This window comes from Varroa jacobsoni, unplaced genomic scaffold (assembly GCF_002532875.2).
Source record: "Varroa jacobsoni isolate VJ856 unplaced genomic scaffold, vjacob_1.0 scaffold_231, whole genome shotgun sequence".
Taxonomy (NCBI): domain Eukaryota; kingdom Metazoa; phylum Arthropoda; class Arachnida; order Mesostigmata; family Varroidae; genus Varroa; species Varroa jacobsoni.
The window spans coordinates 269,744-341,832 of record NW_019213133.1 but is presented as its reverse complement, the minus strand read 5'-3'; the positions used below and the strand labels follow the sequence as shown (position 1 = coordinate 341,832).

The following is a 72,089-nucleotide window of genomic DNA, read 5'->3' as shown; positions in this document are numbered from 1 at the left end:
CATTTAGCTAAATTTTAGCCGTCGGTTAAAGTTCCGTTTTTAGCCGGAAACTTGAGAGTGCGCTTGAAGTATTCGTCAGAGCGCAATAAGAGTGGTTTTCAAAAAAATCCGCTCAGTTTAGCTAGGTTTGGCTGCGACATAGCGTTAGGATTGGATGCCTAAATTTCAGGTGTGTATTGAAAGTGAATTGGCGCATTCAGTTCGATTCGGTGTATCTAAGGTCCTGCAGAGTTAAAAGTGGGACGACTGTTTCTTTCTAAACAGCTTTTTACGCCGATAGGATGACGTCAGCTGTTTTGTGAGCATACAATTCGATAACCTTCCGAAGGCGACAACGATTTCTGACTTGTTACCCGGCTTTTTCCAAATTGCGGCGTGATTTTGGGGGAATTCTTGCAGGTCTATTAGATATATGTAAGCGCAAATAATATATTGTTATAAAGACTAGTATCTTCTTTAGGAAATAGGGGATACATATGAGTAGGGAGAGGTTTCTGTCAGAAGACGAAGTTAAATATAATGAAAAAAAATCCAAATCTAAGTCAATTTAAAGGCTGGCATTTGATTGAAATCCCACGATTTTGTGTCATAACTCATTGATTTGTCTTGTTAGGCTTTTCAGGCCGAGTCATTTTAGATATGTTCGGGCCGCAATATTGCTAGAGAATCTATTTATCGAGTGCAAAGTCGTCTTGCATAGTAAATTAGTACACTGCGACAGTGTAGTACAAGCGTACTATGAACTGCACGGAAAATAAATTTGATACTGAATGAAATACTTTTAAGCAAACGTAAAGGGAGCTAGTGCTAGGACTATTTTTTTTATTACAGGGTACGCAATTCAAGTTATCTTGTTTTAGAAAACATTACGAATGCATGCGGTCCTGAGACCGTTTTTTCAAGTTTCATACTGAAGAAGAAGACGAGACGACCTAATCGCTGGGTGACACTATTGAAGATTTGACTTTTTAACACTAATAATTTTTCAACATACATAGGAACCTTTCAGCTCGCAGATACACATGCAGATAGGCGAATTCTAGATCCTAAAGTTACATGGAGCATACATAAGGTAACTATGATATGTTGAGTCATGCTAGCAATCAGATATGACGACGGTGTGTTTATGAAAGGGTTAAAGCATTTTTGATATAGCAAATATTAATTAAAGTTATACTTCTATAATGATAGCATAGCGTAACATAATAATTTTTGGCCAGGTTTAAATCCATGAATTGGTGTCTTTCAAGGTATCATAGCGGCTTTTATTTGCTTTAGGACAGTCAAGGTCTGTCCCACACACAAATTGTTCCACTTTTCATAAACATATAGATGTATAAGAACTTTAAATTTTTATCAAGGTATGTACATCACAGTCTGTATAACAATTGCTTCTAGTACTGACAATACGTTCTTATTATTCTTACGAAATTAACTCAATCCTAGGCCGAAAACGGAAAAAAGACCTGGCTTTATGGGGCAAAATACAGATTGCCGTAAATAAGTTTGTTTGCCCTTGAAAATTGTTATTTTTATTGTTGCTGATAATATTGTGTTTGTGCTAGTTAGCTTTTTGCAATTGGTCAAAGCTAACTAGCACGACTTTGAATCAGCTATAAATTATGTTCGTTCTGTATTTGTGAGTAAAGATTCTCCCCGGTTTTATTTTAATGTTAAGTCGTTACTTAAGCTCTGTTATTCAATTAAACCACCGAAGTGTTACAGATGGTCATGCTTTTCTGAATGCTGATGAAAATGCCATTTGCAGTTCTTCTAGGTAAACCGATTCGCCATTTTTCAAATAAAGCACATATAAGATATTCGATTATAATATTACTCTATTAGCTATGCGTTTCTCCACCAACGATGCGCCTGTGTGACATATAGAATTTTGTAAGCCTGGCACATAGGGTCGACGGCGTTCTTCTGTTTTTCATGGATCGACACTATGCCTGTTGGCATAAATCCTGCTTATTAGATTGGTGCGTTAATTATAGCTATTTTTATTTGTCTCTTTACATTATTATTTTTGTTTGCTGATGCATATATATATATATATATATATATATGCAATATACAATTAGATTATATACAGCTAAAAAAATTATTGCTATGTATTGTTTAGCTAAACGGGAAAAGTTTATCCTTACTCCGGGTAATAGAGATCGATATTAGAGACAGCACAAGACAGCATTCTCAACATCTACTCCACTTCACATATTCTTCAGTATCGCAAAAAGTGCGTTTCAATATATTTGTTCCACTTATGGTGAGGGCTCGACAACTAACAGATGTGATCTCGTTTAACAATTATTTTCCTTTGAGAGCAACTCGAGGCAATCTTGCGCAAATGCAAAAAATCGAATGAAATACGTTCTTCAGGTCAAACCTGTCGATGTTAAACCAAGCGAGCCATTTTTCAGCAAAAGGGTCCATGGTGAGCACGCCACACCTATTCCGGGGCGTCTCGGCAGCCTTTTGGCCTCCAGTAGAAAAATTGGAAGTGTCGAGATAACTGAGCCATTTTTGGGACCATCTTAAATAAGGGTGAAATGTTGTAATTTGAACAAAACAATGACATTAGTCTTTTAGGAAAGTACATTGTTACCGGAAAACCAAAAAATAGAGCCAACTTAACAGGACACCAATTTAAATTCAATTAAGATTGAACACCTGAAGCGATGTAGGTGATGTAAACTATTGATGTAGTTAACGCGGATAATGAGAAAAAAACGTGTTTAGCGCACGTACGTTTTTGCACGATATAGTTCAATCAGAATGTTTCAAGATTTGCTGTAAACAAAACTTGACTGAAGAGCCAAACCGCATTCTGTAATTATTGTCGTAACAGACGCTGGCTTACTGAACTGGTTTAGAGTGACACGGTTTTAAAATGCGCTTGAATCACCCGCCATACCTAAGTCGATAGTCGCTGATATATAAGATAAGATTAAACCTATACGCTTTTGGTAGCACGGCTGCACGCAAGCTACATCTAATGCATCTAATTAGGAGAACCTTTCAAACGTTGTTTAATATAACAATAATAATTTAAATTTACTTAAATCATAATATGAGTGGCTAAATAGTACAAGGAAGGAAGTTGAAGGAACAACAATTCGTGGTGCATCACAGAAAGGCTTGAAAAGGTTACCGCCTATCGAAACTCAAATGAGTAGAGCATAGAAAGGTTAGTAGGGTTTGAATTCATTGTATTTATTATTTTCCTAGTACGTATGTTTAGTTACGTTTCGGACCTTCTTTTTAATCACTTGTAAAAGATGTAGTATATACTAAGAGTCGGAAATCTCAATTAAATACCATCTGACCGTATGATGAAAGCAGATTTCTAAATACGTAGTATCGCCATGTCATATCAAGTGGACAAGCTTGCTCCGCCCACGCTGGAGTCCTTTCGTCGACCGCAATTCTCTTTGTTGTTAAAATGCAACGCAGATGCCAGTAATGTCGTATGTCTTGAAGGATGTATACGCATGCATGTGAACTGCGCACGATTAATTTTGCTGCCGACGATACGCCAGTTTATGGAAGAGGGCATCCATGAGGAGGGGTTCTACAATAAGCCGACAACAGCATTACAAAAAAGTACAAATCAGTCTCTCATTTACTGTCAGCCCTACCGGCTATGCACTTCCGGCGGTACTATTAGGCTGCATATCCTAACAATAACTTGGATAAGCTAAGCGAAAAGGAGAAACCTTATAAATCAATTGCAAGTGTACTTAATAACTTGACGCCAAGTTTTTCGACATCTTGTAATGTTGGCACGTTAAATAACAACGCTGTATAGCTTTTGCCATTTGTGCCTACATTATGCGCCAATTTTTCAGAGCTTGATCATGGCGGCCTTTGGAAACAGGACGACTGTTTGGGTTGTTCCTACACAATGTACGTGTTTTCTCTCATGACAGCTCTGTATTTCGTTGGGACATCTAATACACACCTTGTTCATTTTCGTAGACCACCGTAGACGATAAACCACCAGTGAAGTAACTGAGATTACCGATTCCTAATTACCATTTTTTACCTTATATATTATTATACATATAGTAAAATAATTCGCAGAAAGCAAAAATATTCAAGACATTATTATGCCTTATTTTACATTGCTATCGAATATATAATATTGTATCAAATTTTTTTACCGTAGAGGACGTGTGCAATTGCGTAATCAAGCAGAGTAAACGACAGCAGGAGAACGCGTTGAAACAATGTGCAATGACCAGATTATATATACGTTCGTTTAAAGAATTAACGTGTACTCTGCTTATTGACGTCCATTGAATATTCGAAGCATAGATGGCCCAACTTGTTAGACAGTTGAATCCCTTAAACATAAGCGCACAAAACGATTCTAGCCTAGGAAGACGTAATGATGAGAATGAAACGTAATATGAAGCGAGATAAGTTTAAATGTAATTTGCCACTGATCTTACTTTTCTGAGAGAAGACCCCGGTTATCTCACCAGTCCCAAACCATCAGATTATCCCAGCAGTTAGGTTAGTTCTTTCACAAGGATTAAGCTGATGTGCTGTTTCTATAGCGCATACGTGATGTTAACAGTTGAATGAATAAGAGTGCCCTTTAAGGTGAAAGTCACGCTTTCCATTCTATGCCCGAACATGGTGGTTGTTTTGCAAATCAAAGTCTGTATATGTTTTTAGTTATTCCAAATGGGGCGTATGCTTTTCGCTTATTGCCTAGCAAAGGAATGATGTCATGTACACAAAAGGGGCTAATACGAAAAAAGCAAAATTCGCTGACAACCACTGTCAAGTTTACTGTGAATCTGCTTTGGCAATACACAAAATGATTAAGAATCGAATCGATGAGTGCATAAAGACGAATTGTGTGAATGCTTTTTGAGTATTGTAGTTATCATTTGTTTTAAACAATATCCGAAGACAACAGAAAAATTTCAACTTGAAATATCTTTTCTCTCAACTTACTTCTGCCCCAGAGTACATAAAATGAAAGTCAAAGATACATCGGTTACATACGTTCGTCACATGGTAACATACAGTAAGCTCACAAACTGTACAAAGCAATTATAGCGTAACACTGCGCGGTATTTCTTTGACCAGCATTGTCGTCACTGCATGGCATGCTATGGGGCGGTACAGAAGGTTCCGTCATCAACTGCCGTACATTAACGGTCCTAGAGAACATCGATATTAACTATAATCTTTTCTCTTCGGGTTTGCTTTCGATTCAGTGTTTTCATCAATTTTACCGAGTAATTATACTATGTCGCGGTGCATTGTGACTATCCAATTGTGCATGAGCAATATTCACCATCTAAGCAAAAGGTGAGTTGTAGACTGAATAACACTTCAACTTGAGATAAGTTCAACTTTCGTGCCTGTAACGAATACAAATTCAGCGAGGATGCGGGTTGCAGCATCTTCGGAAAACCGCGTTGATTCCCCGCTTTGCGGAAAATTTTAAATGTAAGTGAGATACATTTCTGGTTTACTAGAGAGCCATATATCTATATGTGTACATTCATATTGCAACATCGCATGTATTAAACTGATTTATAGGTAATTTCGTTTTTGGCTAACTTTGATAGAGTACTGTAACTTTTGATAGAATGGACAAGCCTTAGTAGAAACGAGTGTCATTACAATGAATTTCCTTCATCGGCCAACGCATGGACCCTGCGGCGATAGAAACTGCCATTTTTGGAAGGAATTCAGCCTCGGTTTTGAATTGTTTGTTTACGATGGATTTCAACTAAAGGCCGAAGACACAATGTCTGGGAAATAAGCCGTGGGGAAAAATGCTAGAACAAGATTATGCATTCTTTTGAAGGTCTCCTTCGCCACATGTTGTCTGCTGTTGTCAGTATATCACGCCGTGCTTTAGCGCAGTTCAAAGTCGTTTTTTAGTTGTAGCCTCATAATGATGAGTGATTGCCATAATAGTTTCTCCGAACGATGAGCAGCGGTCTTGTGGTAGAGCGCTCCCTTCAAATTTCACCAAATATATAAAACCACCTGTCTACTACGAACGCTCCAACCTATTTAACTATCTTACGAACCAGCTTGGCATATGTTAAAAATTACACTAGAATTATTTTGAACCTGCACATTTCTACTTCTGGCGCGCAATTCATTCTGCTTACTCGTCGCATTTTTTCAGCGTCACCACTATCGAACCTAATTCAATTTAGCCTATTGTTTAACCTCGTTTTTTGCTGCGCAGTATTCAAAGGTAGATTTCACCATATCACGGTTATACAATTAACCACAGTGGCAGTTTTTGACGTTGGGCGGCTCCTTTTAGCGAAACGGAATCGACATAAGTTGGACAGTTCGTTGCTCTATGGTGGCACCAGTGCTTCGTCTGCTCCTTACGTCGCTACTTGTGCGAAGCAACACTTTTGAAATGTTGCGGAAGATTCATCTATCGTTTGCGCCATTTGCGTATTGCAGAAGTGGGGAAGGGACAATCAACTCAGGTTTAGAGTTGAGCGTTTCTTTGGATGGTGTTATCTCCACTTGGCGGCAAAAGTAAAGCTATGCTGCAGTAGCCTTGTAATGCCGATAGTTCCTGTTAGCGGAGAGTCACTCGTTCGTTCGTTTGTACAGAGGGCGACGAAACACGTTTTATCATTACTTCCCTATCGCCTTCAGCCGCCGAAATGGATTCGCCGATTTGAAATCCGCTGTCGTTTTACGACAAGTGACGCGTTCAAACGATTAGCGGGTAACTGCGCGGCCTGACAATACATGGACATTAGTAGAAAACGACAAAATCGAGCGTAGTGTATAATAAATCGATTTCGAACAGTAATCTAACGGACCGAATCAAGTAAAGAGAAGAGGAAACACCCAACAGTAAGGCTGAAAAAGTATGGTAGGGAAAGAGTTAGATGTATTGCTTTAGCTGGTCGAAGAAAGACAAACAGATATATACGTACTTGGCTTCACTACAGTACCCCGCAAATGTTTGTCATCTAAGCAGGAGACTCTATTGATTCTTGTAGAGAAAGGCGAACGCAAATGATTAGCACAGTGCAAAAGCCCACACAATATTTATCGCCCGCTAATGGTTACCATAGTTTTGCGGAGTCGCTGACCTTGCATCATTGTCCTAGTAGGCAAGGGGGATAATGGTCAACAAGGCTAGATCAGGTTAGTATTGGACGGCACCACTTTTGCAAGGTGTTCTATTTTGAAGAAGTACAGGTGTCGGAAGGTGTCACGCTGGCGAACGGAGACTTGAGAATTACGTTCCCGCCCAGACATGGTTAACAAAGAGAAAAAATTACCAATAAATGTCTTTTTAATGTCTCATAAAGAGAGTTGGTTTGCATTGGACATTAACTTACGAAAGTCAGCGTGTGATTGACCCAAAAAGTCCTGCACACACCACGCTTAGATTGTACTATATCTAACTAAAAATGGGTTTACAATGTTTATTCTCTTCACTCAAGGCAGACCTCTGTCTCAAGTAAGGCTCTTTTATAGAAAATTAATTATATCTATAGCCGTGGTCTCCTAACGCAGAGCAAGTTTCTGCATGACCCACTGCCTATGGCTTCTATCGCAAATCTTTGTTCTATCCAAGGATTCAAAGAGCAGTTCTATGTATTGCTTGCTGGGGACCGTGCTTGCTGAAATCATAAGTAGTTTTCGACTTTTTGTTTGTTTTAATTTGCCTAACGAATCCGGAAGCATCTAATTGGTCGCTGATTGATGTAACGTAAAGGACTTTCAAAGCAAGTTAATAGGAAACGCACTCTTTATGTATGACGCGTTCCGCAAATCACTTAATACGAGCTGGTTAGCACGAAGAAAGAAGCAATATATGCAACATAATGAAGAAAAAAATCTCATTATATTTGTAGTAAACGATGGCCAGTGTTCTTGGGGAAGCAAAAACGCAAACTTATTCTTGTGCTGTTTACGGGATTTAGAAGCTTTACTGAAAATTTTTGGAGGTGCATAAGGCTTTTTTTTAGATAGAAATTTTGCTTTTGAACGAACCAGACTTATTTAGAATTTCAGCTTTTATACAGTTTCTCATTTTTGCCTCGGTAAACATTTTATTGGCTCAAAAGTAAAATTATTCGTCCAAATATAAAATAACCTTTTTGAAGCAACTCTATCACTGACAGGTGATTTATTCGTTAATATAATAAATTTTAAAAAGGGATTTGCCCAATTCCGTTTGATGCTTCGAGCGTTCGCTCAAAAGGTGCCTGTTAACTACGCTCATTAGGGCAGAAAAACATGATCTATGTTCAATAACTACACGAAGAACGCTGCGTTTGGAAAGCTGCGAAAATACGTTCAACATTCAGTTGCAGTTGTGAAAGAGCTCACATTTTAAAAAATAAATGTTATCGCTTTTCCACCGACTAGTAAATCCGAACAGTAAAATACGAATACTGTTAAATTAAGTTCTGTATGAACTCCTATGAACAAATAGAATAGGGAATAAATTTGTTTCTCTGAAATTATTGTGACTAATAGCTTAAAAATTAAGCCAAACAGTTTAAATTATTTGAATTAATTGTATGCTCTGTAATGCTGTTCTGATTCACTTGTCTGTCATTCAGACATCTGTTTTGGCGGTTCATTCAAAATGACTGCCATACGAGAGTTTTTGTCAATTTTTTTTTTTTTTTTGTACTTGGAGTTATTACCCATGTGATATTGACGACCTGTAAAATAAGCCTTTTGCATTGAAATTGCAAGAAGAAGCACACTGGCTGAACAATATACAATTTGGCATACAAAGTAGGTGTGTTCCTGGCGACTAATCACTACGAGACATTCTACCTGGATGAAGTATTCGCCTTATGTGATTTCCTATTGTTGTCAAAGGCTATCGTTATTGAAACATGGAAATACCGCAAAATAGGATGGCAATCTCCCACCTAATATTAAATGGCAGATAAGATGGATTTGATTTTTATGTACATAGACTTAGGACAATGGCGCCGTGCAAACTTGTCAGGCTGAGACAAGATAAAACTACGATGAGATAAAGATGAATAAGCGAAAAGTTGGTTGTATTGGAAAGCGCAGTTTCTATAAGATCCAGTTGTCGGATACTTAACAATGTTTGTTAAGTTTAATACAAATGACTCTGAATCTGTACGTCAGCTTTTAAACTCGATAGCATTAAAGCCTGAACATGAACCAATGGCACTGAATTTTGATAAGCTAGTGTCAATATATTGAGGCCTTTGCACGAAGAAACCTGAGTCCTACTCATTCACGCTTTCTATATTGCATACAAAGCGGCGGCTGAGGTATAAAGACCCTACATCTCTGCATAGAAACTACAAGCGGTCCTTTTATGTAGTAGACCTTGACCACTGTTGAAGCACTGAACAGGCAGACCTGAGGACTAGAGCCGTTTGTTCTCTATATTTTTCCATAAGCCTGTAAGCCTCTACGGGATTTGGGGAAAATATGTTGCTTTAAAAACGTTTTAGACAATTGTAATCTCTTTTATCAAATAAAAGCGTAAGTAAAAGACTAGTCATGTATTTTTATTGTATAAGGGGCAATAAGATACGTTTCCTATTTACACGTCTTCGTTTATAGCGGTTCAATTAAATTGCAGGCTGTATCTCGCAAGCCGCTGAATGAATCAAGGGCATCCGCTCTGATTTTTCTCTCAAATTTTCTTAGCTCTGTCGAGCGCAACTCCCTGATCTACTCTCCCGAGGTGCGGTAGGAATAACAAGCCATTAGCTCGGTAATCAAAGCCGCTGACCGCAGTTTCGGTGACTGGCAGGTGGCTAATACCTAATGCGCCTGATAGATTGATTTAGTACAATTCGTTTGTTGAAACAGCATAGTTATTAACTATCTAAATTTCGAGCTGTTTTTAACACGGGCAGCTAGTTGGGAAACGAAATACTTTTTTGAATTACGGTAGCACCGAAAAGAAGCGTCGTGCGATCCTTGTCATTCGTCGTCTTGCCCTACAACAACAAATGATATTATAGCTTAGTAAAAATATTATATGTAAAGGATATTATATACCGGGAGCCTTACAGAAATGCCACAATATGTCGGATCTGTAACGAAATTGAAGCTTAATGTCGTCAAGGTCACAGCTGTCACAAAAGAGTGTAATGCCATGTTTATTTATTATAGTTTTGCCGCTCAGAAAAAGCATCGACCGCTGGAAGCGGCCAACTCGTTGATCGGTACGGACTTCGCAACTGCCAAACGAAGAAGTCTGCATGTAATCTACAAAATTGATCTTGCTACATCTGACCTACAAAGCCGACCTAGTCGGAGGTTTTCCAATCGATTTAGGCATGGAGCGTCGATGAGGAGATCATCACTTCTGACTGAAGCTCTCGGTGCGCTACGCTCTAAATATAGATGTCCTCCTTTTCTTGGCAAACCGTTTCTGTCAAGCGCATTTAGCTATGAGATTCTACATTGTATATATGTTAGCAGTGAGTTTTCTTACTCGTTGTTACTCGTAGGGGGAACCTACATTATTGGGTTAGACGGATTATGACCATAAGCCAAGCGGCTACAACAAGTGGCCACGCTGTTCTGTGCGATTCTGAAATTGATCAATCACGACAATGATTCATGCTAACAATGCTCTCCGATAAATGGCCCGAATGGCTTTTTAGCTTAGTGCTGCCGCCGCTAATCACTCTCTCAATCTGTCTACGATATCACTACGGAATAGGGTGTACTTTGGCTAGTTTTAGAATGGCTATAGATTTCTAATAAGCAACTATGCTAGATCCACGAGGCCGCGCATGGGAGTTAAACGAGACGGGTATATATATAAAGCAGTCATGTTTTTAAGCGTAGAACTTAACTTAAGCTGCCTTAAGCCAACTTAAGCTGCAAACGCTAAGACCCACTAGAGCAACTTGTAGACGTAATTGTTAATCTGGATAAGTTATGGATCTCGATGGACGGAAATTTGCATCAAAGTTCGACGGTGCAGGGACGTGCCAGCCTCTGGTGAGCTTCATCAAGGTGCTTATTACTGAGACATGACACTCGAATTGTTCAGTGTCTGTCGTGTGAGTATCGGTGAAAAAAGACTTGTCCGTATGTTTGATTTTTCTACGCAATAAGTAATAGCAACTATATGCTTTGTAAAATGAAGATTGTTATTATCGAAGGTATGAAAATGCAGTCGTGACCTCAGTAGGTGCTTTATGTAATCCTAGGATCTGTAGTAAAGCGTCTGCTAGATTTGGCTATGAATAGATCGGGCTCAATTTGACGCCGACATACGACTGACATATGATTTTACCATCCCCATAAAGAAATACGGTTTGACAAAAAAGCGCTAGGTAAGGCTAGAGCTTGCGAATGACCCCGTTTACGCGAGAAGTGTATCGCAGCTTCTCTCACTATAATGAGGTACAGTAACACAACTCACACGGCCTATAGCGGTTTATCGTTTGCTGTTGAGGGAACTTGCGTTTCGGGATTGAGCACCGCGAAGTCTCCTCACATGTGTTCTTCCGCTGAATGACTTCGTTTTTTATACGAAAAGCTGGTTTTTCGGCCAGAGAAGATGCAGATGTGTTATTTTTGGGCAGGCACATGATACGAACAATACTATGTAGTTTGTGTAAATAAAGAAGGAGGAGCACAGTATTACGCCCCTATAAATTATACCCTATTTGTTCTATACCATCATAGTTGACGGATTTTCAATTACAAATGTTTCACCATAACAGTTTCTATATAATCGATTGTCTCTTTATGCGCCATACTACACGTATAAAAGACTTTTGTTTTTTCTGTTTTCTGCTCGACAGCTATGTACTCGCTATTCTTTAGATACCTTCTTTTTTGTCGGCAACTGCGGACTGACTAGAAAATAGTAAATCTCTCAAAAATTCAATTTTCACCTAGGGTTCTTTAGGGAACTACAACCATATAACACTCTTTTCTTCCCCTAGGTCGATGTACAATGTAGTGCTAGTTTAAGGATATTCTATATCCGCAGTACTTTGCTAATGTTACCGCAGTGGGATCAGGAGTAAAAAGCAACAGCAGCAGCAGCAGCAGCCAATCAAATTTTGCCGTCTACGTTTATAAACAAGTTGCAGTTTAATCGATGTTTCTTCTAAACGAGTTATCATTTAAACAGGTTTCCTTTATAAGTCCATGACCAATGCTGGGTCTCTACGCAGAACTTAGCTTGTTCGGCGGACCTTGTACTTTCTCTGTGGAAGTTATTGGGAGGTAGAAGGCGAATTAATTAAGAGCAACAAAGAGTCGAATCGATCTCCATTATTTCTCCCTACGTACAAATAGATAGCCATGTGCAAGGTGGTCTAGGTACTTGTTCTAATATTCACTGCCTGGTCATAAATCACAGTACGATTTCAGTGTTTGACTTCATAAACGAGCTGCTGCTCTTTTCGGATCTCGTGATCGATGATCCGCATCCTTCTGCGGTACCAAGATAAATCTACATTTATCTTGTACATACGTCCCCAAACAATTGATAGTCTAAAGAGTGACATTTGCTGCTACCGAAAAAAGTTGGCCTGTGCCAATGTGATTATTTATGGGGTTTCCGTCAAGTATCAAACAAAGAGCGCATCGCGGAAGCAAGCAAGCGGTCGATGGACGCTACGATTGGCTGTTCATTGACGCGCTGGCGGAAAAGCATTGAGGGGCAATTTAACAGGAGGAACTGATTTATAATGCTAAGACTACCGTCTCCCGTTAATTTTATCACTGATCGTTGCACGCCATCAGACTTTTTTCGAGTAGTTTCAACGCATAATCGTAGGCTCATTTTTAAAGTAGCATCTACGAATAAAGACGACCAGAGTCGATCGTGAATATGAAATCACCAGGGTCGCCGCGATTATTTTAGTTAAATACGACATGCAGGGATTCCATAGACGCAGTAGACATTGTTAATGAAGATCAATCTGGCCGATTTACATACGATAGATACTCTGGTGAGCTACCGCTGAAAGTTCAACAACTGTACTTAGTAGATATCTTCCGATCAAATGAAGTATAGTAGAAAAACAGTTCCTGAAAATTACTGAAGGCATGCATTGAGGATAGTGCTACCGGTTGATGTCATTGACCATTCATACCTATAGGGCACTGACTCAAATAATACACCGCGATAATCAAGGCATCGCTGAACAGCGATCTATATATTCACTGAACAATTATTATTCACAGTGGAAGATGTTGAAACATTTGATTTAACCATCGAGGTCAGTTATAATGTTACTACTTAATCATTATCTTCCAAGATGATTCGAAGACTAACTTAGACTCAGTTCCATTGTTGTGCTATGTAAGTTATTACATTGTCTACTTGTCTTTCATAAACGATAACATGGAGGATTTTGAACCTGCTTTTTTAGCACAGCACGTAAATTAAGTGGACTGTAACAATTACCAGTGATACTGGTTTGCGACGCCAAAAACACGTAGAGAACAGCAGTACAATGCCTGGCTCGCTGCGACAGGCAGGGCAGTTGGCGACCAGAACGGGTGGGTTCTGGCGATTGTGGTATAATATCGACCGCCGCAGCGCATTGTGGGATCCCAGTTCTCTCTCATCGTTTAACGCTTTTTAACAGTGGCAGACTCGGCAAAACCACCGACCCCAAGGCTCTTCATGTCTTCCAATTTGTCCTGACTGAAATTCCTGCCAATGTGCAAACACTTGCCTTTAACCAAAAGAAGATACTATCTTCAAAGGAATCCATCCTTATCACATAAACGTTATTTTGTTCCATTAGTAGAATCGTAACAACTGTCTTGAGATAGCAAATAAATGAACCAACGGGTCTGGCTACTGTGTCATACAAGGAGCCTGTCTTTCTAAGTAGAACAATTGAACATCTTAATAATCGTACTTTTTGCTTGGTCATGAAATTGTCTTAGTTGGTAATTACTAGAAAATATTGTATTATTTTTTGCAACTAAGAGTAATGACTGAAACGCGAGCGGAAAGAAGAAGCGTGTGTAGAATAGAAGTCGTTCGGCCGGCTCTACCTAATATAGTTCACTCGGTAAATAGAAATTTAGATCAAGAGGCTGTGAGCTTAAAGCCATTCTGAAATTATCTCACCAGAATGGCGTCGAAGATGCGGTAAGGATGTTGTCGTTGCCCAGTGCTCTCGGTCGGCTTAGCGGAATCGTCCATACTGCCCGAACGTCTTTGGGATTTCAATCGCACATACCACTATAACGAAATCCTTTCAAGTACGCTTCATTGAGTGCTAGGAGATGCATCCGCTCATGCAGCACCTCTAGTACAACTTCAGACCAAGTATCGTAAATTTCTGCGATCTATTGCAGGGATGAGACTATGGAAATGGCTACCTGAATCGACCTTACCCTTTGTTCGACTGGGAGGCTTCATGGGAGGTCGCTTATTAATATTTTTCGTCATCGTCAGCATTTATTTAGGCATTTGTCAGACACTTCTACATAAGTCAAAAGTGCTTTAAAACAAAGAAACAACATGAAAAAATGGCTAGACATGGCTAACATTCATACCAGCGTCGTTTCCACTCAATAGCTGCGAGGATGGCACGGGTAAGTGCCATATGCCCTATTTAAAATATTCATTCGCTGGTTCATCGCTCCATCTGTTCTGTTGAATGGATCACAAAAACCCAACGTATCCTACAAGTTGTTCAAACGCAAATTAGGCCTTTGTGACGCAGCAGTGAAAGGAATGATGGCCAGTGTATCCACTCGAAGCTATCGAGAGGTTCTTTATGGTTATAATTTGATGGGAGTTTTTACTTCAGTGAGAGATCTAAGAATGCCTCTGATCATGAACTAGTAACAGGGTAACGAAGGGATTGAGTAATCACTTGGTTGCGCGACGGTTTTACTAGTAGTTTCCTATGCAGCACAGACAGCGTGACTAGAAATATTCTCTTTCTAAGAAACTTTAGTATTTGTGCAGTATTTTGGCAGCTACCTCGAAAGGGATAGGGAAATGTTCGAAAGTCTACTATCAATGATGACTAATGCATGCAAAATAGTTTGCTACAGGACTGGTGCGACGGTATCGTTGCCTATTCGTTGGACTTCTCGAGTTCGAATTCGTGACTAGCCAAAAAAATCTTCCCAAGTAAAGTATTCATTACCTTGGTAATTGAATTACCTTCATATCGGCCATTTCAGATGCTTTTTTCGGCGCCGCAGAAAAAAAAACACATGTTTATGGGTGTCTTCGGTAAAAAACGGCTTTCAGGTTCACTATTATACGGTACATTGTTCATTGCAGTATTTGTTTTGGTTTGAGCTAGTAGGTTAAACTGGGTTCGATTTATCGAGCGTTTCGCATTCGTGCATTTGCCCACCAGCTAAGAACTGACTGATGTTGCAGTTCTTATGCGAACTAACGAGAATAGGCGCCTTTTGGAAATGCTCCTCGCCGTTGATTTTATCCAGCTGCCTAGTCTCCGACAGCTCAGGTACTCACATATTTCAGAGATGGTTATTCCTGCCTTTTTTTTTGTCTGGACTCGAGTTCAAGTTGGGAATGCCTCAGTGCTCGGTAGAGAGAGACAGACGAAAACATGTGAATTCTTTGAGCTGCAATGGAAGCTGTGAACACGGATGATTTTCAGGTTCAGACGGAAAATAGGGGTCGCTCAGTCGCGTAGCAAGTGAGCTGTTTTTTTTTTTCTAAATCTTTCTAAAATCGATGTCGCTACAGGCTAGCGTATGAAAGACAGAGCTGTATTATAAATAGGAAAAATCACTCCTAGGCGCCGTCATTGTGATGGCAATGAGCCTTGCAGCGCTAGGCTCTTATCATTAAGTAAGATATATATTTGCTCGCTCTGTGTTACTATCGGTAAGCAGTCTATGGTAATGAGCTCGCTTATTGGGTTCACGTAAGCACTACTTTTTTGGTAATATTCTAATAACACGGGATCAAGTACTATTAGACACCCTTTAAAGTGCGGGAAAGGGAAAGGGTTACGAAAAAGCGTAAATGTATACCGCTGAAAGGTGTCCTTTTTTTTTTAACTATCCGCTGTATCTTATATTTCATTGTGAAGAGCACTTGGAATGCAATCTGTACCTAGCAGTTCGTTTTTTATGGAAGTCGCTAGTGGCGGAAATGCTTTATATACATTTCGCGAAATCTAGCTGTGCTTGCCGCTGGATCATAGCTTTCTCGATGGCGCCATTTTGGATCCCCATTAAAAACCTCCCTACTCTAGAGAAGCATGGCAGGAGGACGAATTACCATGTGATGATGATTTGTCTTTGGATAGCGACTTTGTTCCCATCAACACTATTCGTACACGACTTGACTGCGCCTAAATGACTGACCAAAGAAACATTGCCGACATTATATATAGCGTATATATATATATATATAAACCACACAGGTCTTTCTGCTTATCGGTATTTTCGCGACGATACAAGTTCATTCTGTGTCGTAACAGCGTACTATGCGTGATGCATCTAAGGTTTGCTTTTATCTCGCTATTGTACTATTACACGCATTTCTAATTGTTTGCTTTAAACATCGCAGTTTACTTCCAACACGAAAAAGTCTTTCGCTATCTATCGAAATCCTAACTTGATTCTGATTTCAAATACGTTAGAACAGAGCTTTCCCCAGCGTTAAACGTTGAAGTGAGCCTCCGATAGCATTCATTGCATTCTATATCACCCCCACGGACACTCACGCATCGGGTTCTTATACGGCCTTTCAGGAACAAGACTTTTATGACGGCCATCGAAGCCGCTCCTGTTTTCGAAAGCTAAGTAAGCTTTGTTTGAGAAAGCTTCACGCAGTCTGAATGGAGCAATACAAAGGAACGTCCTGGCGGGCCGAGCATGCCAGACCGACATGAATGGATGTTAGAGCAGAGACAAAACAATTTAAGGCACAGACAACAGTCACGATGGCACGCTGGCGTACGACGAAGAGGCTAGATACAGAACAATGGAGAGGTGTATACCTCTAAACGTATAGTGGATGAAATATTGAACAGGAGATAAGGGTATTATTCCACAGGAAGTGAAATGTTCTCGTGAAAAATATAATTGTGAGAACTTCAAGTGGTTAGAAATGAAAAAGTCTATATTTCTCCTCTCCGATTTTCCTAAAGAAAAGTCATTCCATACAGGTCTCAACTTTCGCGGTCGAGCATAGGCCGCCATCGGGCCTTGGGTTCGTAAATTTGATGTTCATAGTAAATGAAATACAAAGAGTATAATAACCATGATTTTTACGCTGATATGTAAACCAACCCATGATTATAAAATCTAATCTGCTGTATGTTTAGCTTGATTAGCATGACTACTTAATGGCTACGAGTGTCGACACAATCTTTAGACATATCTCGAGAGATATTTTACGGGAGAATGTTTTTACTGCTCTTAAACCATATAAATGAATATTAAAAGATTGCCATCGAATGGCTATAGGGATTGTCATACTTTAATTATATGCCAACTGTTATACTGGTACAGAATGAGTATGCATTGCTCGGTAAAACCCGCGTTAACTGAATCGTTGCGTGTGCTTTCCTATTACACCCATCAATCAGTTCCATGATTTCCCGTCAACTGTAGCCTTGTTCTTTCATGTATAGTAGAATTTTGCTTACTGTTTGATTACACTGTGAATAAAAAAAATTTCAAAAGTCTCCTACCATTTGTGACCGCCCATCGCTTCTCGTGGTTATCACTTTCAGTCACATCCTACGACATTTTCCTTTCTGCTTTGAAATACATATTCCATATTCAAAGGCACGGTCTTGTATAGGATACATTACTATTCGGGAGGTGTGTACATAGACAGACTTATGGTAACCGACAGGCTTTTGCACGTGTGCCTGTAGTTGACGGTCTACTTGACCGGAACTCATACAAACGAATGCCTACACACAACGCACACATACGAAGTCGGAAATGAAAGACGACATCGTATGAAAATACGTGAATCCATAGGACGATGCGACACGGAATAGTCAGTATTTAGAATATCGTTATGTAGCGCCTTCGTTCATTCAGCAAACACGCTGTGTTGCGGCTGGCCTCATTTTTCATCTGCCTTTCTAGGTGTGCTCTTCAAATGTTCCTTTATTGGCATGGTGATACGTAATAATGGAAAAACAGTTGTCATACATAATGTAACCGACCAGGAAAAAAAAATGGGTTCTAAAACGTTCACCAACTGCAGCCACAGAATAAGCACTACTTAGAAGAGCTATTACGACCAGGAAAAGAAAGCTGGATCAGACAACGAATGTTTGTGACTATTGTTTTTTTTTTTTGGACAGACTACGTGAAGTGTCTTCGCGTGTGTGTGCGAAAGGTAGATTCAACCTCCGGTAAAATTTGCTAGCTATGCTTGCCGCTGGATCATAGCTTTTTAAGATTTTATTTAATTAATTTTTTTAATTTTAAATTTAAATTTAAATTTTTAATTTTCAAAATGTAATTAATTTAAAAATTTTTAAATGTACCGAGTTAGATAGGCAACGAAAGAAGGTATTATCATGTACAAGGGCGGAGGCAACTCGATCAATAAGAAATTCGTCACCTGTTTCCGAGTGATCTGCTCCAAATGCACACAACTGTTGATTAAAGAATGCTTCGGAAGGAACCAGTTTAGCGTTCGTATTTGCCGAGTGATGTCCTGCATAACCTTTACCGTGGCTCACTTCCGTTATAAAATCGCACCTCATTTTGCCAGCACACACGAAGGACATATATCTAATGACTGTTTTGTCAGCTGCGGACATGATAGCGTACGAACAGCAGACGTTCATTCCCATTTTCTCAGAATGTTCATTCTTAGACTTGTTTTCCGGATCACACCGTAGCAATCTAGGAATGATGCGCAAGATCAGACGAAGGGATGACACGGTGTGGAACATACAAACAAATCTACTTACAGAAGTATAAATATTATTAAGGATATGCCAGTACATACCGAAATGACGTTGACGCGATCAACTCCATTTTAAATATTTCCCATTTTACGTCCGGAACAGCCATTAGGTTGCATTTATTACAATGAGTGTCGATTAATATCAACGAAAACGGAAGTTCAATCTATTGAAACGATAAAGCTTTCAAACTGTTATACAGGCTGGGCATATATGTTCCAAGCAATAAATGTATATTATTTACAAATTTTTTTACAATACAATACATACTATATATATATATATATATATATAAATACTTACAAAATAATAACAACATAAAAATGTACTTAAAATCGCGCGCTAAGTTTTTCGAATACTCAATACATTTATGCTCCTAATGCTCACATGACGCAGCCTTGTTTGGATAAACTCAAGGGTTAGCTCTTGCCAGCGATAAGGCCTTTCTACATGTGGAAAACATAATCAACTGTTACGCGGAGCGGAATGGCGTAGTCGGAAACGCGCTCCGTATGCTACGTTATGCTTACCGTGTGGGTGCAATTCGCGTTGAGAACTAACGCAAGCCGCTGTGTTTTTTCTACTACCTGACAGAGTTAATGACAATAATCGTGTGTAAGAAGTACCGACTTTCTTGCATGACAGTTGCGGCGACCGAAATCATAACTTTATGGCGAAAATTGCAGCGCCAGTGTGATTATTGCGGAAACAACGCGTCTGAAATGTCTTTTTGCTTGTATGGGGCACAGGCATAATGGATCCATATGTCACTGATGTAACAGATCGTATAGCTAACAACTGGCTAAAAAACGTGCCGGATAGTAGTTCATAACAGAGGTGAGGCTACGCAGCATGAGCCTACTATTCGCGAGTTTCGGCGGAGGACTGAAGTGGGCCTTTTCCTGGATTGATTCTCGTAGTAATGCTTTACAGTTCAAATCGAAGGCGATTAGAGTTCCTCCTTCCCTTAAGCAAAGTCTGACATTAACCTGGGAACATGGGTATCGCACCTTTCTAGAAGTGTGTCTAAAACATTTACTTAGTCATTATAGAAAAAGTAAATATCCTGTATTTCGGAGGCTGAATTATCGGAAAAAATCGGAGGCAGCGCTTGATCGTTTTTTTTTTTCTATCGCTATAGTCCCTACTGTAACAGTAAGAAGTAGCGCCAAAACAGTGTATTACGGTAACTTGAAATAATGATTTTTGACGTTTGAAAGGTAGCAGTGCTACCCACCTTTTGTCTTGTTTGCCGTTTCATCTAGATATCTTGCGATTCGTCTTTTAAAAGAAACGAAACGGAGATTTAGCTCTAAGGGAAGCAGGAACAAAGTTCAGAAGCGTATTTAAGGCCCAAAAATTCAGTGGCAGAAAACATTCTCCAGCCTCCCCTTCATAGCATCCCTGGTGTATTGCAGACGACCTGTTAGCCAACTTGGCGGATCAGGTCGCTGAACGGAGCTTAAATTGGTTTACATTTACAGATATAACCTACATGTTCGAAAGCAGTTTAAATCATATTGCTTTTCCCAAAAAAAAACTGAGAGCTTACTTATCGACGTTTCTTTTATTATTAGGGATTACTTTTTCACTTTATATTTATTCGTTCTACTGACATGAATAGGGTTGTAATAGTAAGAATCAATTAGCAAAGGTACACCTAAACCTTAAGCTAATTAGAAATAGGTATTCTATTGTAACTTCGTATAGGTACTTCAGAAAAAACTTTCATCTAACAAATTGCAGTAACCAGTCATCGTAGCGTAACACATATTTTTATAGTGAACGCGATTTGGAGGCATTCACGTCCCTACAGGCAATATTGATTGAATCAGTATTGTACCAGTAATACGGAATCAATTTAAAATATTGAGTTGTAGTGGCCGTTTTTTTAGTTAGTAGGTTCTAAAGTCACATATTTTGGGTAATATGAATCTAAGTTCCGTGCGTGCCTATTCGGTGGATTTGACGCTAGTTTCTGATTTTCTATAATTATTTCTCTCTTTATTAAATGCTACTGGAAGAAGAGTAAGCGATGAGATTTCAGCCTTCTGCGCAGTAGGACATTTTTTAGATGTTTTCTAATCGGCATACTTTTTTGGGAGTGTGTACCAATGCACACTCGGTATCAAACTAAAAAGGAATGAAATATTCGACGATGGTATACGTTCGGTTTATGATTATTGCCGATCAAGCCGTTTGTTCACAGCTGCTGTAATACTGTTACGGCTACCGGATGATGAACTCGTGAATCTGTTCATTGGGTTACTTTCAGCAGAACGACCCAGTTTTTTACCTCCTGATATTACATGCTATCGCACAGTTTAAAGGTCAAACAAAGAAGGGAAAAGGACAAACCATTTCTAGTCCCTTTTCAAACGTACCTGTCCGTAGCCAACATAAGTTTAATTTTGAGAGTAACTTCCTGTCTTATCATTTGCCTGGATTTCCATCATCTTGAAATTGTCTGGCGAGCCATCCGTTCCGGACATACGCGCCGATCAAAGACGTATTACTGAATATCTCTTCAACAAATGCCCGATTCGAGTGGTACGACGGTAAAATAATGGTCCATACGGCGAATTGAGTGACACGAGGTAAGTTCGCCGCGCTTCCCGGATGTGCTCTGTTTTCTGATACGTTTTTCTAGGAGACCGGAAAATTTTAGCACCAGCTAAGACGTCAGTCACGTTCCTAATATTCTCGGAACTGTGAATGAGCCGCAGTTTCGATTAGAGCCACAATGATGACTATACGATTCGTTTTGAGCTCGCTTTTTCAAAGGCTTCCAATATTCGTCGCGGGACATAGCAATGGCTTGGGTTCCGACTGCAGGATCACGTAATTCAGGTAAACTGAGTAAACAGCGGAATTTCAACTGTACATATTATTGAATTTATTTTAGAAACTTTTTTTTCCTCTTTGTTTATCGTCTGAAACGAGGCTGATGATTGTACGCTGTGCTCTGATATAGCTGATCAATTGGCGATAGGACACTTGATCATGGTTTCAGAGACATATCAAAATCTTTCAGCCTTATTCTCTTTCTTTCAGTCGTTGCGTAAAATACAACTAAGAATTAACTGTTAAGTAACTGGCAAGGACTCACAGGAATCTATGCCAAGTGTACGCCTGCGGTGGGCATGTGAAGTTTAAATGGAGCTGTATTTATAAAATTCTGGGTTTTGTAGAAACAATCAGGAGGATCCGATTAGTGATTCACTGCTAGGAACTCGACAAACCCTCGAGAATCCGAAAATTACAGTAAGCAACATCGTTTTCGCAGGACGTAAACAAAATATTTGAAGGAACAACGAACTCTTTCATTATTCAACGAACACAATTGCGGAGCAGGCGTATTGCTTGGGTAAGACATTGAGCACGAATTTGGCCTCGCCGCTGTTTGGTACCAGCCCTGCAACTACCGGCCAACTCAGTTTCGTTGTTTAAGTTTGAGTGCTAAACGAGACTATCATCAAAATTGCGATCAAGTCCCAGAGGCTTTTTGTTGATCGCTGCTTTAATGAAGCACACGCAGTTGATATAATTTATGATGTCGCCCAAAACATTTGTAGTACCAACCACGGGTCAATCGAATTGTTAGTTGACCTCTGCTGATTCGGAAGTCTGGACGTCGTTGTCGTGATTGACTAAGGTCATGCCTGAGACTATTTCAGTTCGGAACTTTGTGGTTCTGAATCATTAATTTCGATGTATAAGTTTTTATGGGATGTCGAGAAAAATAGTCAACCCAGAAGGAAAAACATATTTCCTGAATAGAAGCAAAAAAAATATGAAGAACTTTATCTACATAAAGTTTAGCTCCTCCTGAAAAAAAAGAAAATCTTTTTCCATTTTTTCTATGCATCAAAAGAAAAATGGAAGAAATGATTTCTTTTTGAGACCACCAAAATTGAGTTTGTTTACATAGTGTTGTGTACTCTTAGGGCCAAACTCCCCGTATAGCGTATTTTTTTTATTGATGCCGACCCAGTTTCACCCCATCAGGTGTATTTAAAGCATGCGGACAGTAAATGAGAAACGTCGACAGACATGTGAATTGATCAACAACGAGTATGATGAGAGAAGACCCTGACGTGTAGATGCATACATATACACTAACAGAATCTGATTGAATGAAATACTGACACAGTTCATGATGATGATATCGAGTTTGCCCTGTATTGGGGCCAAATATCTCCACCTCAGAGGTACAACAATTTTGAATTAACTCAACTATCGTTGAATGAAAACAATTGTTTTATATTATAGCTAACAGTAGGATTTCACGCCTGTCTAGTTGTATGAAGATCCTCAAAATAAAGCTTTTTAAAATGTGCTATCGTCGATTGAGTGCCGAAAGTTAATTAGCTTAGTTTCCTGAAACTGTATAATTATTAAGCTGTTACAAGTAAATCTGGCTAAACTACACGCTGTCAGGCTAAATTTTGCCGGTATATACTAGGGTGATTTTGCCCCAGGAGAAATGCTTTTGTAAAAAAAATGAAGTATCCTTTAACCCTGTGCTCACTGGTCATGTTCGATACTAGGGCCATCTACTCCCATAAGATATTCGTCGAATATGAAACAATAAACGCAGCCTATTGTTCCTCAGCAGACTCATGGGCCATTTGCAGGGCAACTGAAAGCATGCAGTTCGGTTACATGATGACAATGCCAGACCCTAATTTATTTCCCAGTGCTAGTTATTTCGATGCTCCAGTTATCTTTTGGATTGAGTAAAAGAGTATCCAACGTGGCTTTTAACCCACTTATTTTTCCAATCTAGGTTTGTGTAATCACGGAGCTTCCCATGCCCTAAAAAGGCAACTAGTAGACGAGCGTTGCCCACCATCGACAAATTACATATGGAAATGCGAGTGGTAAGTATATGACCGTCTAGAGGACGCGAAAGCATTGAAACAAGTTGTAAAAAATAAAGAAAATACCTATAACACATAATAAATAAATCGTCGTTCTAGAGCTCGAATAGCAAAGTCTGCCGGGATCGCTCATAGCTGCCTAGTACATCGCTCATATGATGTAGTTTAATTTCCTAGTATATCATATTATTTCTGTTATGATACATGATGCTGGAAGTATCTTCATAATTAAAGGTACCGCGATTATAAGAATCAAATATTTCATTATTACAATATTTTGTTCAAAACCAATTATCTCTGACGAAAAAGACCGATGAAACCCTCAACCGCCATTGAAGGCTACTGCGGCCGGCAACTTTTTATCCAACGAGGTTGCTCTTAACGTGAAACATTTACCAAGAGCGCTCTTCACACGAAGCCTCAATATGACCCAGAGTTATCGTGTTAGGTACGATTTATAATCAAGTAAATTTTAATAAAACGATGGCTATTTTAAGCTTCTTAGCTATATACTAAAGCCCGTTATGTACTACAGTCGATTAGCGTTATTACTGAACTTTCAACTTGTTCCACATCAGTCCCGATTTATTGTTACCGCTTACATTAAAGCGAGAAAATATGTCGGACACAGTTCTCTGAAAGGCTTCTCGATATATTTGAGCGTTATGTTATACTGTTAGGTTGGCAGTCAAATAAATTCAGGTGGTCACAAGCAAATAGCCTAGCGGACGCTGGCAGAAAGGCCCAGGACACGCTACTGATTTTTTGAGATGGTTGCCCAATTAACTGGCAAAGCCAGATCAATGCTGAAACAGAGACTACTGTTTCGTATAGACTTACATATGCTGGGAATGAGGAAAGATTGACGATGTGCGTGATAAACAAACAAGCTTTAGCTATAGATGTGTGGTCAAGGGCCAAGAAGGAGGACACGTGGAATCGGCGGAGAGGAAGGAAAAGCCCTACCTTTATTTTATTAGCCATTTTATAGCAGCGAAATAGATCCAGGCCATCCGGCGCTTCAAGGAGCCAATATTAAGGAGCAGATAGGGAACGGATAGGGCTCGGATAACCACTTCCGTATGAACTATTTTATTCAGTACTTTGAGCACCGTATGATTCACACGTCGGAACAAAACATAAGCTTTTTTTAATAGGTCAATGCATTGAGCGTAACATATTAATGGGACAGGGCAATTGATAAAAAGAAAGATGAAAGTTGCTAAGAAATACCGAAGCACAAGCTGTGATTGTATATCGACAGCCTTCACACATTCATGTTCGAAGTTTCGTTTACAGCCTTACTTTTCGTGATGGATAAGAGGGAAAAATAGCACATAATCTATTGGGATGTCATGATAGCTCAGAGCAGTGATTTTACTGGTAGGTCACTTGCCATTAGCTTAAAGTGCTGCGCGAATTTTGGTCAGCCGTGATTGTCTGTAACCTCATCCGACGGAGGCCTGATCAAAAGAGTGTTAGTGATATTTGTTTTCTTTTTTTCGTATTTTGACAAACACACATGATCGAATTCGAATAAATGCAAAAGACGCATATCGAATCCACATAAATACGGTTGGCTAAACAAAAATCAAAAGTCGGGATAAACAAACGGTTGGTACCCGTACTCCCACCTTTGTCCTGAGTGTTCGTATTTGATTGATGAATGCCTATATTACTATTAGAGTGTATACGCAAGGAGCCCTTAAAGGAGCCGCATCAGAGAAAACCATTACTGATAGTCTGCTTGGGACTATCTTCTCTGCCTTCTGTCCCAGACATTTTCGCTCGATCTCCATCTGTTCGCCGGTTCCTGGCGAGGTACCTGTCTTTAACTGTGTGACACTTGTTGTTTGGAGATTGTTACTAATGGCGCTGCTGGTCTTATTGTGAAATCTGGAAAAGGTTCAGTTATCCTAGAAAGCACTCGTCTTAGCCGGATCTTCTACTCGGAAAGTTTGTCATTTGCCATCACTATTAGGGAAAGGATCTCCTTGTCGCGTCGATCACCGTCGAGTCGAACGCGACAAGAGAATACAGTAAACTTAGGACGCCATTTCTAACGGACGTATTTTTGTGGATCTCGTTCTTCACCTACTATGTTTCGCAGGCAGCAAAGCATTCCGCTTTTAGGCGACATGTGAAAATGAGTTTTTCAATAATAAACACAAAACAACTTTGGAGTACTAAGGCTTCCCTCTCGGAGAGAAAGGCCTAAGATGAATCAGCTGTTACTTTTCTTGGAAGACGACAATCGGTGCTGCAATAGAGTACCACTAAATATTTGACACGAGCCCGAGGTGATATGCTAAATATATATATCTAAAAAAGTACATACGTTGTGTCGAGCCCAGCAGATCGTACAGTGTCCTATAATATACTATTATAAGGTTTTCTTGTTCATGTTATTTATATGTCTGTTCACAGATTAATGCCGGATAGATTTAGACGCTATATCAATGGCAGGAAGAACCAACATTTTTCTGAAGATGAAGTTTAACGAGTACCATTTCCAAGCTAATACTTCTGATGGGAACCTAAGTGAGTTTTATAGTGGATTTTGACGATATAGTCTTAATATTTTTGAATTGTCAATTTCATTTTAAAAGAAGTAATCTCAAAACGTGTCTTTGTAGTGATTTTTTAAACACTTGTTGTGTACAGATAATTAATTACGTTGCAAAAGCTTCTTTAGTTATCTCTGTGTGTGAAATGTTCTTCCGTCGTTTCCATATAATTAAGGATAAATGTGTTGAATGAATTTATTTATTTACTCATATTCTCCTGTACCTTATGGTTTTTCTCGGACCTCAATCAATTTGATCAAGCCTAGTTTCAGATCCCAGACATTGTACAGTCGCAGTAAACATCTTTTTGTCAGTGTATTCTTTACTAAAGCCTATTATACTTCTATCGTTCCATTGTGTCAATGCCTCAAGTAACTACTCCGTAGCTCTATGACTTGCCTATAATAACAATAATAATGGAAATACTACGTTTATAATATGCCCGATATGTTCTATTCGAAGCGAACGATGAATGAATAGGCAGAAAGCTAGAAGGTTCATCAAAGTATTGCCCTCTGTTTTATATAACCATCAATGACGCAATGATTTTTTAGAGTTTATATTAAAACGACATTGGCTTTTTTTTTTTAAGAACGGTAGAAACATTTCTATGATGTGGCTCTGAACTTTTCGGAATAGACTATGAAACCTTCTGCTTGTAAGAGGTCGACTGTACATATATATATATCCGAGAAGGGTCTGTTGTTGTATTGAAGTGAGTATCGAATAAAGTATGGAAGCACCATTTTAACTGAAGTTGGTTGAACGTACCGATAGATGCTCAGCTGCTAAGCTATATCTATATGGGAAGGGAAAGAACTTACTTTTGAGCAGCTAAACGGTAGAGGTTCTTCATTTGCATCTATACACTGATGTTGGTTAATTGTTCGTCTAAAAGGAAGGGTCATCTTTCAATTGAATTCCTTGTAATAGAAGTGTAAGAAGATATTCAGTCGCTAAACTCAAGGTATATTAACTCAGAAGCGATAATAAGTGGGGTAAAAAAAGTTGCCTTGTTTTGTATTTTTGGGTATTCGAAATTCTATGATCTTTTGACCATCTAATAACGTCGCCACACACTGCAGGAAAAATACGACTAAATAAACAAATTCGGAATTTTATTGCAATAAAATGAATAAAATTTTTTCGTCTGTCCGAGGCTGTCTTATATAACAAGGTTAACACTTCTCTACTGTGAAAAGGAACGAACAGAATGCATGTTAAGCTTATCTTACTAAGCTTTTTCCTTTGTTGCTTACTGACCTTTTGAGCCTAAGCGACGCCCTAAACGAAATGCGCAAATTAGTAAATGTTGTAAGGCTGCCGCATACGTTCTCTCTCGCTTTCTAATGCTGACGCGAACAGGCCATGAGATGAAGCTCAAGGGTGTTGTTTGGTGGAGCGAAATATATTTTTCGGACCATCTTGGCCTGCAGTATAAGTTGGCTCTTGGCATGAAATAAATAAAATGTAAGCGGGACACTTTGCCACTTGAAGCTTTTGTAAATAACCTGTCACTCGTATTGAGAAGTCGAACTCGAAATAAATAAAGGATTGTATTATACTGCTAAATATTAGTGAATTATGGCTTTTATTTTTCTAGTTCAGCTTTACAGAAATTTGAACTTTTTTTTCCTCAGCCCACATATTGTCAGTTATATCTGAGGCAATCTACCATCATGCTGTATATAAATTAATGGTTCTAAAGGTTATGTTTTTCATTCGATGGCACGGCAACGCAGTATAGTGAAAGGCCTAATTCGAAATTATTCTGTTACCGGCGTTTCGATAAAGTGTAACGTGAAGACATCCTCTAAACTAAAATTTTGTAAATTCTTTTTGGCAGCTTAATCCAGTACGGTCCTAGAAAGTTGGCATAATTTATAAAATCGACGTTTCTTATTTTAAGATGAAAAAAATTAACCAGAATACGTGCGGACTGAAATTGTAGCTAATAGCCAACTGTGTAACGAAAAAATTCGAGGTCAGAATATACTAGAATTGGATAAGTTTAAAAAAAGCGAGCACCGACGGGCGTATTGAGATTTTACTGTTTTATGTAAAATATTTTTATTTCATGCGATGTTTTTGTGAGTTAGTCGATCTGGATTTGCGAGTATGGAAGGCAAGGTCAATATATTTTCTGGGGCTAGGTTGGCGTGAAGCCTAAGTTTAGCAGCAAATAAAGAAACGATCGTCTTCGGTTTACAGTGTGTTTTACTTTATTAAATAATCCCCCGATATCAAGCGTTTCACTCGATAAGCATCGCTTGCCGCATCCTTTCTCAACTGAGTGGTCAGCCGTCTGAAGGATCCGACAAAAAGCCAAGGGACTGTGGATGCTCATTAATGTACTCCTACGAACAGGCTGCATTCGTACTATATTTAACCCATAACTTGTTCATAGGTACAGTTGAGGTCTTCCCTGGCGTGGTCGGGCGTTAATTTGAAAAGAACGGGTTCCATATCCTCTGCACTACGGCATTCGGAGGAAAGCGACGCTAGCTAGGGCAAGAGTGCCTCTCCGAACGTCAACTATGACTTCGTGTACTTGCCCCGAGACATACTAAAGGGTCAAGAGGGTCAATACAGTCACTGGATCTATTAGCAAAGTGACGTTAGAGAGTTATATTCAGCGTGGCGATATGCTTCTACTTAATAGCTTTGTTTTATTAAAATGCTTTTCTATAAATGAATAAATAGCGCTAAAAGGTCAACTCGCACTCGTACTTGATAATAATATTGATAGCGAAAACGTACGCGCAACCAACCTGCAAATCGAAAAAACGGCTATAAACATTGACGTTGCGTGTACAAAACAGCTTCAGGTTATACTTCCCTCTGCGAAGTGAAACGCCTATGAAAAAATCATACCTGCAATACCTGTATAGAGAAGCTTTGTTGCAAGTGGCTTAGTACTATTTACTTTAAACACGAATCTGTATTCATACTCTAACTGTATATGAATTTAGATTCATATTATAGTTAGTTATTATGTGGTATGTCGGGGATACGTACTGCATCAATACGCAAAAATACATTTAAACATAGTAAATAAACACTAGGTTCCGAGTCTGTGATTGATACTGAGCAAGCTATTTTGCCATCTTTGATGAGGGTCGATCAAATACAACTGCATATAGACTATTTATGTATTATGAAAGTTCTCATATCAGTCACTAACGGACCAGATCAGTAACCACACAATTGACATTGTATCAGGAGCCAGTATGATTAACAACTATTTGAAGACACAAACGTAATCACAACAACGTTTGTCAATACGCTTTGTAATAGGGCACATCCGAACCTCCCTTCCTATTTCTTCAAATAACCCGTCTCGTCTTATACAGTAGCGTCGACTCGGGCTTTATAACCTGAGTAGTACCATTGATTGGTACCATTTTGCGAGCGTACTTCATCGATATTCTTTCCTTACTGGTCTCATTCAGTGCCCAACCGAATATTCATGCTAAACCCATCGTCGCAATTATAATAATATTGTAAACATTCATACGCGTACGAAGCACTTAATTGGTAAGTATAGCGTAAAGGGGCAATGCTATGAAAAATGAATTTCTTTTGAACGGAACCCATTTATTCGTTCGTCTTTTCCTAGTTGAGAACTTAGCTGCAATATAGGTTAAAGCCTATAGAACACACTCAGAAACTAATGTCGGAACGGTATTAACCAGCCGTTTAGGCCCTTAGGGTCTATTTGGGTATTTCTTAGGCTTTCGGAAGGTCGACAGAGTCTGCTGGAACCACATCAGTAACAATACTCTATTTGTAGGTATGTAGGGGCGCTTCGCAGGCAGCGTAAAGCGGATGTAAGCGGGAGACATATTTTGTTTTGTCATGAGTATTAGGGAATAATGATGTAGGGACGCATATTTTTTTCTCTAGGGTTTTTTTATGCTAATATTACTAATCGGTCAAGGTTGGATATTTAGGCCCAGTTCGGTAAACATTGCTTTCTAAATTTCTGTAACAGCAGCATCCATTGAAACGAACGAACTCCCTGTGCACACGAAAGAACACGATATTTATCTTTTCCTTAATAAACATCCACAAGTATCTACATATATCCCTAAAATTGAATGTACGCGGAAACGAATAATTGCCACGATATCTGCAAGTTCTCTCAACATGTACGTATCTCTGTCGGCGGGTTTACGCTATCCAGTGGGGTATTGCCGTTGAGCCCCTGCGCTGCATTGGTGTAGTTAAGGTTTGTATGATCCAAGCATCCGTTCCTTTCCGTCATCGTGATCGTATATGTATACAATAGGTTTCTGCGGGAGTCGTCAGCACCCTTGTTGCAAATAGATTGCCTTAAATTAGGTTAGGCTGGTGTATCTTGCCTGATTCAAAGGTGGCGGTATGGGGAAGCATGTCTGCACGGGCCTTTATAGTAAGTAGCCCATGAACAATTTATACAAACATAGGTTTTTTTAAAACTCGGTTTTTTTAGATGTCGGATAATTAAGCAAGTTACTAGCAAGGAAATAATTAAGCAAGGAAGTCGGTGCTTCAACATACTTCTGCATAATTTGAATCATGATGGGGACTAGAATTCAAATAAGTCGACAATTCAAAATCGTACGTGAGCGGAACCTTGTTTCCTATTTTCTGGCCAAAGTCAGTCGCCCTATCCGTCTTGTCGTTGTGTCGACATTATCGGTGCAACGCGTCGTGTTGTCTTAGCAAATTACGTCGTTTCATGAACGGTACCTTCCAGAGCGTACAATCGGACCTCGTTATTTTTTAAATTTAAAAGAAGTGTCGATCATGAAAGATTTTCGCAGCATATATGTATGGCACTTAACGGCGTAAAAAACCACGGAATGCCAAACAAGTGCAATTTTGAGTCTTAAATCCTTTGTCCACACGAAACACTTTTGCACACATTAGGATTAAAATATTTACATACGACAAGAAATACACTAAATCCAAACAGTCCTTAAATATCATTCATAAGCCTGACTAGGCAACCTAGCGCATCCTAATACATCAGTAATTATCTAGTACTATACTGTCGTGAAACGATACAAACAGTAAACGCAGTCAGATTTGCCGTCCGTAGTATTGAACCTAAGTACGTTTAATACTGTGCTCCCCTAGTCAACTCGTTTTTTGAGAGGAAACAGAGGCGAACAGCCATTGTCTCTTCTATCAAAAACCGCACCACTTTGCAGCAGAGCGTTAGCCATCCTATATACATAGGTGAATACTATTTAATGTAATCGGAGTTTTCAGGCGTCGTATCCAATCATTTTTAAAGTTCTTCTCATTGCCATATACACCCTTACGAATTTCATTTGCCAGTGATCGGGTAGTGTTTAGAAAATATAATTGATGTAAAAGAACTTTAACTCAATCTATTGGAGGGCGGCTTTAACGATCACGCATAAATCGACGTCATATTTCAGCTACTTATACATCTTTGCCCTATAGTCGTCTTATTTCTATCTCTGTGAGTAAAAACCTTCCAGTCCCAGGAAACGCAAATCGTGATCTTCTTAAAAGCGAGATTCAGCTTAGCTCTGGTCTTGTGCGACCTCTTAAAGCTACCCACTTCCTTCTGTGCCTCATATAGACCTGGCAATACCGCCTCTCGATATCGTTAGTAACATTGTATTGAAACCTGTTATTGTGTCCACGTGATACTGAACAAACCCGTGTTCCTCATTTAGTTTATGAAGCACTCAATTTATGAGTGATCACATAAAACTACTAATAGACAGATTACTGCAGTTAATCTTTTTTAATATTTTTGGGCTGTCTGCTGGACATCTTTTTACAAGGCCGCCTTCAGACAGCCCTTATCGACCTCAATGGCAGACCGAAACAAGGTGCATGCTTCTAATGCCTTCCAGGATGCCATTATTGGGCTTCGCAATCTATATTAACCAGTCCTCCCAGGTATGGCACGAACATCTCAGGCAGTTTCGACAACTTTTTGACTTCGGAAAGGGCGAAATAGAAAAAAAATACCAAAAATCCGTATCATTTAGTAAGCGTATTTCTTTTTGGGGCCTAAATTCCAGGTACGATTCCTTCGATTGCACAGTGGCTAAACTACGCTTATGGCTTGGGGTAAAAGAGAAAGAAAACGCTTTCAAACTATGTATAGAATCAATCGGAAGGGAATATTCGAATAAATAACTTCCGTTGATCGCACAGATTGTATAGTACTTGCAGTATGTTTCGACCTTTAATTTAATTCAGCCCAAATCTCCGTTACTATTGTTACTACTTATGTGGGATTTATTAGTACTAACATCTATCTCTCAATACAATTAATGTAGATGGTTACTTATTTAACATGCAGAAAAAAGAATGAAATTAGCAAGTAACGTTTTACAGTAATTATCTTAAGCCTCGACACGATCCGACTACGTTTGTGCCTGAAATCTCCTGCTCACGTATGAAGAATCGTATGGCACTTCATGCAAACTCTGCGCACGCTTTTTAAACCCATAACCTCGTATAATATCAAGCAACTGATGAATCTTTTATTATCACTAATTTGTGTTAAGACAAATCCTGACGAGGTAGGAATATAGTGAGAGTAATGAAAAGGTTCGGAAGCATGTTTACGCTTCCAAGAAAGGGTAGGCTACGATTCTGCAGTGATTCAATCCGATAATTTTGAAAAATTTGTTCTCCGAACGTCGCCTCTGTCTTTATGTTTGCCGAACGTTACAGATGTAACATGTTATCTTTGTCGTTTGCGAACATCGCCCACGAGAGAAAATAACTTAGACGATCATTTCAGTTACTATTCACTGCATTTATGAGCAATACTTCGTTAAAAAGGGTTTGACTTCCTTGTACACTGAAATGTCCCTAAGAGTGACTTAAATAAGTGCCACTGGCCACACATAAGGCGCTGTTCGGCTCGGTAATGTCCACACTAACTTACCTGTCTTCGTATTGACCCATACTTACTTACTATTCGCTTCCAACTCGCCTAAACTATATGTCTAGATAGCATCATTATGCGGTCGTCTTTGTCTACTACAAAGGGCAACATGGCGCCGACTTACTATTTGTGCTATTTTCGGGTCGACAAAACATGGCTTTCCAATAATCTTTGACGTTCTTCAGTTTCAATTAAGCTATATCATTGGTTTCCTTGATTCCATTGATTGACAACGTTGCAGTGGTCGGAAGAAGCGCCATTGTCGCATATATTTATTTATTGTTACTGTATTTAAGTGTCAGCCCTGTTTGTTTAATAGCCTTTCTAGCAAAATTGACGCCAATGGTTGCAGCAGCTGTATGGGTCTCTTTGTCTGTCTGTCGATGTACAGAACAAATGATCGGCAAAAACGAAGCAACAGCCAGTTGCCTCGAATAAAATAGAGTTCCGTAGCAATTGAAGGAAAAAATGAAGCTTAATATTTGATAGCCTATAGCATTGTTCATTGCATATTGACTTTTTACTATTATGGTTACGTTCTAAATGAAGTGTTGATTTCGCCAGAAAGCCGGTGAAATTTCTCTCATCGGCCGATTCTTTTTACGTCAATTAGCGGAAAGCAGAAATTACAGGAGCATTTTGTTTTCCAAATAAACTACAGTTGAATCACTAGTTAACTTAGCGCCATCATTGTTTCGCGGAATCCAATGCTGTTTGTTTAACAGAAACAAAAAAACTACCGGTACCTACCAATGGGGTTACTTGCGGGCATACACTTCAGGACACAACAGAACAGTTCGAACTGATGTCCGAGCGATTACAAGCGACTTATAGGACGCTGTTTTCTAACTGGAAGGAGCTGCGTTAGGACAACAAACTATTGATTCAAGCCAATTCGCGTTGTTTTTTGCGAAACAAATTCTCCTTCGAACGGCGTATCACAAATTCAAATTGGCTTTAGTTTGCTCAGAAAAGAGTGCGAAGGCAACGTATCTGTTTTGAGTTTCACAGTCCGCACCGCCGTTTAGCAATGCGTCGGATGGCTAGCTCTTAGAAAAAAAGTACGCCCTATTTTGAACCTAGAATGTGTTTTTTAGTTTTGGAAACAAACTCGCTACCGCTGCAGCATTTCAAAAGAAGTCTAATCTGTCCTGTTAAGCTGTCTGCTGATAAAGTACAAAGATATGAGGCGGAAAAAAAATGGGGTTGCGTGAGTAACTATTTTACAGCAACACTTGCGGAAAGTTTTGTACCTAACTACGCTAATTAAGAACATACTCAGCTAGAAATAGCGATATGTTCTATTTAACTATCGCGCACCGACTGCTGACTCTTCCAGCCAAACACAATACAACGTTACAAGCACATTAAATTGGCTTTGAAAACAAGATTATTGGTGTGGAACTAGGTTAGAACATGTAGCTTGCATCGAACGCCGTATCGCAAGTATCAACGTCATGTCGGACGGACCAAAATTATAGAGCAGAAAAGGTATCATAGGAAAAGATTATTCACACAGTGCTTTATGGCACGATCAATCGTATACATAAGTTTATAGCACCATTCTCGAAAAACGTAAAAAGCCTATGTATACTCCGCAAATTTTCTTCATCCGTTAGGGGATAGCGATACCAACGGTCATATATGTTTAACATAACCGTCATGAATTGCGATTACATCTTCCATTTAGAGTATAACCTACTCATCAGTAATTTTAATATCGTCGTGTTTTAATCAACGACGAGCGGTATTGGTAGCTAGAAACTCAAAAATTCGTTGCATACAAAAAATTACAGAATCAAATTTTGGGCTGCTAACGGAGCAAAGGTCCTAAAATCCAAGATCTTCCAATGAATACAGAAGATGCAGGTTAGCGCGGAAAACTGTTGCAGCCTATCTGGATCATCCTACTGGCAACTGATATCCTGCTTTTCAAAACGGCCGTTAATTGCCATATGAAGAATCCAGGCGTGTCAGAACGGTGCTTTGAGTCAATTAGATGAGTTTTGGGTTTTTAGGATCGGAACCCTACTGAGGATCTACAGGCTTGCCTCTTGGAAGTCTTTCTTAGGCTTTTCAAAAGCTGCATGAAAATCGACAGTAACGTAGATCGTCGATTTCTGCCAACAATTAAGGGTTCTAATCCCAGTGTGAATTCGTCCCATTCGAACTCATTGAATAATAGCTAATCTTAACTCGAATCTCAAAAACGACAAACAGTTTTTTTTTGCCGTGACAAATCGGTCATTTTTAGTAAAGTACACAACTTTTGTTTTTTTGTCCAGTATTAAAAACAGCATCCGAGCGTCCATAAGTCCAAATTTAAATACGCCATTCTGTGTTCAGCGAATCTAAATACTTAGACAAAATCGAAATGAGCAACCAAAATGATTGTTGGAATGGGCTTAGCTGATTGTAAGAAGTATAGTGTGAAGCATGGGGCTTTGCATAGTCGTTCCTTCAGTAGTATGGAGGTCGTATTGCCATATACCCTAGAAAGGAACGAAGTCAAACCTTTATAGCTGGTCGTTCATTTATAAATGTCTGGAACATATGCCCTAAAACAAAGTACAATTCTCTTTCGTTCCGTACACAACAAGCATGTCCGTTCGTAATACTATTGTAATTCTTAATAAATGAAGATCATAAATACAACTTCGTGCAATTCATACTGTCTCCGAAGATCACATAGTTTCAACGTAATACCAGTGCAGAAAACGTCTCCGTTCACTTGCGCCACAACATTAGTGATACCGAAAAGTGTCGCTAGTCTTAATTAAGGGTAACAGCGTAGAATTGGATCAAGAACAGTCAATTGTCCACGTGCTACTCCCATTTTAGCACCCTACCGTTCATTACGGAATTACTCGAGAACGCAGAAGCGTTGCTGTTGCTGCTATACGAATTATGCAACACTGCTTAGATCTGCTTTCCTGCCCTTTTGCTCCAGCGCATATAAACAGTGGAAAGTCCAGGAATAGCAGACGCTCCTACCTTTCACCATACTTGCAACTCCCGCAGAAGCGTCTCTGGGGTCGCGCTGCTCGAACGAAAAAAATAAGTGACAGTAATTGATTGTCGTTTATTAGAGAATGACAAAACGATCCTGAAAGCGTCCATCTGAAGTTTCCCTACACGCTTGCACAGTAGCGAGCGTCGGTATTGCCTAAGCCTAAAAATTAACTCGACACGAGCGCCTAATAAATACCCATATATAGGCGTGGCAAGTCATCTCAGATCAATCAGATTGTTAACCAATGAAATAACAGCTGAGGGGTCTCTCCTCGAATTTATATATATATATATATATATGTATATATGTACACAGAGGACATAATATAACAGACAAGAAGTAGTAGCAGCGAATACACACCGAATTTGTCTTCTACGATTGAACAGGGACCGATAGTCGTTCTGGCAGTTCGAACTCTAATATACGTGGCCGAACAGCATAGAGACGTTGTTTCGATTCAAGGGAAAAACTTCTTCGAGTACATATAGTCGGTAACTTCGTTGAAGGAAATAAAGCCTCCTCACCACACTCATTTCGCATAGCGAAATAGCCCGAATCTTCACCAACTGATCTTCTCGTAGAAGCTGTCATCTATGTTTTCCTAAGACACTGCCTTTCAGTGTCTCAGAAGAGATCGGAACGTTAATGTTAGATGAGGTAATCAATGCCGTATAGGGTGGCAATTTCTCAGTAAGGCACGAAGCAAGCAAGCAATGACCAACTATCAAGCGAAGCCAAACGTAAGATACAAGTGGTGCCCGTAGGAAGATATGAAGTAATAATGCGACGGCAATGGAGATGCCCCGTGCCAAGTATTTCCAAAGCCACTTAAGCAGCTTCTGGAATCTTTCGTGTGAAGACAATATATCCGGAAACAAATCGGGTCGATGCTGAGAATGTCCGGTGGACATTCTGCCCGATGTCAGAGGAACCAAATAGAGAAAAGTTTTGAGTGCATGTTGTATACTGCTTGAGTTTACGAGTTGCGTATATATTGTTATATTTTGCAACCGAACCCAGAAAACTGCATCAGTTTCAGAAACGTAAGTCAGATATGGATCGTACGAAATGATATCTCAATATATTTTCAAATCTACAAAACCCAGTTGGTACTGATAGGTTAACTGGCGTGCAGTTTGCAAGCTTGTGGCTTACCATTTTCGTAGCACAGACCCGTTGCCCAAGAAACACTCTGTGAAAGACTTCGTAGCCATTACTCGTTTTGGCTCCCCGTAGCCATTACTTGTTTTGGTTCCCCGTAGCCATTACTTGTTTTGGCTCCCGTTCACTGTTTCGTTTCGTAATGGTAGATGTTATGTTTTGTTCGATATTTGCCCGTTACCGCCATGTGCGCTTCTTTTAGACTATGTAGTTTTATCGTGTTCCTTTTGGGTAGTCTACGGCAGCTTTCAGAAAGCCGTTGGTTTCTTGCCCTCGCCGCTCGTAGGACGATAACACGGCGAGCAACGTAACAAGCCTACTGAAAGCTAGCTTTATACAAAAGCCAAGTCTGCATGGCTCCTATTGAAGTGTTAACACTCTTACCAGTTTAGTAGAAAAAGAAAACTAGAATTACTAGATTAGAAACCGTTTTAAACATCCAAGTTACATTACGTTTGATTAGATAAGCTAGGTCGCATGCTTCAGTTCAAAAGAGAGAATGCTTTTTGCTCTACAGAAACAAGCTTCCTGCAACATCGGTCTTTCACTTAAATACTAATGGAGAATAAACAAATTTATGCAACTTTAAGCACAGAAGTGGGCAGTCTCATTTCATCATCATGGTTTCTGTTCGATTTTGACTATTCTTTCCCGAAGCATATAGTTCGTCTTGTTTTTTTTTTCGTTAGCAGACGGTGCAGTAAGTTCTGTTTTACATACTGTTCGCCAGAAACATCAGATAAAACTTCGTTTTAGTCGTGAAACGCTCACTCCCGTCTTCAAGGTTTCAACGAATAGCAGAGTTTGTCTTTAAAGCTGGTGCATCTCCTTATTTCACACACGATTTCTGCTGCTACTGAACTTACCTATGCCCAAAGGCAGAATATCGCTTTAGCACCCTCATAGTGATGCAATTAGCATCACTATGAGGGTGCTAAAAGGCCTCTTTCGAGCCAGGCAACAAACCGGATGAGGCATACCTAGCCGTATGTAAGTAAGTAGTGGGCTTGGTTAGTCAACAAAAGGCAAGTATGAGTATGGACGCCACGACAATGGACCCGCATTCGAGCGCCAAACAGTAATAAAGTAAACCATAAATAAAAGTGGCCATTCGTAAGCCGACCGAATACAAATCCCAGTCTCGTAGATTTCACGCGTGTAATTGATGGTACGCATACGGACTTACCTTGATTCAACGAAGCAACGACCCTTACAATCCACGTGTATTACATTTTTTATTTGACAAATCTTTTCCAGAATCGAATATTACTAAAACTCCCTCTACTATCCGTCCGTCACTATGTGCTTTGCAACTCTCAAAAACTTGTCCTATAGGCCGACAACAGGTCGTCCACGCCCCGCGTTGTTGTACAGGTAACCGGTAGGGCTGCATCCTTATGTGATCCTCTTAACGTTCAAATAATATCTGAAGGAAAAACGCACCCACACAACAACACACTTTGGGAAGCACACCTATAAAGGTAGGACACGTCTCCACAGGGAAACAGGAGAGGACATCGCCGTCTTCAGTGATCTAGAACAGGAACTTTCGCATACATTAGTGGGCATGTGGATAGAGCTACCCGCTTTTTTAATTAGTGGTCAACTTTGAGGCATCGTTATGCGAATCACAGTAGCTTGGAAGGCTTACCGTCGTCGATATTTCTGACCGAGTTACTTCAGTACTTTGAGATTGTCGTAGAGTTTAGTATTGTTTGGTATGCACACTGGTCGATTAAGCTAAGGATTCAGTTACCTGCTTCTAATGCTCAACCATATTTCGCATAGCACTCTGAGCAGTATTCATGCTTATGTGATGACCTGCTTATAACTGATAAGGTAATACTTGTCATCTGTATGAAAGCATGGACATGAACCACTCACTTTTTATCAGATGTTCCTTATAGTTACATTAGAAGCGATGCCTATTTCTAGGTAAAATGACCGCGTCCCTAACGGCCCTAATAGCAAGTAAATGATGCTAGTAGTGCACGACTCGAGTCGAAAGCGAAAAAAAACTCTTGACAAAATTTCTATTGTGTTTCAAATTATCCTGAATTCTGCTATCTTAATAAAGGTTCTTTAAGAGAGAAACATGTCGATATCGCGAGTAATACAAGGTCAACAAGATCCAAGTACAAATAGCGCACTCCCTGCCGCTTACAGAAATTTTCTACGTCTGGACTTGGAAGAAAGGCAATATCGGCGCGATGATGCCGTACGACCCAACCTCTGCTCTGATAAAATTGGTTATTCAGTTTAAAATAAACGAGTTTAATGTGAGATAGCTTCCCTTTGAAAAAATCATTGCTTCTAGTGATATTGATGCTGCCGTTAGTTGGTTACGTATTGGTAAGCCGTGACGACAACCTTTGGACGCACGCAAAACAATTACCTTTCCCCTTTACTAGCTAGAACAAATATACGTTTGTTCTTGCAGTAATTCGTCTAACTAGCTAAACGACAGATATTGTCTGAATAAGACTGCACAGTGGATCTAGAAGTAGGGCTCTAGAAGAAGATTCGTAATATGTAAAGAAAACTGTTAAGGCTCCGAAACCAGAGATTACCAGTAACTTCTAAGCAATACAGATATAATTATGAAGACAGATAGCGGCTACTTAAATGCGTTCCAGCAAATAAATTTGCCGGTGCAGACAGTTTATAATTGTCACGGTGTCATTTTTTCATTCATTTTGTTATTAATCCGATAAAAACAAGTCCTTGAAATCACCTGTTTTCAGATATAGCATCAAAGGCCCAACGATCGAACGGCATGGTAACCATACAATCAACTGTTAACCTTAATAATACCTTATCCTCCTTAACTTTTTATTTCTCCTTTCCTTCTTATATTCTAGATTGGCGGCAGTCACTGTTGTCAACGCTTAGATTGAATAAGCGTGGCAGCAATTAGTTACGGTCACCATGACAACGTACCCATAGAGATACATTTTAGCTATTCAGTCCATGCCGCTTGACAGTAACGGTGTCATAATCTTCGTTTTCTGCCTGGAGACGAATTGCGGTCATGGATTTTCAAAGTACCTAACATATCGTAATGTCTACCAGTTAACAAATAAACTGCGCAAAGGTAACGCTTTTTGCTAGATTTCATTTTTAAAGACTTTTTTGGCTGGAGCAACCTAATTCACCTAGACCTCATGATCTCAAAGAATGGGAACAAATGATTTCCCAAGAAGTCAATTAAACCTTACCTAGGAACATTGGCTTGTTTTTTTGCTGCGTTTGAGGACGCCGAAAGGGAACCGAAAGATATGATCACATTTAGGTCTGCCAATGGAGGATTAACAATGGTTAAGTGTTAAATGCGGACCAATTCCTTCCAATGTTACAAACTTCTTTGATTACCTTAAATCTGGTACCAGTTCTCATGCGGTTTCCGACGAGCCCAAAGAAGATTTCCGTGAGGGGAAACAAAAGATCCAAAGTGGGAACTAAATTAACAAGACTCAAAGACGAAGAAAATTTAGCAAAAAGCCGTATTTGAAAGAATGTATTAGAGAGGTATGTATTGCTGATTCGATCGTTAGGTGAGCTGCAACATTACGGATTTTCTTTGTTTTTAAAATTTCGGATCTATGTTCATCTACGATTTTTGGTTTCAATATAATTCAAAAATGATTCCAATAATTTTATTTATAGCTCTTTAGGTAATCTTCGTGTACGTTTGTAACTATTGCATGGTTTGTACAATGGTGTAGCTTAAATAAGTGTTATTTTGCAAAATAGTCTTTTCTTCAATGTGTAATGTCATGTTGTTATGTGTGGACAAGCCGGCCTAGATCCTTCTACAAACGTCAGGGAAGTCAATATTGTATACATATACTTGACATTTCTCGCCTTCGTCAACAAACAGGAATGAACACCGTTAATGCAGACAGGTTTTATTGTGGGACGTTCGTCATACATCTCAGATACTGAACGGGGCTTACCGGCTAGCTAATAGCATAAAGCGAAAAGGTAACCCTAATTATGTATGCACGTCTCGGACGTTCCTAAAGCAGTCTAAATCACTGGCATCAACGACAAAGTCACGGGAGGCAACGCAGTTCGTTGCGCCGGTAGCGGTAGAACGTGTGAACACAGTATAGGATTCGTGAGCAAGAGTGAGAGGTGTAGAACATAAGAATGAGGATCGGGCACTTAAATAGCCTCACTCGTTAAGGTACTCGTCACTCTTGCATTGAAGTGGATTATTGTTGGCGACGCAGCTGCAAACGTTTAGCATTTACGTCACATATTCGACCTATGCTAATACCCAATTGTTCCCATTTTTATCGGATACCCCTTCGGAAACCGGCTTCCTCTCGACTGCACTTTAGGGTGGAGTTAGTAACGACACCGAATATATACACACGCATATGTATATATTTGTTATCAACCAGATACATGAAGAAATAGTTCTATATTTTTAACATGTTACGAAGAAACTTCAGTTCACTGGGGCTCAAGTTGGACATACGCCTCTTGGTGTCTGTAGCTCGTACAAATTGTTCATTAAACCAAAAATGTCGATTTCTTGTAGAAGTAATAAGCTCGTTTAATTATGTGTGTTTGCTGTGGACTCGCCTGCATAGTATCGTCGGTACGAGCAGTACAATTCTTGCCATACCTTTTTTTGGGAATTCCTAACTGAGGACATGAATCTCTTAGGTATTCTCCCCGCGGCCATCTTTAATTAAATTGAATCGACTGTGCACTGGCCCAGCATGCGACTTAATTGCTTTTGGGCATGATAATAATCGTCCCAAGGAGAACAGTCTTTCACGGAAACAACGCTGATATGCAGACGTCAGCAGGTATCCTGTGTGGAGATGTGATACATGCAGAGGCAAACTACAAGATCAAACTATTAGAAGCGGCCAACTTTGCGCATACTGAAAGGTGACATTGTCGCCGTCCCGCTTTTGTGTCGGGTATCAGCTTGAAGCAACGAAAACTGCCAGGGGGTCGTATTCAGTAAAAGGCTGTTGTTACGAACAGTTTTGTAGGTTGTGTCACCTCAAACGCATTCAGTAAACTGAGTTCATACTAAATTACTGCTCAATCAGCTATTTCTAACTCTAAATTGAATGCCGTTATCTAGGCCCTTTCAGTGAACTAGCTGACCTCATCATTGAACATTAATATACCTTCGGGTAGTAGATACTTATACCACAGCTTAAGCTATTCGTATTCATTTATCGATACGTCTTGCTTTCAGTGGAAAGTATCACCACCCTCCACTGCCATTCTGCCCGTGGCAGAATAGTAGAATTTGATATTTAGCAAAATCAACCCTATGCGCTGGTCCTTTCCCTTTCTCAGTTTTTCATTCTACCGGTATGAACAGAAGGGTGACGGTGCTACGATTGCATCGTGTGACGCGTTGCAGCAGTACTACATTATTAGCAAGTCAAATTTACGTAGGACCAAGAACGGTGTTCTTCGTGTCGTTGTCCGAGCGGGAACGGAAAGACGGAAGGCTGCTTCAACGAACCGTGTTTTTTTCTACGCCACTTGTCGCTACGCCTTGGTAACTTTTTCGCCTTTTTTAGCATCGTCTTCCTCCGTAGAATACCGTTCAGCGACCTCAGTGAGACGCCACTAACAACTGGGACTTTTCGTCCATTCACTAATAATCTAAGAGTAAATTTCTATGCGGTATTTTACCCAATAGCTTAAAAACAAAAGAGCTTCCGTAATGTTAGTGTTCCAAAATTTATATTCATACGTAATATGTACTATGATTTTTATGTTAGATCGTTCTGTCAATTTCTATATATGTTAGATGCCTTTGAAGTCTGTGAAAATATTTCCAAAAGGGTTGAGAAAGAAGCTATTTAAACGTTGATTCAATAGACAGCAAGTGTACGACATTTTGTATTATTGATTCAAGTCTGTTTAAATGTATACTGCTATTATGGCATACATTGAAACTGATCTTGACACGAACACATGAAATGTATTTGGATAGGGGACGGCCTGAAAATACAGGTCGGATTTACTAGTAGTTTTAGCAGAAAGAAACGATTTTACTAATATCAGTTGAAGAAAATTCGAGCTGTTCTGCACGAAAACTCATCATATACGTTGTCTTTTTTACTATTTCAAGTACGGATCATCTTGATTTCGTTGATTCTATGACTAAACCACTGACAAATAATCATATTTCGAAGTATCAAATAGCTAGAGTGTGAGCAGCTTGTTTTCAAATTTAGGCGGGAAAAGTGCTCGATCTGATTAACCACATAACTTAAGTAATATCTATAAATTTCTCAAGGTAGAAGTAAGTAGATAACAATTTGGCTGCGTAATTTTATTTTTTTAACATTCACATAAACAGGTCGCAAATTGTCTTTTAACAATATGATGTTTTTGTAGTTATTTACTGTTAACCTTGGACGGTGCGCTATTTTGTGATGGTTTCCATGAAATTTGCTGGATTGTGGACCTGTCTGCGTACATGGTATGTACGCCAAAACCTGAATCTCACTCTGGACATTTGCATGGTTTATGTGCAAAAGGGGCGACAATAGTAAAGCGAGTAGGGCCGAGGTTCTCTAATCGATGACAACCTTTCTCAAGTTCTGTCTTTAAAAGTCATACCAACCTAAACGTCAGATTAGTATATTAGACCGTCCCATACAGCCCCCAATTCGAATAACTCACTCCAATGCTGTCGCTGAGTTCCGCGGTCATCCGTCATGGTTATAACACGGCTAACCTCGAGCTAGTTGCTTGCGGCCTATTCTGAATGGTGTGCTAGGTAATCTACATTATGAGAATATATTGAGAGATAGTATGCGACAAAACTGGCCTATGTTGCCCCCCGCCGAATGTTACGAGCAGCTGGAGTTTATGTTGAGTACGGAATCTCACCTTATAGATATACGTGCAAAGTCTGGACCTTGAAATAATGGTAACAGTTCGTTACCACGAGCTTAATATTTGTGCTTAACAGGCATTTCAACGTGTAGTAAATTATTTATGGTAAGTACACTATAGATGAACAGTATCCTTAACCGCTGCATGTGTGTCAAGCGTATTTGACCGTTCAACTTTTTTGGACAACTTAAATAATGTTTACACTAGGAAAGTCCACATACGGCTATAAAATACGAAAAACATCCCTTTTTGGAAATAATGTCATAGGGTTGCGTCCTCCTCAATTCTAGGTGCTAAACTAGCTGTTATAAACAAACGTTTTCGAACTTATCGAAAATCGCCTTGCCTCTTGCTTGCATGCGGCGAGCTGGCTACTAAAATAAACCGTTGCAAGCCTTGAGGCCACGAACTCGGAAAAGGCCTTTTAGGTAGCTACTAATTAGACAAACAATCGCGTCCAGGCTGGACGCGATCAGCTAGAAACAGGCCAGACTTGTGACTGTTTACAGCTTCCGTTACGGTGGACAAAGTTACGCACTGCGATCCGTTACACAGAAAAAGCCCGTGGCAACGAAGGCACATAGCAAAAAGTATAGAATACGCACGTGTCTATTATATCTCATGCGCTGTGAACAACATTTTGGTCACGGGCGCAGTTGCTCAGAGTAAAACATATTACATACGTAGACTGATTCCTTGCTGACTTGACAGAACCATCGAAAGCGTTGTCTCGTTTTAGACTATTTATTGTCTTTTTATAATAAATATATAAAAATAAATAAATATAATAAAAAGTTGTCTTTTTATTGCTATTCAGGCATAATGATGAACGTGAGTTCCCTTATATACGTTCACTGAAAGAACTGTCAGGCATCAAGTATTAATTAATGCTTGAAGCTGAACGATGCAGCGTTCGAAATCCTTTCGTTGTCATCGACAAAATGCTTTTTCTATTACAGAATATTTAAAAACCTATGACGAGTGTTGGTAAATATTGATGATCAACAAACGTATGACGTATAGTTCCAGGTAAAACTCTGTATGTCCACATTTGAAGGAATCCTGCCGCATGTGTGATCTTGCGTTACCAAAATCATATCTGCGGTTTTATGGAGCTTTCAAGCACGAGTATCGTATCCAACCTGTTGTCGACGCTGATCGTAAATTTTGCCACATTTGACAGACAAGGCCATCGAATTTCCGGATGACGATCTTCTTTGTATTCACAGAGTATGATTCGCGCTGCTAGCTTGGAATCAGTAGCACACGTCTGGCTAACCTTATACGATAGCAGGCTTTGAGATGGTGAGCAGTGCTCAAAGCAAATGGGCCAAGTGGGACGTCTCAGGCACGCCTCATCCGAATCAGCGACAAGAACTCAGCAAATATGAGCCCTACAAACTATGTTGAAACCAATGCGAAGGATATGCCGCAGAGCGTTCACCTTTGTTTAATAGCAAACACCTGAGCAACTGCGTAGCGCATATGTAAATTATTGAGAATTCTATCATGCCAGTTGACAAAAATTAGCGTGACAGAGCTTAACATTCACACACACACACACACACAAATATGGGCGCCGGAACTATTTTTTCCAACACCCAACGTCCTTTGCACGGCATAGATGAAATAGGTTATTCATGTACGACGCAATACCGCAGGTTCGTATCTCCGTGCAATCACCGGATTCAATTAATTTGATCGAAAGCGACGGATTCAACCCAAGGAAGTCTTTGATCAACGTGGGTCATGAAGTTAGCTGACTGAATGGTACTCGGAACTTTTTTATGCACAAGGAGCTTCGAAGTTGGATTATGTACACATCTCTACTTTGTCGTTTGTCGACGCTGAAAATGCTGCAGCGTATGTTAGCCTTTAAACTAAGGTTAACATACACTTCACGATGAGTTACAGAAGGAACCTACCGTTAAATGAAATTCGATAAATACAAAGGCAAGATCCAGCAAACGTTATATTTGATTTCAAAAAGCATACCAGATTCAGCCCTTAGCGTAAACATGGTACAGGGTTAAATTCTATAACGTTGGCGTAGCTCTAAGCTCTTATCGATGTCTACTCTTACAAAGCCATGATACAGTGTGGAAATTAGATTTGTCAATAAAACAACGAATTTATTATAAATACGTTTAGCATTATACATCTTTTTTTTTTGTTTAAAGCATACTATTTTGAGACAGATCAGATGCTTTTGTATGCCGTTTTTTTGTTATGACCTCTATGAGTCTTGAAAATAAATAGTACCAATAATCTCTACTGTTGAAAAAAGGTTTTATTTATTTTCCTTCATGTTTCTGATAAATGTACAGTAGAAAATATACGGTGTTTTTTGGATTAAAAATTGCGGAACAAACTAGTAAATTCTACATGGGACGCTTTTCATTGCAAATATCTTTTCCATTCATATTAGTGAAGACATTCGGAGTTGCTTTATCAGGAGATAAACTCGACTCAGTAAGTAGTAGCTACTAGAAATATTTCGTAAAATATAACTCAGTAGACCTAAATAGGATCTTGCTTCGATCCCATCCCAGTTACAGATTCTCATACGATCCCTTGGAAATTTTTCTGTAAAGAAAGCAAACAAGTAGATGCCCGAACGTAGAGTTTTTCAAAGTCCGTAGAGGCTGCCGTCTATAAGATTGTATGCCCTTTTGTTTGGATATCGTATGGGGTTGAGGATGGCCGTCTATATGCCAGCTTAGTACATATTCATGCTCAGAGAGTTTCCTTTGACGTATTGTCGATTTTCCGTTTAAACAAACCGTAGGCCTGCGATCGCTAGCGATTGATAGAATTTGCGTGGACTAAACGAATAAAAGCATCTAATAGCGTTGGTCTTAGTCAATAATGTGAGGGATACGCCTAGAAATTTCTACGTTTTTAGCAATTCACGTTGTGGCTGGGGTATATGTTTTAGTTGTATTTTGTAATTTCACTGGAATTTTATCTACTTGACCACAACACGAAGGAAAAACGTTCGGAGAGAAGATTAATCGAAGTAGACAGCGTATCTCTACTAGAGACTACGTATTCTTAAATTTTTTTCACAAAGATGGAGTAATTTGAAATTGTTGAAAAAGCTCAAACCACACTTTTGTATGAAAGATGTAGCCCTTTCCTAATTTTCGGAGAGACCGATGAATTTGCCGGACAAGGGTAGCTTTGAGGTCTACGCGAAAGAGTCTGCGGGAACCGTAGCCCTGCCATGGCTTGATGATGACAAGACTCAAGCCTTTTCAGAGGTGACGTTCAGAGCTTCCTGCATCGGAGTGCACGCACGTTTTTTTCTTAACCAACCAGAAGCTCTGCATACGCTATTTGAGGAATCGGATGAATCACTGAGGTAGTCCAAAGGCCACGGCCTCACACAAAGTACCATCTGCTGCTTGTTATTAGCAAAACATTAAACAAGCGATACGAATAGAGAATAAAACCGAACTAATATATTTGCACAGTGAAGCAAATAGCGGATTTTCATAAAAATCGTCATTATATGATTTTTATGAACGAGTTATAGGTAATTTTGACTTTATTTCCACATTTTTACAATTAAATCTGAGCGAGACATATGCATGTACGTACGGTAAATTAAAGATTCCATTTAACTCGATATGTTTGTAACATAGTAATAACACGCTTCTTTTTATTTGTTTCAAATACAGTTGACACTGTATATGTAAGTGAACACGAATCACCATCGACTCTAATAGGGTCTCTCTCTCTTTCGCGCACAGAAAATATATAACAAAATGAAAAAATCTAGAAACTCAACTGGGCCCACCGGGGGCTACTGGAAGGTGACTGCGCACCGCTTATAAGTACTACACAACACAACTGAGGCAAATTATAGGGTAATATAAGCACTTAAGAGCCAACATTGCCTCTTATTTTTCCATACTCTTGACTGACATAATTCGTTGAGCACTCGGAATAGTTTTGGGGGTTGAGAAATATAATAGGAGCCTCATTCAATAGACAACAATGAGGCTTAGCCCATTACCCGTTCTCCGCTGTTAAGCATTACGCGTCACCTTTAATTACGGCAACAGCTCTCGAGTAGACTAGGGTATTTTACGTATTTTGACCTCACCGCATTCACTACCCGTACCTCGTCTTACATTCTAAACATATGTTAGCGTATTTACACTTCGCCAATCGCGATAACGCTTCCACAGGCGTCTACAGTTTGCTATCACATGTGCATGGAGTCTGGGCGATACACCTATTGTTTAGTCGATATAAATAAATTCGGAGATATTGGGGAAAAAAAACTGGAAAATCAATGATAAGTCGACCTGAAGTTAGTGGTGATACGATCCCTATCATATCGAGCCATGTCCATTCTAATTGCGCACATATCGTAGGTTCTTATGACTGAGTTGCCGGCAAGTTGCGACTCCGGCTGCGACAGTCAGCTAATAATAATAATAACAGTAGGTTCTTCGAACGTCAGGATCAAGTCAAATCTAGCGGGATTAAGCGTCGTAGCCTGTTATTCCCATAATGTATCCATCATTCATTCACCTGATGTATTCGAACGCCTGTGCCATGTGCTAATCATTTTAACGTCTACTATAATAATAATCTTATCGCGCTAGTTGACGCTCAGCTTAACAATACTATAGATCAACAATCATATAACATTAACTGATCAGTTCAGTAATCGCAGTAAGCAGCCTGGTAGCAGTTAAACGATAAATCGTAGGCTTCGCCGAACAAATACACGTATTTTTCAACAACAACAACGATAACAACCGAATAATGTCGTAGTAATGGTTGTACACAATCCGGAGCAACGGCTTTACATAGTTTATGAAATGTAAGGCCGTTGGAACCGGTTTTCTCTATGTGCCTAATCAACGTACAGCCACGGTCCACAATCCATAGCAGCCCGAGCAGTGACACACGTGCTGTTCTGTGCGTTCATCGTAGCGATACGTACTAAATAGCTTTACATGGTAGAAGTTTCAATAATACTTAACAACTGCTATTTGCTCTGAACTCAGGTGGAGTCGTCACTCGACGAGTCATCATCGTCGCTTGAGTCGTCGGTGTCGTCGTCGTCTCCATTTTCCTCGTCTTCATTTTTATTGCTACTGTTGTTGTTACCAGCGTCAGGATGATCTTGATTGTCGTCATTATCGTTTCGATCAGCATCACGGTTATTACTGTCGCCATTTTCATCTGCTTCGACCTCTTTGCCATCTTCGGCGTCGGCGCCCGCTTCTCCTTCGCCTTCGCCTTCGGCCTCGTCACTGTCCTCCTCATCATCTTCGTCGCTGGTATCGTCTTCATCCTCACTAGCGCCTCCTTCGGTGCTGGCGTCGTCATCCGATGAGCTACTGCTATCCTTTATCTCGATCGTAGTTTCTTTTGTTAGGCTTTCAACTGTGTCTAAGCTCGGCATTGGAATCATTGGCGGTTGAGGCGTAGCAGCTGCTGTCTCGCCCTCGTCCTCGTCAGAGGACGATTCGTCGGTAGCCGGACGTCGTTTCTTCGAATGATCACCGCTGCCGTCTGATGCCGGCGTCGCTGGGGACGCTGCTGCTCCCACCGAAATTGATGTTGGTTCAGGTTGCAGTTGCTCGTCGTCTTCGTTCTCTGACGATGTGCAATCTGCCGCACTCGAATGTCGGAGCTCGACTTCGCTCTCGGATTGAGATTCCTCATCGGCATCGCGGCTGAGCACGACTTCATCTTCGACATCCTCGCTATCCTCTGACAGCCCACGACGATCGGATCGTTCCTGGTTGCGGCGACCTCTTCGCTTGTTTGTGGCTTCTAGATGCGCTTTGTAGTCTGCCACCTGGTCAGGACCTAGCGTTTTGAGGAAGTTTGCCACTTCTTCTTTGTAGGCTTTATTCAACTCGGCCGCTTTAGCTTTATACTCAGACTTTTGCTCAATTGGAAGCGCCGTCCACTGCTTTGCCACGACGCTAATTAGGACTTTCGGCTGTTTTGTATCACGTAGGCGCTGCATTACTTCATTCGTGAATACCGAATACCCGCTCCTGGAATAATCAGTGCAATCATATAGCCATATAATGAAAGCATAAAGAACGCCAGAATGAAGTTATGTTGGTTGGAACCGATGCGATAGACAGATTTTGTGAAGGGACAAACGTGTGTTAAGCTGAATTAAATTACAAACAAAAAAAGATAGACGATTGACTTATTTGGCCATTATTTGGCTTGGATGATAACAATCAACTAGATAGCCTGGTCTCTCCACAAATCTTTTGGTTCAACAATGTTTTATTATAACATCACTAGCATCGAACGGCGTGGCTTGCTTGTATCATAATTTTACCGGTTGATGCTTCTCGTAACACATAGAAGGAGATTGACTCACATTGGGGGCCTTTTGGGTTCTCCAGGTAGGGGCTTTCGTTTGGGTATCCTTTGTGGCTTCTTGGTCCTTTCTTTCGCCTCCTGTTCCTTGTTTTTTAAGTTCTCTTTCACTCGACGCTCTTCATTGACCATCTTAGCTCGTTCACGCCACACGAGACGGTCCTCATGACCCAAATCCATGTATTGCTTTGTCAAAACACGATACAACTGGACCTCACGTAATAGAAAACGAAATAGAATATGATTTCCTTCGGTCTCACAAGTTATGTAGTATATGTCAAAGAAACAACGCAAGTCATAAACTCGGAAAGTGAAGTACCAGAAAACGTGAATGTCGGATAAATGTTGATTGGTAATTCAAGAGACACTGTTTAGCTTCTACTATCATTAGGTAGCTTATATTCATCGACAAAACTTGCCTCATGGTCCGGCTTTACAGGATAATCCTCCTTAAGGCGGGCGAATTTTTCCTTCTTGTACAGCTCCAGCGGGGTGATCTCGTCGTTGGCAAAATCTCCTTTTTCAACAGGTGGCTTCTCTATCGGTACTGGGATAGTCTGGATAGTTTTTCTGAAAATATTGTCAACAGCGTACATAGTTAGACATGATACGTGTGCACACGTGTGTGTTTAGTCAGAAACGAACACCTAGAGATCATGATAAGAGTGTATGTTAGGCCGAGACATCCGTCCAGCCAGGTTCAATGTGAAACCTTATGAAAACAAGTTCACATATCAAGGCGACAAATTAGTGATTAAAAATTATTTACAGGCAATATGTAACCACAAAAACATTCCAACTGCAGTTCGGAGCCCAGGATGTTCCGAAAAATCAAACTGTTGGCCTTTATACAGTTAAACCTAGTGATAATACACTTATAGTACTCACTTCGGCTTTTTGCTCTCGATGGGCATAGCACTCACTATGACCTTGCCATCTTTATCGAGATGGACCTTGTTATGGTTAAGATGGCCAAATTTTTCATCATGCGCCACCTTTATCGCTTTGGCCGATTCACTGAGCTGTTTTCGATGATCTTTCGTTAACAATTGCCATCGTTTCATCATTTCTGACATCATTTCTTTAAAGGTGAGATTCGATGATTCCAGATCGACCTGGCAAATTTTAGCGAATAGGGCATATCCATTATTCGGTGGTTTTTCTGCAAGTGGTGCGCTTGATGCAGCCAACTTTTCCAAAGTGGCTCTAACATGCTTAAGAATTCGATCTTCCAACGTTTTAAGATCCATAGATGGAAGCGTTTTCACTGGTTCTTGCTCCTTTGGCTCGGATTTCGTTGGAGTTTTAGGCCTGCCAACAGGAGCAGGTGCTGCTGCCGCCGCCGTTACAGCGGCCATTGCTGCGGCCAAACTTCCACTTTTGCTTGGATTGGCGTCCGGATAGTTGCGGAAGAACTTCTCCAATTTTTTCTGGTAGTCCACCATATCGAGGTCGAACTGAGTTTTGAGTAGTTGTTTTTTGGTCTCACTTAGCGTGTGCCACTTGTCCGTAATCTGTTTTGAGGCTTCAGTGTGACTAAGGTCCGGGTATCGTTCCTTAACCACCTTCAGTTTGTCCACCAGGTACCTTTAAGCAATCAATCGGATTCAGTATTTAAATTATTATCGTTAACTAACGACAAATGCAAACGTCTTTTAGACAGAATTGAAAATCGCTTACTCGCTGTTTCTCTCCTCCATCTAAAAACTATTTTTTATATATCTCTAACTATTTTTTAGTCTGTCCCATAAGACCATTCGAAATATAGGACAATACGTAAGGTGGTAATGCGGGTATTCGCGGGTACAGCGAAAAAGCAGTGGGAATCGAATAGGAAAACCGTGCGGAGCTAATGCAGCCGATTTTATACAAAAAAACTTAGCGTCAACACTTTCGACCGAAGCGTGTCATGTTGGAGGATATCGAAGCACGGCTTACACATGCCGTTGGAATATACAGAGGTATTGTATGAGCCCTGTGCAGCAAAGGTTTCTAAGCGAAATTCATTTTTCTCGACCAAAAGATGGGCTTCTGGTGGAGGACCCCAAAATATGCACAAGGATGCAGGGGTACACGAGACGTGCTAAGCAGGTTGGAAAGGAAAGGGCAGATTCAAGAAATAGCCCATACGCGGCCTTACGTCTCTGGTGCAGCTGGCAAAGGCAGATTAATGGTAATGACCCCACTAGCATCAGGCGCAGACGACACGGTTGCTGCGGTAGAAGACGAGACGCTGGCCGCCACTGTTGAAGTAGGCGTACGTCGGCGCCCGTTCCTCATGTTCCACAGCTGCCTAAAACGTAATATTATCACTAGCGCACTAAACAGATGTAGGGTTTTTGTCCTTTCAATACATTTCATTGTAGTCAAGTGAATTTATTATAATTTCCATCACTGCCGTGAAATTGAATTATTCTACATTTATCCACTCTAGAAAATGTTTTTAATCAATTTCATGTACTTTGCTTTAAATACCTTAATCATTTTAATAAATACCTTAATCACACAAAACATTAAAACAACATTATGTGATATTGATTGGCGTAGGTCGGGCTTCGCGGTTATCTAGGGGATTCTCAAGTTCTGAGTTCATTAGCGTGTGCTTCTTACCTTATGTAAGGTGTTAACGGCTTCTTTGGCAACTCCGGATGTTTGGCCGGCTTTCGTGGCTCACGCTCTCTACTTGGGCCGCCTGGGGCAACGGTTAAAACTCCAGGGGCCGATGTCTTGATTAACTCCTGTGTGTCTGCCAGTAGTTCGGACAACGTACGGAACTGGCGTACCTTTCGACTCAACTAATAGAACATTAATGTACATGCCGTTTGAGATCGTATTTAAACAGTTCGCTTCATATTGAAACTAACAGCCAGTGGACGTAAATGATATAGCTACAAAAGACAACTCAACTCTATTGTTGTTGTTTATAAACATACCTCGCTCCATTTCGTACGGCAGTCCGCAGGTGAGTACTTTGCGAAGGCGATTTGGCTCCAGTCGAGGCGGCCCTCCATTTTTCCAAATTGCATGTGATCTGGTCCAGGTATTGCTCGTTTCATACGTTCCGTGAGGACCATTAAATCTAAGGAAGTCCAATCTTGAGTCCCTATGCCAGTTGTTGCAGCTGGAGACGCCAAGGTTTGAACAGGCAACAGTGGGGGTGAAATTATAGTAGAAGCGACTGTTGTAGAGGCTGGTACAACAGACGCTGACGGCTGCAAACACTTCTTCTTGATTTCCAACATGGCAGCCTGTTCCATTTTACGCTTGAGTTCCTGAAGTACTTTTGTTTCGTCAACCTTTTTCGCATCTGCAATCTGTTGCTGTTGTTTGAATTTCTTTTGTTGCTGCTGAAGTTGTTGCTGCTGTTGCGCAGCCTGTTGCTGCAAGAGTTGTTGTGCTTGCTGCTGCAACAGCAGCTGTACCTGCTGTTGCTGATGAAGAGCCTGCTGTTGCTTCTGCTGGAGCGCTTTCTCACTAGCGGTCTGCGAAACGAGGCCATTTTTGAAGAGATCACTGAGGGTGAGCCCGTTCAAAGGTTCTTTCATTTTGTGCAAAATAGCGCTTTGCAGCATAGCCGCCATGGCTAGTGCTGTGTCGAAGTTGCCTGCATTAGCTACCCCAGGCAGCGAGGATCCTTTTGCGGATAGTTGTGGTGGTAGCGGCGGCGGCGGCGGCGCTGCTGCTGCTGGAAGGGTTGTTGGGGGGGCGAGCCGGCGCTGTTTGTTCTCAGCGATGTACTTTGTCGTGCCAGGAGGTAACTTAAAGAAGCCAGCCCCATTTGGCTGCTTCAACTGTGCGTTATTGATCTCCATAGGGGAGGGCAGCTTTTTGAAAAACATATTGGCGTCGGGACCTTGCTGAACTTTCGGAGTTGACGCCGACACGGGGACAGCAGGCAGTGTTGCTTTTGGTGGAGCTGGGGGTAATGCAACAGGGGCAGGTGGTTGTGGGGCTACGGCCGGTGCTGAAATGGGTTGAATTGTAAGGCCACTTGTAGGTGATTTGCTCTTTTCGGTAATTGGTATAATATTAGTTCCGAGTGTCTTAAGCAGTTTCTGAAGATCAGGTGACGACGACACTGACGTCTGAAACGCGGGTTGGGGCGTTGGGGCTAAAGGGGTGATCGTCAAACCGGGTATACTTGGTGGAAGCACAGGACTGGGAGTCGACGCTCGGGGACTAGGGACGTCTAATTTCGGCACTTTCGCTGGTCTCATTGTTGAGGACGTAGGCTCATCTGAAAATCCATCCGCATGAGAATATCACATGAAGAGTGCCCTGCTGATCAGTACGTCTTTTTGCCTATATACAGCCGTAATCGGCCCTGTTCGATTGTTCTATGAATAGATTGAAATGCCAGTATATTACATATACATATATTTTTTTTTTATATACAGTTCATTGGAAACAAATTGGTATCTCATTACTGAATTATTACTCACTGTATTTTTCCTTGATAGGTTCGACTTTAATTTCTGAGAACGGAACCGTGCTAGATGGTGACGCCGTCTTGGCTTCTTGCCAGGTCTTCTCTTTGGCCTCTTTCTCGTTGGTGGACTCCCATTGTCGCTCATCTTCACGCCGCCGTTCGCGAAGCTCCTCTTTCTCCTTTCGACGCTGTTGTTCACGTTGCAGTATGGCGACTAGTTCCTCCGTGTGGACAGCTTCCTCGCGCGTAATATGTTTCGCCTTGTCTGCAACATCACATCGTCTTTCGCCAAGTTTCTCTTGGAGTCGCTCGTCATCACTTTGAGCCGACGTTCGTCCGTTAACACGATCTGTCTTTATCGAGTCCTCATTTTCAACATAACTGCCCCCACTACTGTCACTCGTAGCACGGCTAGCTACAATTATAGGTGGTATTATGCTTGTTCCTCCTGTTGCTGCCGGCGGCGTCGTCACCTCCTTTTCTCGACGCCGTTCCTTGCCGCGGTCCCGGTATTCCTTATTGTTATCCCTTTCTCTTTCACCCTTGTCGCCGCCTCCACTTGGTGCCACACCTGATTTGCTACTTTTCTCACGGTTTTCTTTGCGCTCGACGCGATCTCTACTTCGGTCACGATCTCGGTCCCTCTCACGGGTCCGTTCCCTCTCCCGATCCCGATGATAATCTCCCCCTCCTCCTCCACATTCTCCTCCTGCTCCTCCTCCTCCTCCCCCTACTTTTCGCTCCTTTTCACAGCGAGTCTCTCGGTTTCTGTCCCGCTGTTGTCTGTCGCGGTCCCTATCGCGATTCTTGTCACGATCGCTGCCGATATCCTTGAGGCTTTTGTCCCTATCGCCTCGATCACGACTCCTTTCTTCGCGTCGGTGACTGTTCCGATGACTACAGTCTTCCTGCCGGCCGCCGGCCGGTCGATCCGCGTCTCTGGATGGTCGACTGCCTGCAAACGACAACTCCACTGAGGCTTGTTGCTGCTGCTGCTGCTGTTGCTGCTGTTGTTGTTGTTGTTGTTGTGGTTGCTGTTGGCTTTGACTAGAAACGCTCTTGTTGTCCTTGTCACCCCGAACCGGGGCGGATGCTGACGTCGACGGAGATGACAACTGTAATGATGATCGGTCGTCCTTTTTCGGCGTGCGGTAACCCGATCCTGAACTGTCCGAACTTCGGTGCGACTTGTGCTTCGGTGACCTCATAACAGTATCACCGCTACCGAGGACGTCCTCAAAACTGAGATTTCCGTTTCCGTTCGATGTCTGCGTTGGCGAAGCGGCTGAAATCTTCGGTATTTTGAAGAGCTGCCCTGGATGTAGCGATGGTTTCTGAGCGCCGTTTGATGTCGTTGATGAAGTTGAGCTTCCATTCGGAGACGAATTAGTAGGCGTCGCCTGACCGTTTGTTTGGTTGGCGAACGCCGCAGGCTGTAATCAACAATAACAAGAGACACCGGTACTAGATATTTCTTATGAGATAGTAGATACCTCCTTAGGCTACAATGTTCTGAATTAGAAACAATTTAGATCAAGTAGATGGCCTGCAACAAGACGAGGTTTTCGCACAACGTAAGTCACTAGAACCACCGAACCTCGCTCGAAGAACGAGATAACATCTATTCGACGCCACTTGAAAAGTTATTGTAGAGAGAGAGCAACTCACTCGTAAGACGGCACAATTATCGCAAAAGTAATATTTGATATGGTAAAAGCTCTACTTGGAAATCCAATTTAGACTACAAAAATACGTACGGGACCGCATGTTCGCACTATACCTATCTCGACGACCGACTTGCAAAGTTTTTTTGACAATCCGAATAAATAAAATTACTTGTATCTTGTCGAAATTACTATAGAATCTAACATTTCGACCCACCTGGATCTTTTAGCGCTGGCTTACCTTGTAAAGCTAAACGTTCACTTTCGCCGATCGAGACCGATAAAATTTAAGGATTACTTTCATATTAAATCAACACAGGCCGCTGACTACACGTAGCAAGGCTCTAGTTACCTAGCATAGGGCGCTGTCTGCTTTGAGAGGTAACATATGATTTTCCATCATACATTGTTCTCTTATTCGATATAGATAGTCCTCGACGCCCTATACCTGAGCGAGGTAGCTTAGAATCTTATTTTTAAAGAAAGTGCTGAGCAGCAACTCAGGGTCTTAACGTATTGCGCTGCGCTGAAACAGTGACTTGAAGAATTATCATATTAGATCAGGCTTCAGGTAGATGTTGTAGATTTGTAACAAGCAACGCACCAATATTTTACGAAAATCTTTCGATACACGGTTTTCCTAGCGTAGGCAAAGCTGCCAAAGGCAAAACTTCCTGTTATGATTGCTGTCGACCTGCACGAGATATCCGCTAAAGTATGTATGGCCTGGGTAACATAAACAACACATGTGGCAGTCAAGACAATATTCTTGATAAAGGTGACGTCGCTGATTGTCCTAACGTTGATATTTACCTTTTTCAACATTCAAAAAATCCTAAAACCTATCTAGGTTTGTCGCATATGTCTTGTGTGATCGTACCACTTTTATTCGGACTTCAGCAATCTTCAGAAACAAGACGCGCTATGGTTAAAACAATTTAGTCAGCGGGTATGTTAACAGCAATTAATTTTGCATTGAAAACTAAGAACCCAAAGTGCCTCACGAGTTTAGGTCAACACCTTTTGAGAGACGTGTAAGTCGTGCACATTCGCCATTGTAATTGCGGCCAACAGACATCCCGTATGTCTTTAGCCAGTCTGATTTCAATTGTTTTTGTTGGCAACAGTGTCACGAACGACGCCAGTTAGCAAGTTTTTCTATCGCGGCCTATGTCTGGCGGGGCGATCATTAACCAAGCCGGTTTATAGAAAGAAATACTTTCGTTTTTTTTTTTCTATTTCTCCATCGTTGTTTTCAAGTCTTTTTATAGAACAGCCATAGCTTTACAGGCCGCCTGGCCACTGTTTACGGATCGCAATACAGCTTTAGCCAACAGCTCTCGTTCGTTGCTGGCTTTTCCAGTGAGTTTTTGTTACTCCTGGCAAGGCCACGCTACGACAATCAATGCTAGCTCGCACAACAGCACGCAGATTGAAGTTGTTCTTTAAATGCATCTGCAAGAATCGGGCTACCGATGCAGTTGTCCCAACAATAAAAAGGCACAGCAAACGCCCCCAGTTGCCCTCCCCTGTCGTATTCAACCCCCCACCCATTACTCTACAGGCGTGTAAGTCTGTATAATATGTTAATAACACGTACGACTCATTTCACTGTAGCTTTCGCCACGGCAGGCGCATTGCAGCAAGATGTCTTCGTACGTCACTCAGCACTTCGTAACCGCTCAATCCAACGTGTACACATATATGGCGAGTGCCCTTGGTGTGCATGCAACCTTATAAGTGGCAAGCGTTCGTGTCCGTCCTTCTTGACGTTCTTCGTGATTTGTGATCGCTTTCTTTAGAAGTGCGTTCGCCTATATCAGAGAGTAGACACACAGCAGTTCAAGCAGCTGCTCGATCACCTGTGTGGTTAGCTTAAGAGAGATGCGAGATATTTCACTCGCCCAGCGCCGTTCGGTCCAATGACTGGATCGGAGCTTCTTGACAAGTGCTTCATGTGTATGTATTTAGTTGCTTGACTCTTTGAGCGATTCGTAGCTGGTGTTGTATCTATCTTTACGTTTTCTTTTCTTCCCATACTATCAACGGGCGTGGTGGCGCTCGTAGCTTGCAGAAGCGACATTAGCAAGCCCTGGCGGTTGCCTCTCGCAACTTAGCCACAGCGCACTTGAGTGGAGCGAACCAATACCGAACACACACATATAGATAAACATCGTGACTGAAACTTATCCTTGTCTGTAGCGATGGTATAGAAGCGGTGCGGCATCAGCAACGCTGAGGATTCCGTTAGATCTGCTGCTGATCTTGTATTTATGGCCAATTTTCGATGCTGCCCGTAGTCAACACTCAATAACGGCGGACAGGCTATACTAAGCTAGAGCGGCGTTGTTATTTTTGCCGTTGTTCTTTGGCTAATCAGGCCGCAGCGTCGTGTGCGCCTGGAACCCATGAGCAAACAGGCGAACGAACGTCAAGAAACGAATCAGGCGAGCGGAAAAGCTTGTCTCTGCTTCGGTAGCGGGCAGTAACCAGCCAGCCAACTTGCTGTCGTTATGCAGTGAACGTTGGGACATACCACGATCGCAGCGCAGACATGGTAAGAGTAAGTCCCAAATGAATGGACAGGCGCTCGCCGCACACGCACACGGCAAACTTCTATACTTACGCACAGACGGACGCGGCTGTACCGGCAGTAGATCGTAGCGACGCTAGCGACAATACGGCGCAACAGCAGCCACAACGAAAAGATGATGCACTATTTTTGGACAGTATCTCAAAGCCAGCTTAAATGGATTGGTGTTGCTTCATCAGCGTGTACGGAAAGGGCCAGTGCTCTCTCGCGATTACTGTATCGGCCGTGGCAATACGGCAACGGCACCATCTACAGGCGCGACGACGTGCCTATCTACATATGGCCGACTCGTTTGTTACCGACTTGTACGAACGAAGCATAGGCCAGCCCGGCGCAGGCGGCAGCTTGATGGTAATAGTGACGGTAGCGACGGTAATCTTCGAAGAACTGAAGCCAGACGGAGCAGGGAAACAAGCAACGATCTTTCGGATGCACACGCTTTAGTCGTTGGCGTCATCGTCGTTTTGAACGCATCGACAAGCCACGCTATGACTCTGGCTGCTCGAGGCGTAACCGCTGCTGGGCAACGGTAATTTCAACGGTAAGCAGCACTTAGTCGCAACGCGAATTCTGCCCGTACGAAACCGGAATCTAGGCTTCAGCATAGACAACGTCAGTTCGTGTAGCAATGCCACTTCGACGAGTACTTCGGAGGTAGGCAGCGCAGGCGTGATAAACAATTGTTGAAGCACTAACTGCGTAAAACTGACGTCAACGGTTTGGATAACACAACCCGCTTGGTCAACAAAATTGAGTCGATACACGAGGCCGAACCAGGCTATGCTAGTAGTCCACAACTTTATTACATGACCGAGTTCGAATGGCTTCAGATTCAGAAAAAAAAAGTTTTAAAAACCCTAGTAAAAAAAAAAGTTTCGGTTGTCTCTTCATACTAAAACTTAATTGTTTTCAACTTTGCCGCTGCGGGCACAATCAAAACCCCTAACAGGTGCTGCCGTTCTTACCTTCGCATGATAGCGACAAAATTCATCGGGAATAGTCATAAATCGACAATGACGTTCGACGTATCGTATAGACTTAACAACGAAATCGAAAGAATACATTTAATAGACAGCGCTTTTGATACGGCGTTTGTATTGTAACTAAAACGCAAGCCATAATAGTCATTAATAATACATTGCTTTTTATGTATATATATATATATATATATGTATATATATATATATGTATATATATATATATATATATATACATGTATATATATACATAGCTCTTCCTACTTGGGCTGGATTGAGCACGGGTCTTATTCGCTGCTTGGCCCATCGTATTATCTAGACAAATAATCATAAATGCTAGAAAAATTAGTAACCGTATACGTACAACCATAATATCGTTTATAGTACTATTTGTGTCAGTGCTGTTTAATCGAAAATAATAACATAGCAAAATTATTATTATTACTTATAATAGAAATCTACGTTAAGCGACGAAAGTAAAGTTGCTGGCGCGGTCTGGCATAGAAGAAGGCCAAAGCCTATCGGGACTGGGTTGGCCTTTAATTTTTCTCGCTCGCGGATCACTAGTGTTTGACAATTCCTTTTAAATATATTCAGCGAAAGTTTTTTAAGAAAATATCTTCTCATGATATGCAATAAACATGCGAGTGTTCAACCCATGGACGAACATTTCCAGCTCGTATAGGCACTAACTTTGTCTTCCGAAATACAGATTACTTAGAGCATTGCAAATTGAAACATCGGAAGACCTTGCATATGAGATAATTGCAGCGAGCCTAGTCAAGCAGGATTTTATAAAACAGCTTCTAAAATCCTACTTAGCCGTGTTGGAGCAGTCCTTGTTTGTTTCAGAATAAGTCCCTTATGGACGTAAATATCGAAGTAATTGCTTGTGACGGTAACCACCGACCCAGACAAAGTAAAATCATTATTTCGGCCATTCTTAAAATGAATCTAGCTGCAGGCAGCTCTTAGTGCACCAGCGAGGCGTTTGAAAAATAGCTTTAGTTTCCTGACCATTAATTGCTAAATTTCGAGGACCATCATATCTTAGACAATAGATATGATAGTCATATGCGCCTATGAGTTTACGATATGTTAAAATCAAATGAGCAATAGGCGATTGAAGACGCCAAAAGACTCGTCTGCAGAGACGAGATAGTGCCTAGGCCCCATTAAGAGCTACTTGTAGTCAAACAAGCATCTTCATTATGAAGTCCATAAACGCAGCTCACTCCTTCAACTACGTGTTGTACTCACTCACATAATCGAATGCAGTGGATCAATACCAACGATTGTGTTAAATCGAATGCTGGCTTATAATTGGGGGCAGTAATTTGACGAACGTCTACAGTATCGTAGTCTTAATCGTAGGGATCAATTTAGAAGTACCGCCGTTACCTTTATCGCCGCAGCTAGTTCCTTTTGGAAGGCTCTGTGCCGTTCGAATCGCTTCGGGCAGAGTTCGATCGGATTTGCGGCACATGGTGCATTCCTTAATAATTAATCGAGAACCGAAAGAAATAGGTGGTTGGGTCAAGACCACAGACGATTTCCTACTTTTCTCCAGGTGTGGGACGAAACGAATAGATTCGTTCGGTATATACTTGCCAGTTGTGTTTTTCTTTTTGTTCTTCCTTGCGAAAATGTGTTTCTAGAGCAAGGTATTAATCTTAGATGGATTGCACGTAGCTGACACTTAACCTACGTCATGAAATTTTTATGTAGCTGGCTGTCTTCGCTGAACCTGAACGTCGGTGCTGGCTTTTACCGTGGCGCCCTACAACTATTAGAGCCAACCGCGTTGGCAATATATCTACATACGTACGAGCCGTACGTAACTTACTTCAAGCATTCCTGGTTTGCCTAGAACGTCGACCTGACGTCGCCAGAAGATATCAGATATTCTACAGCGGTTTTTCTGTGATCTACACAAGACTTTTAACAAGCGAAACCGGCTCAGCAGGACAACTTCAATTAGCCGATACAGCACTATGAGTCAGACGTATCATTGGTCCACACGTCGGTCTTCTTCATTATCCGTGTCGATAACAACAACTACTACTACTACTAAAACAACACCCGTATTCTGTTTCCCTCTTTCTCTCCGTCTGTCTCTCTAATTTGTCTACAAAGCGCCTATATGCCAAACTTGACGCGGTTGCAGCAGACGACGGCTTACATATCTCAGTTCTATGGAAGGGTGCCACGGTTTGCGCTGCTGCCGCTGGCTCAACACGTCTAGCCGCGTTCGTCCAGAATTCGCTTTTGCCTACGAGCCGGCACGGCGGGGCCACCATTACGAACTAGAGAGAACACCGGCGTCATGTCGGGAACAGTACAGCGTTCAAGGGTGGCCATCCGTATGCGAGTATATGATGCCAATTCGTCCTCCCTGGTCTAACACGTATTGAACATGTGGTGATGAACAACCACCCATCTATACGATTGTTATATAGAGGTGATGCCAATAGTGGTGATTTGATGCTAATATGAAAGAGTGCCCGTTCACAAACAACAAACAAGGCTATGTGATCTGTGATATCGCGTTCCTTTAAACAGACGGCCGGCCAGCCAGCCAGCCAGACACAGCGACGTCTGCCTGTGGGCATCGACGCAGAGCTGCGCGTGAGAGCTCAGCAGCAGCTCAGTCCGAATCGAAAGAGTCTAAAAGAAGGAATAAAGGATATTATGGCTGGTCGGCACGAGAGAAGCTTGCGAACATAGCTTTTTGTGAGTTGGCAAATAGCCTCGGATAGATGCTCAGACGCTTCGTCTCATTCAGACTTGATTTCACGTTAAATTAACGGAAAGTGTTTACCTAAAGCGGAAACACACGATCGGTGTTGCCATCGTCGCATTAGAACGTAGACAATGTCTAAATTTCTGTTAGTTAAACTTTTCTGAAAGCGAAAATAGAAGTCAACATGAACAGTTTCTGTGTAATGTCGACAAAGATAACGACGATGAATATAAGTGGCAGTTTTCACACTGGCTCATATTTATTGCGTGTGTAGAGGTTGTATAGTAGCTGAGAATAAGACGAGGAACGAAGCAATTACCCTTTTACCTCTGTCTGTTAATGCACCAGTATAATACGCGATCCGTGTTTTTCAAAAATTCGCTGCTTTCTTATCGATTCACTTAAATCGATAGCAAAAACAGCTATCGCATACAATTTACTTGTTCGTTGGTAGGGCATGAGCCGTTGACCAGGAGCGCCCGACCCCGTGCGCTCTACGATACATACACAGATATAGGACAAGGTGTTCGTCTGAAGCAATTCAGGTCTAATCATTTGGTCGGATCATGCACTCGGTTTCACTGATCGTTCAAATGATACGAATCAGATAAAACCTCACCTACATATATATGTGTAAGTAGGTAGGTTAAGATGTATATTTATCAACGGGTAGCGATCAGCCAGCAGCTCATAATCTACAGAGTAGGACATCAAACAGGTTAATTCGATTATAACTTCTCGCGATCAAGCGCAGATCGATTACGAGATACGACAAGCGATATCGGTTTGATCGTTCCACGTCTAAGGCCCAAGACCGGCTAACTGGGCGGTTAGCCGGCCTGGTTGAGTTAGTTGCTTTGACCCGCTGCTGTTGCCACCTCCTCATCCTCCGTAGGGTTCAAATAAGGCCAATTTCAAAGGGCCACGAGTGAATGGTAAATTAGGCATGAAGCGTCGCCAATAGCCGCAGCTGACGCTACCCAAAGTCCCGGCCTGAGGTAGTACTATTGGCTATAGTCATACACACGCCTCGAAGCAGGATGCGTTTGTACAATGATAGCTATATAGGAAAGAAGATATGCATGGGTACAGTTAACTGCAAGTAGGAACGACTATGATCTACACGTGACTCGGGTAGATGGTTGCTTAAGCGGACAGCCTTCGCATCGTTTAAAAAATTCGAGAGTTCCGAGTAGCGACAAGTCTAGATTTGCGGGGGAACAGAACAGAAATGAGGGCCGTTTTGCCGGTCACAAAAACCGAATTCGTATTCGAAGCTATCTTTTCCTATTTCTAACAATCGCTGGACAACTGATCTAGTGACCTCCGATATCTTTCTTGTTTCATTTACCTATGCTTGTTTATAAGGAAGATATTTTAAATCGCATGTTTCTCGTTTTGCTTTTGATGTTCATCTGCCACAGTTATTGGTCACAGGAGAATCGTTAGATTCATGTAATTTTCCCTCGAAATCTCGCTGTTGTACGGGGGCGCTAACCGTTTGCGATAATGTCGGAAGTCTGGCAACCAGCGACAAGCGCAATGTATAAGCTTTTCTACTTTCCAAACCATCAGATGGGGCACACACGCCCACACGTATAGTAATTAACTTTTGCTCGGAGTCATTCTTTAGGTAGCCGATCGATAACAACGTTGTTTCAACAACTAACTTCGCCATATCGTTTTTGTCGTAGTGAAACGTGTCGCATACTGGTAGTTTTTTTTGCATGATGGTCGTATCGATTCACTTTAAATTCATCCAATCTGAACTCCGAATGGGATGTAATACGTTACCTAAGCTAGATCGTTCTATTCTAAATAGTAAATATAAATAATCGTCTAGTAAGAGTGTATTGCAACACAGTACTTACCATATGACGAACTTTAGCCATGGTGTTGAGACAGCAATGTAATTTTGTCAGGCTGTTATCTGTAACGTATATATATATATATGGCGCGGTTATGTGGGATCTTCGCTATCGGGCACGCCGGTAAAATCTGCGAATTTCGACTAGTGTTGTAGTTACAGTCACTGTAGCAATGCTGCTTCTCCCGGATGCTTTGGGGGTCTGAAATCGTGAGATGAGACGATGGTGGTTAAGATGACATGTGTATAAGGTCGAGCTTTATTTGGACAACCTTAGGAGACACTGAACATGTATCCATTGTTTGCACCACCTATAGCGTCCGTCACTGATAAGTCACACTGCAATAATAACACTGATGATAGCGGCGATAATTATGACGACGGATGCACAACGGAGATTCACTGCAGACCAAGCAAAGTCCTGGAAAGTGACGCTGGTTCCATCGCTACTCCCGCGATTTCTATTGCTTTAGCTACAGACCTTAATCTGTGGGGTACGCAGTGCAGGACCACTTCAGCCACCTGGAGCGAGAAACGCGTACTTACAAGTACTCATGCGGGGCATGTCCGGAAAGCTTGAAGGTGAACCGTTTACCAACGGCTAACGCACAGACACATCACCCGCACTAGGTATATTTCATAGGTAAAACGTATGCGAAAAAATGTTGCGTACACCTCCGTGTATAGGAACCTACCAGTACACACGGGACAGACTCTATCACCCTGATGGACTCTGTGGCGGACACTGCGGCATCGGACCTGAACGTCGGCTCGCAGCATTGCCAAAGTGTTCCAACATATAGCGGGCGTGTAGATGTCCCGTTGAGCTCTGTCTAGACTATCCCGAATCGTTGTACCTGCAGCTGTACCTGCAGCTGGCGCGAAGTGTTACCGTGCGGTGGTAACGATCGAACGGCGATAGTGTTGTTGTTACCGTGATACAACCACCGCTGGTCGCAGTGAAGTTGCAGCGGAGCTTCAGCAACAACGGCAGCCCGATGGAGCGGGGTCGACTGTAGGAGCAATGCTGGCTGGCAGCAGGATAGCAGCAAGCGAATTGCACAATAACGACGAACCCCAGACATTTGAATACACACACACGAAAACATAGACAGACAGACAGACAGACAGACAGACAGACACAGGGTAAAGTTACACACAGCCGAATCGTTATTACCACTCTAACGGCATTATCTGAGGGACAGAGGCATCGGTCTGGTATATGGTCGTAATAGGTAGCGAATTTTAGCTAAGTCGTTCGTGGCAGCGTGAACTGTACACGCGAGCACAGATAGCAATATCAGTGGCAACGATAGTACAGATCGTAGTAATGACGGAAGGTGGTGCTATGATAAACGCTGCTATTCAGTCTCATTAGAGCTGACGACAACAAGAACATGAACGGCCACATGGTTTTTGTGCTGCTGACGCGGCCAGCCGTGTCGATGTTGATGGCAGCAACAGCAGCTGCCGGCGCCGCTGCCTTCGTATAAACTATTGCTGATCGCAAGGTCTAACTGATAGACGGCGCGCACGGCGCAGAGCACGTATCTCACGCACACAGGCCACAGGCTTTGGAACACACACACATACACACCCAAATACAACTGTTGCTGTCACGGACAGAACATAACGGCAGGACGTATTGTGCATCGTGCTGCTGACACTGGACTCCAGTATACTCCGCTGTATCCATGTGGCAGCATCGCAATGTGGGACGTGATCTTACAAGAAAACGGAACGGCCGCTGCTGTCGTCGCCGAACAGACGCTCGTCGATCTGCTACGAAAACCCCAGTATCGACGCTGACCCAAAGGTCCTGAATACGCGACTGCTGGCGTCGTTGCCAGTGCTCTTAGTCCTGACATCGTCCATTTCGCGTGAACTCCCTGACCTTTTTGCCTGGTTCTTCCTAGTCGCGTTGAGTGCAACGTTAGTTGGTCCGACGGACTAATAAACGGTGCTGTTGACTATGGCGTCTGTGTGACTGGACGTTAAATAGGGCTGGGCACTGCACGGTCACCATGAGTCGCACGCGGATCAAATCGTCCCAAGTAAACACAGGGAACAACTAGAAGGAGGTAGCTCATTAGATCGATCCATTAACTCAACGAGTGTATAGCGGAACATTGAGATGGCCGATGATGACAAGGGTGACGGCGATGGCGATCATGATGGTAATAAGTAGATAAGAATGAATAAACGTTAGTGTGGTCAGGTGACAAAAAGATTAGTGTCATGATGAAAATTCATGGCTTGTAAGGTGAAGCCATATACAAGACAGCTGCCTTTTCGGAAGGATCGAAAAAAAAAAATAGGCAGAACTAGTGCGGACATATTGTAATGACAATGGTACATAGGTCGTTGAACCATCTGTACAGCAGTTTATACCAGAGATCAGTGAACATTTTCGATTAGCTCAGAACCAGCACTACTGTAAGCCTCTCTAAAACCTAACAATTAAGCGTCGTTGAGCCAGTGGCAATAGAGAATCAATCAATGTTGAAAATGTGCGATTACACTTGCCGTCAACAAAAGGGACGAACAGAGAAGGCAAACGCCACGACGATAGACACGGCACACCGAAGCTCTGGAGCATGTGGCTCTGAAGCGGGACCAGCAGGAACGCGTTAAATCCGCTGAGAATCTTAGCTGAGTTCAAGGATTATCGTAATGAGGGTGTCGTAAATAATGGCAATAATAATTATAATAGTTAGCTAGTAGTAAAAGTACTCACCAGCTAGAGAGTGACATTGAGCTTTCTACTGCATGCCGCAGAGGCAGCATCCGTGGCGCTGGCGACTCCATAGGTGTTACCTAGGTAGACGGAAACATGTTGGTGAGATTACGACTCCGTTCCATACGCGAAGAGATGGACGGACTACAGCCAGGAGCAGGCGGCGCGCTGCTAAACTCGCCTTACCCAAAACGTTACTGCAAAATAAACTGACGGGTCCAGCAGTGCACTCGACGTAGCGCACTTATCGCAGTTGTTCTAGTACCCAGCACTAGTACTAGCTGCTGCTGTCTTTGTTATATTATCGTAGTAATCCAGTGGTTATTAATCAGCCAGAACGGACCTATTAATATCCAGTCGCCATCTAGTCGACACGGTATCACTGACTAGTCTAGGCTATTATTGGTAGCAAGTACTCCGTAAGTTCTATCGGCACAGCACCCCTCCATGTTCACCGCGACGACAACAATCACTACCATATGCTTACTTGTGCTGCTGCTGCTGCTGCTGTTGCTGCGGCAAGAGCAGTTGATTGTGTCGTTGCTGTTTTTGTTGTTGTTAACGCTGATGGTGGCAGCGTTGTGGCCGACGTTGAATAGAGGGGCGATCGTCTAGTAGCGGTAGTGACGCTATCGGTACGCCGCTAGTGCTGCCGCCGCCGGCGTTGCTACTGCTGGCTTCTAGATGGAACGGATCGAGCAGTCTGCCTTCTTCCCAGCCTCCCTCCCAGCTGCCCTCCTTTCTGCAACAATGATAGCAGCTGCTAGAAGTATGACAAGCACGACGGCTACGATGAGTTTGGTTAGTGGCGTTCCCGTCCGACTGGCGGCGGTAGTGGTCGCGACGCAGGAGAACGCTGGCAGCATCGCCATAGACCAACACTAGTAGCAGCATCAGCAGGAGCGGCAAGTGCTGCTGCTGCTGCTGCTGTTCCAACGAGAACACTCGGCGTTGGCCAGCCGCCTGGCTGGCTGTCGACGCCAGGAGAAAGGTTCGGCTAGCGGCAGCGATGGTGGCGGCATTAACAGCATCAAATGGCAAGCAAGAGAAAGGATTTGTCGGTCTCCCTGTTGCTTCTGCTGTTGATGCTGTTGTTTGCGGTAGCGGTGTCTGATCGAGGAGGACGCCCTCCAGCCAATCAGTCAGGTCAATAAGCCACTTCAGTTTACCGCTACTGCCGCTTCAGGTGGCCGGCCCGTTCGTTCTTTCAATTGCTCAATCGCCAGGCAATAGTCGTCGCTACCCTGGCAGTAGCGTTGGCGCTAGCAGCAGTTAGCGAGCGGTTCTCCTTCGCGCTGCCAGGCGGTCGACTATGTAACCTTCGCCGTCCTGCCTGCCATTCTCTCTGTGACGTAGCTTTTTCCTTCCACTTCTTTTTGCTGCCTTCACTCGACCAACCGATGCGCTGGCCCCGTTGTTCGCAAGCCATCGACGACGCGGAAACAAATGTTGTCATCGATGCTGCCAATGCTGTTCATGCTAATGACAATGCTGCTGCTATACGACGACACAGGGCTGTCGCTACAATATTGGCAGAAGTGCTTGTAGTAGAAATTGTCTAATAGTTACTGCGGTAGGATAGAACTTACGGCGGCAACTGCTGATCTACCTGTGCGGGCTGTGTGTCGGTTAGGCCACGCGGGGAGCTGCCTGTACGAAGATGTGACAACTCTCCACCAGCATAGCCCCGTCGCTTTTGCAGTAACTAGTCACCACAGTCAGAGTAGCTAGCTGGTATTACGAGCTCGGTAGGGTGGTCCATTAATTAGTTTGTTACTGGGGCGGGTGAGCGTCTAGCTGCGAACTATGACGACGAAAAGCGAATAGCTAGAACTAGAACGAGGTGGGGCTCAGAATAGGACCGACCCGTGTATACTGCTAAGCCTGGCGGTAAAGCGACTGCGCGTACTTAAGGGCTGCTGGCGCTCGGCGTATTCTAGTTCGGCCCAGCCACACACGGCAATCGGTATATCCCTACGCTTGCCTGTAAACCTAACTGAATGGTGCTGGCGGTCGGTAAGCACCAGTCAACCGGGTTTGTCGGCTGGCTTGAGTGCGTCATTGGAAGAAGCTAGGATACCCGGAAAAGCGCCGTCCTCCCAGAAACTACAAGAGCCCTCGTCAAGGATCTAGATCCGGCGGAAATGAGTCGTTTTTAACTGTCGCCACAGCTGCTGCTAGAAGTACTCTGATGGTCCAGCAGTTGCCTACCGTTGGCGCCTATACACCGGCGTAAGTTACCGTGATTGGGTAACCTGCGTTTGATTACAATTGTATTGTGTTTAGCAGAGTACAAGTTACCTGACTCCTGGTGCCGATTGTTAAAAACGAACTATTTAGCCTAAGTGGCAAACATGTCGGGCCTGACTGACAACAGAGTGACTGGCAAAACAAGTTCAGCCCACTCTGTCTCTCGACGTTACCCTGTAGCCACTCTCAGGGTCTCGATAACAGTGCTGGCGCTTGCTTCTGATAGATTATCGATGGAAGTTTTGACATTGTGCCAGCACAGAAACCAGCTACAAACTCGACCATGATAAGAGCCAGCTTTCATCCTCGATACAGTGGATAATTTCCATTTGCTTCCGGTCACGATCAGCGGCGGGATGGTCGTAGAGGGCCAGTGTAGTATAATGTGCAGCAACAGCTGCCCCGCATCGAGGTGCTTCGGGTCTGCGTCGATTTTTCCCGATTCATTTGATCACCAATGAACGAACGAACTGATTAACTCTATTATTGAGCTGTAGAATACTACTACAGTTGATATACAATATAGAATTAAAGTGACTGCTGTATTTGCTGATGCAGTTCCAAAGCAGAAAACACGACGTAAGGCGTATCGTTTTGAGTGCGCCAATCAGACCGTTACGGAACGGGCGGGCGAACTGTGGTAGAAAAAAGGGCCTTGCAGGTTGAGAATTGTTGGAATTTCCACAGACTATATGCCGGCCACGACTCCGGTGGACGGCGGCAGCAGCAGCGTCAGCTTTCGACCGCACTGGCTGTATTTGGCGACGTCAGCAGCAGCGTCAGTGGTATCGGGATCGCCAACACCGCTGACATGCCGATGCTCCTACTATGGGCGACTGTGATACTGTGGTTCTGATGCAGAGGCTCTCTTGACATCTATTGTCCAAATGATCACCTGCCTACCTGACTCACAACTGTCTTCCTGTTCGCCATTGCTGACTCCCCTGGTACTTGCTAACTGGCCGCTTTTTCCTATTTACGGTTGAGACGAGCAATGCTTTTTCTCAGTTAGTAGGCTAGCGGATGAGTAAGTCGGTGGGCGAGCGTTAGCCGGAGCAATTCGCGCAGCAGCAGGCAGCGGCAGGTGTTGGCGTATGGCAACCACTGCATATGCCCTTTTGTCAACCGGGCCGCTGTCAGCTGATTGCCCCCGCAGCTCGACTGGTCGGTCCACTGAATGGCCAGATACAGGAGGATGAGTTGCCGTTGGCTTGATGGCTGCATAAGTAACTGAGCGAAAACAAGCTTGCAGCATCTACGAGGGCGAACGTCGCCATTTGGGCAGCGTAAATATGTGACATAAACACCAACAGCAGCACGATCACCGCAACGGGCATCTCTCTCTCCTGTTATTTCCGTTGGCGTTACCGCATTTGCCGCAGGTGTTAGCGCCGTTGCGCTTGTCAGCGCTGCTGCGAACTGCCGCCTGGTGGGTAACTATAACTCTAGATTTGTGGCCCGCAATGGTAGATCGACTTCTCCCTAAAGTGCCAATGCTCCATTTCGACAGTAAAGCAGCGATACTAACGAACTCACGGCTGTCGGGGTAAACGATGCTGTCGATGCCGATATCGACGCTTGGGACCAATGCGATCCGGCGAACCGAAGATACACAAGCGAGGAAGAAGGCCAGACCGGTTAGCAGTAACGGTACAATAGCAGTTGAGGCGTTGGGCATTATTCATACAAACGGAGGTGAAACGAGTACTATAGCGTTAGAGGCAATAATGGTAGCTCGCACAAAGATGCTGATAGTAGGTAGCAGTTGCGGCGGTCGCGCTGACGGAAGAGTAATGGTGATTCCGTATGGTGGCCATTGTAGCAGCATCTGATCGATTAAAACTACAGTCCTGTTCGGTGCCAATCATGATACATATGATCTAATAGTCCGCTTGGCTAGACGTTTGTATCGGAATGGTTGGGCAGACGCGGCAAACAACAAGAGAGGCAGAGAGAAATAAGACAAGATTTCGCCACTGTAGTTGTCATCTTCATCGTTAGGACATACATAGATGGCAAGTAAACGAAACAGGTGGACGAGCGAAGGAATTGCTCGTTACCAAGCCGTAGTCGATGGATGGAAGTGTTCGAATGGACAATGACCGCCGT

The 72,089-nt window shown here is 41.9% G+C and overlaps 1 protein-coding gene and 2 long non-coding RNA genes across 5 annotated transcripts; 2 read left to right on the top strand and 1 right to left on the bottom strand.

The window, feature by feature from the left end:
- The first annotated feature begins 19,365 nt into the window (after window positions 1-19,365).
- Window positions 19,366-27,106, top strand: LOC111273829 (uncharacterized). The gene is made up of 3 exons (XR_002688058.2): window positions 19,366-21,755; window positions 23,695-23,788; window positions 26,216-27,106. It is a non-coding gene; the product is annotated as an uncharacterized LOC111273829 (long non-coding RNA).
- A 15,742-nt stretch (window positions 27,107-42,848) lies between these two features.
- LOC111273852 (uncharacterized) lies at window positions 42,849-48,054 on the top strand. The gene is made up of 2 exons (XR_002688074.2): window positions 42,849-42,996; window positions 45,372-48,054. It is a non-coding gene; the product is annotated as an uncharacterized LOC111273852 (long non-coding RNA).
- Window positions 47,976-68,452, bottom strand: LOC111273847 (uncharacterized). Of its 3 annotated transcripts, none has more exons than XM_022855840.2 (10): window positions 67,731-68,452; window positions 64,998-65,195; window positions 55,163-56,582; window positions 53,654-54,957; window positions 53,331-53,515; window positions 52,861-53,013; window positions 51,609-52,307; window positions 51,140-51,290; window positions 50,722-50,933; window positions 47,976-50,380 (listed from the first exon to the last, which is right to left on the bottom strand). In XM_022855840.2, the coding sequence occupies exons 2-10, from the start codon at window positions 65,016-65,018 to the stop codon at window positions 49,372-49,374; spliced, it is 5,154 nt and encodes a 1,717-aa protein (XP_022711575.1). In that variant the 5' UTR covers window positions 65,019-65,195; window positions 67,731-68,452; the 3' UTR covers window positions 47,976-49,371. The 3 variants fall into 3 exon arrangements, with proteins under 3 accessions (XP_022711575.1, XP_022711576.1, XP_022711578.1); XM_022855841.2 differs by having other exon boundaries at window positions 50,722-50,927; window positions 67,731-68,451; XM_022855843.2 differs by lacking the exon at window positions 52,861-53,013.
- Between the last annotated feature and the right edge of the window lie 3,637 nt (window positions 68,453-72,089).

Coding starts and splice junctions, on each gene's coding strand:
- LOC111273847 (XM_022855840.2), bottom strand. CDS start 65,018: ATGGCTAAAGTTCGTCATATG. Junction 54,958..55,162: donor ACCTATCAAGGAAAAATACA/GTGAGTAATAAT, acceptor ATGGATTTTCAG/ATGAGCCTACGTCCTCAACA. Junction 53,516..53,653: donor GCCGTACGAAATGGAGCGAG/GTATGTTTATAA, acceptor ATGTTCTATTAG/TTGAGTCGAAAGGTACGCCA.